General features: G+C 39.2%; 1 protein-coding gene across 3 annotated transcripts; it reads right to left on the reverse strand.

Moving 5' to 3' along the window:
- Positions 1–22,263: 22,263 nt before the first annotated feature.
- LOC139635958 (E3 ubiquitin-protein ligase DTX4-like) lies at positions 22,264–54,329 on the reverse strand. 3 transcript variants are annotated; one of them, XM_071503569.1, is made up of 12 exons: positions 53,963–54,329; positions 52,604–52,830; positions 39,947–40,161; positions 38,949–39,835; positions 28,338–28,399; positions 28,048–28,209; positions 27,772–27,833; positions 27,474–27,640; positions 27,232–27,385; positions 27,038–27,127; positions 26,813–26,911; positions 22,264–26,695 (listed from the first exon to the last, which is right to left on the reverse strand). In XM_071503569.1, exons 2-12 carry the CDS (start codon positions 52,812–52,814, stop codon positions 26,564–26,566), a joined length of 2,241 nt encoding a protein of 746 aa, XP_071359670.1. In that variant the 5' UTR covers positions 52,815–52,830; positions 53,963–54,329; the 3' UTR covers positions 22,264–26,563. The 3 variants fall into 3 exon arrangements, with proteins under 3 accessions (XP_071359670.1, XP_071359668.1, XP_071359671.1); XM_071503567.1 differs by lacking the exon at positions 53,963–54,329 and adding an exon at positions 53,117–53,592; XM_071503570.1 differs by lacking the exon at positions 53,963–54,329 and adding an exon at positions 53,401–53,574.
- Positions 54,330–72,089: the final 17,760 nt, after the last annotated feature.

Genomic DNA, 72,089 nt, shown 5'->3' on the forward strand with positions numbered 1-72,089 from the left:
TAAAATGATGATAAAAGTATGCCTAAAAAGTTAGCCTATACACATATAAAATACATTTATTGCAGTACACTGAAAAGTATACTTTTGAAAAATGAAATTAAGTACAACTTCAAGTAAGTGTGGAATAAATAGGTTTCAATAAATATGATGAAATGTAGCTGTAAGTATACTTACTTTTTAGCATATTTTTTAAAGGCATAATAAAATATATTTTAATTACATTCTACTTACGGTGTACTTTCTAATTCCATACTTAAGTGCAGTAAAGGTATGTACTAAAAAAATACAAATGTATTGCAAACATACTATTTGGATTTCTAACACCTTTTTAGTACATTTAAGAGCACTTCTTTTCGACCTGGGCACCCATACTATCCTGCTCATATTAAGTCTGCATGACAACCACAGAAAATACAAACTGCATATTATCTTGACTCTGTGAATGATATCTAATCTGAGTTCAATAAAGTAGTTATTAATTTGAACTAATACACAGTAGAAGAATTATGTAGTATTATGACATTATTAGATAATTAATACTAAAGCATCAGTGTGTCAGCATCATGTTGCTGCTTGAAGTACTTGAAGTTATATATACAGGATCACCAGATAAATCTCAGGGGGTTGTCAGATGATTAATCACAAGGAGGGAAGAAAAAACAGTTTTGATACACTAATATGTTTTCAGTTTTTTGACTATTTCCTCCAATCTTAGATTTTTGGTGAGATATTGAATAATTTCAACATTTATGAAATGAAACCATGTGAGCAGTTTAGAGTGAAAATCACTATTTGGAAGATCTGTTAACTCATAGATATCTGAAATGTAACCTTGTCTACACACTCCTTTTTGTAAGATGTCAGAAGCCAAAAAGGTTGGAAACCTCTTTAATGTTTTAACAAAGCTTATTATATTATCCTTGTATAAAATCTTCTAGTAATTAAAGCTGTCAGTTAAGTGTAGTGGAGTAAAAAGTACAACATTTCCCTCTGTAGTGGAGTGTAAGTATAAAATAGCAATAATACTGCAAATACGAAATAATATTATACTTCAAAATTATACTGGTGTACAGGACTTAGAGTAAATGTGTTGCTACTTTCCACGACTAATAATATCATATGTTATATTATAAAAGCTATTACCAATAGCAATAGCAAGAAGATGAACTAAACCACCACAACCACACATAATAATACCTGGCATTAACATGTATCATCAGTGATCCGATCACAAGTTGGCAACTCACACCTGGCATTAAAATGCATCTTGAGTGTGATACACTCACTTCTCATTGTTGATGTGTGTGTGTGTGAGAGAACGTGTGAGAGCACGAGAGAGAGACAGGCCTCCGCCTGTCTCTCTCTCGTGCTCTCACACGTTCTCTCACACACATGAGCGAATCATTGCACAGCTCTAATGAAATAAGCTTTTAAGGCATTTGAAATAAAACAATATTTTCAGTTCATCATGAAACTATGGCAGGACTAATTAGACGGTGGCAAGGAACTCTTTCAATGCGGCCCAGGTCGCATATGAATTCACACTGCTAAAAGAATGTGTCCACGTATGGTCTAGACCACCTTCGAGACCCGAGTAATCAGAATTCAGGTACGACCTCAATGCTCTAGGGTTTGGTCACACCTGTACTTCGAGTTGTCCACTTGTGATCAGAGTATTTGCTAATATTAGACAAAATATGCTGTTTTATTAGCAATGAAATGTAAAGCCAACATCGTAAATGAAAAGGGTAAATACTTGATATAATCTAATTCAAAAACTCTGATGTGGAATTTTTTTTATTGTCATTGCAGTACATAAAACAAAATGATGCGTAATAATAATAAATTATTATTCAATTATAATCAATCCATTTATTTGTCAGTAAGAACAGAATAACACCCTGTTTCTTTTTCTGCCTGTATCAACTGTACTGAAAAAACAAATATATCGATATACTTTATTCATCCCCTAGGGGAAATTCAATCACAATGTTTAAAATCTAGGTCCCTTCACCATCAAAATACCATCATTTTCTCTATTAAAACCAGTTCATGAAAGACTCACTGTTGGAAAGTAGGAGGTGTAACATTATTTCTATTAGTCTAACAAAACTATATTGACATGGAGGCTTGCTTGCTAAAGGCAATCACTTAACTGTGACATTTCTGGGTTATTTAATGAGAACTGGTAAAATAAAGTTACAGCAGACGACATATAGCCTTCACACGTGGCTTCTCATACCCGTTCTCTGGCAAAGAGAGGTGATGATGAGGTAAACGACAACTGACATGATTGAGTGCTAAGTCAGCAAAGTGTTGTCAGTTGTCACACCCCATATGGCAAACATTCAAACTAACATGCATTTAAATAGTCATTCTCATTCATGCAGCCTGATGAAGAAACAGAAAAGAAGAAACCAAATTATCCATATGGAAAACAAACAAACTACATTCATTTCATGTGGATATGAGTTATAAAATTTTCCCGCTACAACTGGTCATCTTCAGGTCAAAATAAAGAAGTGAACACATCTATTTAATAATGAAACGTCACAGCATCATTGTAAATAAGTCACATGATATGAGACTGATTTGGGAACTTGTCTAATCTTATAGGCCCTTTTCACAGCAGACATTTTGAAGGCTTGGTGAGTGTGAATTCAGTCTCAAACCAGCTGTCTGAAATTAATCATGACAGACTTAACACATTCAGGGTTTAGATGAACAGAGTGGCAGCTTATCCTTGTTAAACACTGGATTTGTACTTGCTTAGCCTATCTTAGAATAGACACCTGAAAAAGCTGGCTCTATCCAAAGTTCAAAAAGACACCTAAAAATATGACCTGGAACTGGAACCCCTGTAGAGAAGGGGCAGATGTATTATGAACTTAAAATAGTTTAAGTATCTGTTTCAAACATCTTAATATGTTCTGATTATATGTCATACAGGAAACTGCAGAGAACAGTGTGGATGAGGAATATAAAATGCATAGTATAAGGATCTATTTTTGACATGACCCAGCTGCAGTGGACATTATCATCAAGGGACTCCCAGTGCTGTGACTGATCTTGATAATCTGGCCAGAGCATAATATGTGTCTTCTGGGTGACATACACCTTGAACCTCAAGTATCCCTCCAAATTTTCTGAAACTTTTCAGGGCGTTCAAAAACTTTGCATGGGACTCAATACACTGCACCCAAAAACAACCTCCAGGTTTGTTCACCTCAAAAACAAGATAGTCAAACATGGATACTGGCATTGCACCCGTTCTTTTGTTGTGTGTATTCAAGAAAGTTTTAAATTTTTCTGAGCCTGATGACGGTAATTTTTTATAATGTACTTAATCAGAAGCAGAATCTGGTTTATTGCCAAGTGGGTTTTCCAACACATGAGGATCTTGCTTTTGTGTATTGGTGCAAAACAGCATAGAAAGAAGGAAAATAAAAGCTAAACCAAACAAGTATTGCAGAACAGATCACTAAAATATAAATAGAAAATTGCGTCAGGTTTTTAATGCTTGTGAACAGTACATTTGTTTGTGAAACCTCCTGCAGTGAAAGGACAGCTTTCCTCCAGTTACTTTTAGGATTTAGTGTTTTGAAAAAAAAAAAAAAAAACACAGAATAAGTACTTCTGAACTCAGTTTTGTCTCTTAACATTCAATTCAATTCAATTCAATTCAATTTGTATAGTGCCAAATCATAATATACATTATCTTACAGGGTAAGGTTGAGACCTTACTTTGTTATAGAGAAAAACCCAACAGTTCCCACAAAGAGCAAGGAAACGGTAAGGGTTTTATCAGTAATAATGACAGATAACAGTGGTAAATAGTAATGATGAGTAGTGGTATCAATGCATCATATGAATCCCCCAGCAGTCACCGGTAACCTCTATAGCAGCACAACTAAGGGATAGTTCAGGACATACCCCAGCCAGCCCTAACTATAAGCTTTATCAAAGTGGACAGTTTTAAGCCTGATCTTAAAGGTAGAGAGGGTGTCTACCACCCAAACCCACACTGGGGGGTGGTTCCACAGGAGAGGAGCCTGATAGCTGAAGGCTCTGCCCCCCCATTCGGCTATTAGAAACTCTAGGAACCCTAAGTAGACCTGTGTTTAGAGAGGGAACTATAAGCACTTTAAGGTACAATGGTGCCTTTGTAGACTTTGTAGGTGAGGAGGAGGATTTTAAATTCTATTCTGGATTTTACAAGGAGCCAATGCAGAGACGCTAATACAGGAGAGATGTGATTTTGTTTCCTAGTTCCTGTCAGTACTCCTGCTCAAGCATTTTGGATCAATTTGAGGCTTTTAACTGATTTTTTGGAATTATTTAATTATCACATATTGTATCTCTGAGGTGTGTCGGGCCAAGTACAATAACATAAGTTTTGAGTAAAGTAAGAGTAAGAGTAAAAAATTACTAGTCATCCAGGTTTTTATGTCCTAAAACACGCCTGAAGCTTGGCCACCTGGTTGGTCCCATCTGACTTCATGGCTAAGTACAGCTGGGTGTCATCTTCATAACAATGGAAATTTATCTGGTGCTTCCTAATATTTCCTAGAGGAAGCATATATAGAATGAAAAGTATTGGTCCTAGCACAGAACCTTGTGGAACTCCATGACTGACTTTGTTGTGCATAGAAGAGTCATTATTAACATGAACAAACTGGAATCTATCTGACAAATATGACTTAAACCATCTTAGTGCAGTTCCTTTAATGCAAATCACATGCTCTAGTCTCTGTAATAAAATCTTATGATCAATGGTGTCAAATGTAGCACTTAGATCTAGTAGGACAAGTATAGAGCCAAGTCCATTGTCTGAGGCTATGAGGAGATCATCGGTAACCTTAACCTGAGCTGTTTCTGTGCCATGATGGAGTCTAAAACCTGACTGAAAATCTTCAAACAAACCATTCCTGTGCAAATAATCAAACAACTGGTTTGCAATGACCATCTCAAGGATTTTGGAAATAAAGGGGAGGTTGGATATGGGTCTGTAATTGGCTAAAACATCTGGATCAAGAGTAGGCTTTTTAAGAAGAGGTTTAATTACTGCAACTTTAAAAGCCTGTGGTACATAACCTGTTGATGAAGATAAGTTAATCAGACTTAGTAATAGAGGTGTTGATTAAAGGAAAAACATCTTTGAACAGCCTTGTTGGAACAGGGTCTGGAAGACAAGTCGATAGTTTAGATGAAGAAACTGTTGAAGCGAGCTCAGAGAGATCTACAGGAGAGAAGCAGTCAAAATATAAACCAGTGGACTCTGAGGCCGCTGAACTGGGCAGTACATCTGAATCAGCTGTGGGGAGGAGGTGGTGAATTTTTTTCTTTAACAGAGACAATTTTATAGCTCATAAAATCATTACAATTGAGGGCTAAAGAAAGAGATGGTTCAACAAAGTCATAGCTGTCTGTCAGCGTGGCTACAGTACTGATGAATAATAGGAGGTTCTGGCTTACAGAGACTTTTTTTTAATATGCTGATAAGCTGTTTTTCTAAGCCTTTAGAAATTCTTCCAGGTCTTCCTTTCTAGCTTCCTTGAACTTTGCTTTAAAGCTTGTGTTTCTGAGTTGTACCATGGAGCTAGCCTCCTTTGACTCACTACCTTCTTTGTCAGAGGGACCACAGTATCCAGTGTTGCACACAGTGAGGCTACAGTACTATCAACAAGATCATCAACTTGTGCAGATGTGAAGTTAAGAGAGCTGTCCCCTACTGTATTGATACATGGCAGTGGGCTAAATATCAATGGGATTCTTTCTTTAAATTTGCTAACGGTATTTTCAGAGACACACCTGCTGTAATGGATTTTTTCCCCCAAATGCTGCGTAGTCCATGACTGAAAACTCAAATGTGAATAGAAAATGGTCAGATAAAAGAGGGTTTGGGGAAATACTGTCAGATATTCAATTTCAGTGCCATAAGTCTGAATCAGATCAAGGGTATGGTTAAAAGAGTGAGTGGGTTCATTAACATGCTGAGAAAAAACAACTGAGTCTAATAGTGAATTAAATGCATGACTCTGGCTATCACTTTTAACATCTACATGAATGTTAAAATCACCCAATATGATGACTTTATCTGTGCTGAGAACTATCTCAGACAAAAAGACCGAGAACTCAGATAAGAACTCAGAGCAAGGGGCAGGTGGAAAATTTTCTCTTTTCTCAAAAAACAGTCCTAATAAGTAGGACTGTTTTTTGTGTTTTCCTGTTTGGCTGTGACAGACTAAGAATAAGGCTTTCAAAAAAATTATGATTAACTTTAGGGTTAGGATTAATCAATAAATTGGAATGATAAATGGCTGTCCCACATTGTTTCTGTGTAATTACACACCGACTCAATCTTGGTGACCTCCGATTGGCGTAATCAGGTGTCATTACTGCTGATATGAATTACAATCGTATTGTATTTACTCTTATCCTTAGCCAGCAGTTTCAAATTTGACTTAATGCCACCCGTCCTGGCCCCAGGAATGCATTTGACTTTGGCCACTGGTTGTCACTAAGTTCACGTTTCTCAGAATAGAATCACCAATGACCAGAGTTTGTTTCTCAGTGGGTGTGTCGCTGAATGGGGAGAACCTGTTAGAAACCTGAATAGGTTGGTGGTAAGTCTTAGGCTTTTGCTTAGGAATATGCCTCTTCTTGTTACGAACAGTCACCCAGCCATCCTGGCCTCCTGGCTGCTCGGGAGCTGCTGGGGAGGAGCTACAGACACTGGGTTGGTCTGCACCAGCTACTGGGTGCTGGCTAATTGGAGAAGCTAACTGCTAAGGAAGTGAACAAACAGAAGTTTACATTTAAATGTACAACAGATAATTAGCAGTTGTCGTGAAAAAAAATACGACTAGAATAGCTGAATTCAGGGAGAGCAACAACACAACACCACCAGCAAATGGAAGTGACACAATACACTTACTGCAGCATGTAAGCATGTCAATGGATCACATTCACATAACATAACACTAGATTCAAATGGACTTATCATCAGTGAGACATACTCGAAAAGAACAAATACTGTTTCTTCTGCAAGTATTGATAGAATTTGAAATGACACCACCGTTCGTCTTCATATTCTTATTTGTATCAAGAGGATGAACCTACATAATGATAATCTTGCATTTATAAGTGGTTGTGTGTGCATGATAGTTTAACTTGATACAAAGGTTAAAAAGGAGTTTTATTTACCCAAAGCACCTCAAAAGAAACACTGCCAATGTTGTGAGATTGTATTTAGACAAACTCTTATGAAACCATCTTTTTCTTCATTTGCTTCAGGTTTTTAATGCTTGTGTACATTTGTTTGTGAATCCATCGGGAAAGAAAAGACAGTTTAAAATCATAGTGAACCGACAATCAAGAAGTCTCAATGATACTGGCTCAAAATGAACAGGAACTACTGACAGAATCTCAAATAAGACATACACCTGAAACCTGCAAAGAAGAGACAGCTTAATTTTAAATGTTTACAATAAACAAATGTATGCTTTGACTTAACACTGACATATATTCAAAAACATCTTTCCTCCACATTCTTTTGGATACAGTGTGTTTAAAGAAGAACAACAGTGAATAAGTACTTAGTGTTATCTTAGGGGATTCCAGTGGACATTCTCTGTAAGACTTACTCAAAATGAACAAATGCTATTTCTTGAGCAAATATTGATAGAATTTAAAATGACACCATGTTAGTCTTCCTATTCTTATATTTATCAGGAATATGAAGGCTACATATTCATAATCTTGCATTTATCAGTAATTATGTTTACATGACAGCTTAACTTGATACAGTGGTTAAAAAGGTGTTTTATTCAGCCAAAGTAAATCAAAAGAAACATTGCTGATGTTGTGAGATAGTATTTACACAAACTCAAATGAAACCATCTTTTTCTTCGTTCGCTTCAGTTTTGATTAATTGTGGATGAATAAAACTCATCTTAAACTAATTCTTAAGTTTATTTGTCATACCTTGCAAAAATGTTTTAGAAACAAGTTTCCTTTCCAGAAACACAGAAGAATCATGCAGCATGAAAGAATAAGTAGTTTTACCGAAGAGTGTATCAGTGTGTGCTTAAAATACACAACAGTGAGAGCTGCTCAGAATCAACAGTTGTTGAACTGAGCTAGGCTGGCACATAGCATGTCTCCAGTGAGGTGTTGAAGATGTTCGTGAACACTGGAGACAGATGATCAGCACAGTGCTTCAGGGTTGATGGAGAGACAGAGTCGGGTCCAGTTGCTTTGTGGGGGTTCTGTTTCTTAAAAAGCCTGCTGACATCTCTCTCCAGGAGGGGGATTCTGATATGGTGGCCTGGAGATGGTGGCTGGACTCACGGGGGTTGGGGGGGGGGGTTAGGTTTGTAGATAAAAAAAAAGATTAGTGATGGATGGAAAGCTGACAAAACCCCTCACCAGAGACTTGATCCATCATGTTATGCAGGGGTCTCCTTTTTAATCTGAGAGCTACTTTGATGAAATAAAAGGGGCTGAGAGTTCATCATGTCTTATATTACTTTCTAGATTTATTCACATATTGTATCAAAACACTCAAATTGATCTCCAAATCAAATCAGATGAATATGTAAACAAAGATGGGCAAAAAATGGGGCTCAAGTTGTTATCTCATAAGAGCTGCTATCTCTGCATCTAAAGGAGGTGTTGGTTTAATGAGTACCAACTCTATAACCTCAGTGATGATGAGCAAATAAACCCTTATGTGCTGATTCTATGAATGTGCACTCCCCACCTGTTAGTTCCGGTTAGAACAGGAATGATGGGTCTTGAATCCAGTTAAAACCACATGCATGCCATTCATTTAATGAAGATGTAATTGAATACTTCTAAGTCAAGGTGGTTACTATAATAAAGAGAAGAAATGGAAAATAGACATAGCCATTGAGTACATGCAATAATAATAAACATAAACACTATTGCATAAATATACAATAATGTAATTGTAGCAGGATGAGGAGCACTGCGACTCCGTATCACCCAATTTAAAAAAGATGGCCTCCAACTGCATGCCTCCCCCTGGACAATGGCAGTAGGGAGAGGGGAGTATAAAAGCTGGTAGGGGTCACTGAATTTCTCTCTCTCTTGCTTGAGGAGGCCGAGAGCATGTCACTTCCTGTTGCCTCATCCCTGTCCCTCTTCTGCTGGTGTTGCAGGTAGGCTGGCAGGGGCTGCGCTGTCAATTTGCACGTTTAGTTTAATGGTGTGGTGGCAAAAATGTTTTACCTTGTTCAATAATTGAAAAAGAAGATCTTCACGCGTCAGCTGTCTTTCTTGAGTTTAATAAACATTCATGAATGGAGTCACACAAACACAACCAAACAGTAGTACAGTCAGTGAGTGAGTGGCCTGAGGATGTTACCCAGGGCCACAGTATTATAGTTCCAAAAACACATTCCACAAAGACAAAATACGATACTCTCTCACGGGATTGTCTCTGTGCTGAGTCTTCACCTGCTTGCCTCTCCCCCAACGCAATGTATGAACAACACACTTATCACAACGAGAAGGGCAAAGACATCCACATATATTGTCTACATGTGTTCTTCATTAGTTCACACAGAGGTCTTTCACACAATCATAAAGGATGTACAAAGGTTAGGTTAAAAAACTTCATTAGAACTATCCACACTGTCATTGGTTACACAGTTTTGAATAGGCACACATGAGTTATACCAAAATTTTCCATTACAAAGACTATTTACCACACAGCATCAGCTACACCCAGCTGCCCACTAGACCACTGCTGCATAAGATTGGTGGTGTCCAACTGGCCGCCCCTCATTACTGTGTCGGAGTTGCGCTCCTTCCTCGGTTTTGCCAGCTACTACCACCGCTTTGTGGAGAGTTTTTCCAAGTTGACAACCCCCCTACATAAGTTAGTTGCAGAGCTGGCAGGCCCAAAATCTAAGCAGACCAAACAGTCTCGGCTCACTGGACAGAGGAATGCCATAGGAGCTTTGAGGCATTAAAAAACTCACCACTGTTGGCTTATGCTGACTTTTTCCTTCCATTTATTCTGGAAGTGGATGCAAGCCATGGTGGTCTTGGAGCTGCGTTGTCTCAGGAGCAGGATGGTCCGTGGCACACTGCTTCCCAAACTCTTGCAGCAAGCCCTGCAGGCAGGACACACTGAAGCAACACAAACTGTTGTTGCAGCCTTGCCTCACCACCCCCTGCCTAATCTTTGTGTGCTCCGGCAAGGTGACCCAATTATCAGGGAAGTCCTTGAGTTCTCAAGGCGTAAGTGGCGTCCCAACAAGGAGGAGCGGAAGCAGGTGTCTCAACCAGCATTGGCGTTGCTCCAGCAGTGGGACCGGCTGGTTGAGAGAAGCGGGGTTTTGTACTGCCAGGTCTTTCACCCTGATGGAGCTGAGCCAGTGTTTCACTGCCTTAAAGGCAGATGTGCTGACAGAGGTCCATCAGGGTCATGGTCATCAAGGGGTCGAGAGATCCCTGTGTCAGCAGTGTTATTGGCCAGGCATTTCTGCAGAGGTTGCACAGTGGTGCCAAACATGTGAAAGGTGCCAGGTCACCAAGGATAACTGCCTGACAGTTCATAGCTTGATGGGGCACTTGTTGGCCTCCCCATGAGATCCTTGCTATGGACTTCACAGTCCTGGAACCCAGCCGTAATGGACTGGAAAATGTCCTGGTGATGACTGATGTATTTAGTAAATATACACTGGCTGTTCCTACTCGTGAACAACAAGCCGCCATGGTGGCGCAAGTTTTGGTTGCAGAGAGGTTTTCTAAGTTTGGTGTCCCTGCCTGGATACATTCCGACCAGAGCCAGAGCTCTTTGACACAGAAAAGTCTTGCAAAACCCTGTATCATCAACAGGGGAATAGGTATTGTGAGCATTTTAATAGGACGCTTCACAACTTGCTGCAAACCTGCGTCTGGTTGCGAGACTGCAGTGTAAGGGGGCGCCATAACATCAAAGATCTGTGGGCCTCAATTGTGTATCAAGTAATTGAAAGCACCACAGGGAGGAGGATCAGTTTACACTATCGCCCCTAGGGATGACCACACCAGGGTCTTCCATGTCCATCGTACCCTGTTGAAGGCTGTGGTTGGAGCTGAACGGGGGGGGCCTGCGTCGGCTACACTCAGCTGCCTGCTAGACCACTGCTGCTTTGCCTGCGGGGAATTGATTTGCCTGTGTGGAATTGCTTTGCCTGTGGGGAACTGCTTTGCCTGTGGAGAATTGCTTTGCTTGTGGGGAACTACTCTGATTTTAGAGAATTGCCTTGTCTCGGGAATTCTGTACTTTTGGGGACCGTTCTGCTTTTGCTGCACGGCTTGGCCTTTTGGAGCACTGTCAGCCCTTTCAGAACTGCCTTGCCTCGTGGAAGGTTGTCGGCACCCGCAACACTGTTTCGCCCTGTCGGCCTTCTTAGCCGTGTTTTTTTTTTTTTTTTTTGTGTGTGTTTGCGGATGATAGATTATTTGGGTGGGGGGGGGGGGGGGGGGGTGGGGGGTATTTATATGTGTGTATAATTTGTTGTGTGCATCCATTTGTCTTATGTGAGTGTCCGCATGTAATTATTAAGTTTAGATGATGATGATGTTTATTTTATTTTGACACACTGAGCAGAGCAGTAGAGACGGAGGTAGAGAGATAAGTCATTGGTAATGAGGCTTTGTACTAATCGCTATGACCAATTCTACATATAAAACAGAGGGAGTTAGACATAAAGACCTGCCTCTAATAAAAATATGTTATGTTCTGGAGTTGAAAGTAAATAAAAGCTGAACTATTATGGATCCCAGATGGAGGCTGTGCTCTGTGTGAGAGACAAAATAATAAATTATAGTCTTTTTTTGGAGCAAGCATCCTGGTAGCTCACCTGTTACTGCATATGCAATTTCCACTTAGTCTTCGCCCCAGTGGCCTGGGTTCAAGTCTGGCCTGTGGCCCTTTGCTGCATGTCATTCTTTTTCTCTCTCTCTCTCTTCTAGTCTTTCCATCCCTCTTTCTCATCATAGCTCCTTTTCCACTGGTCAAAGAACCCACTAAGGCCCATTTTCCACTAGTCAAAAAACCTGGTAAGACAGAGCACAGACACTGTTAACACACATGTCACTTGCCCAGCACTGTGTTGTTAAACTAGAAACACCGAAGCTACACTGGGCTTGGGATAAAAGAGTGAGCTGTAGCTCCAAAAGTTTTAAAAGCACACATGGAGGCTCTGCCACTTTTTCCAGCTTTACCAGTCTGCACAGTGGCTAGCAGCTCACTCTTCCCCCACTGCCTCTGTGTGTGTGTGTGGTCTGTAAGTGCATGTGATGACATTGCTCCTTGCAGTTGTATGTGTCCTCAGTCCGAACAGAAAGGCAAACTCGCTATTAGCAGGTTTATCTGTGTTTAAAAAACCTGCTTATATCTGCTAATTTTGGTGGAAAAGGAGTATGTGACTGGCAAAAGCCTGAAAGAAATAATGAAAAAGAAGAAAGATACATGAACTTTCAGACAAAAGCTCAGACAAAGGCAAAGATGGAGCTGTAATTTCCAGATTTATTTACTTATAAAATACAGTTGAAATCACAGCCCTTTTTGTCTTTCATTTGTATTGGTGTTTGGTGAATTTGTCACAAGACATGACAGTTATTAAATTTGAATTTGACCATAGGTGGTCCTTCCACATACTAGGTTTTGACCTGCTCTTGTTTTATCAAATACTCCTCTCAGTTTGGATATTCATACCAAATCTCAATCTCCTTGAATTTCATCTCAAACATGCCTTTCTTGCAGTTGGGAAATCTGTACATAAATATAGATTTTCAAACACAGGCGTCCTTTTCATACTTTTATGAAAGCTGTTATTGTAGCTTTCAAAAAACTATTTCTGTAAGACATCTATGATCATGTATCTATGGATGTTTTTTTTTGTTTTTGTTTTTTTTGTCTAAACGGGACTACAGTTGAACATAATGTTGTCCTGTAGAAGACGTGAAACTAGCAATTGAGACCATAAACTCATTGGGAAAACTGCAACTTGAAAACTGCCAACACAAGTGTTGTTCCAAATTAATGACCCTTAAATGAGATTTAGCTGTAAAATGTGATCACACATTAAATCATATTAGACTCCACATAGTGGAATATTAACCAGGCATACAAATGGCATCTTATTTATTATTCAACATAAATATTTACTGGCATAGACATGATAGGCATGATGATCAGAGAATTTTCTCTCTATGATTTACAAATAGTATGAAATTACTATGTATTTATTTATTACATCTGATATAGTTTTACTGTAAATGCCAACACTGGTGTCAGTCTACACAAGCAGGAGCCTATACAACAATTCACGACCGATCCTCTGTTTATTTCACCTCTTACTGTTATGAATGTGTGTTTTAGACATTTGAGATAAACCTTAAACGCTGTCTGAACCCAGAGCATCAGTGTAACCATAGTAACTCAATTCACACATCTGTCTGAGTGCGCACATGAGAGGAGCATCATGGCAATAACACATTTTAGGACATTTCTCACTTTGCTCTGATGAGTTGAAGAATTTGCTGCTGCTCCATCTGCCTGTCTGTGCGCTTTCAGTGTCTTATCGCACAGTGACCTTAAACTTACCATGGAGTAAAATGATTTTACTGTGTCAAATGGCGCTGTTTGTGCCGTTAGAGACTGTATAAGCTGCTCATACACTATCTGATTTTCTGGGAGACTGAAAAAAAATACAAGTGTGATATGATAGTATGATATTCAAGGAGCTAGAGCTCAACTCGGGCTGGCTCCGGACCCATTTAAGTCCTGTGAGCCACTGATGGAGTGAGGCAGAGAGGAAAGACGTTAAACTCATGTCTTAACAAAGGTTAAGATATGGTACGGTCCACTTTAGGGTTATGCAGGGGTTCAGACAGTGTTAAAGGTTCACCTCAAATGTCTAAAACACACGTTCATGACAGTAAGAGGTGCAATAAACGGAGGATCGGTCGCTCAGCTGAGTAAGGTAGGTTTTTCAATTTCCCCTTAACTGCCAACTCAAAAGCTGCAAACCGGAAGCTACGTTCAGCGTTGTACATATCAAGAATTAGATCATATGTATGCATCACTCTGTGATCTGTGGTGGACTTAATTATTTGGATTCTGTTTGCTACAAACGCATGAAACTGTTTGGCATCATTGTTTATATATCCCAGAACGACCTTAGAGTCTGTCCAAAAATATTCTTGAAGACCGTCTATCTCAAGCTAATTTCTGAGCATGACACTCGTCCTTGCTGTTACCACTGCTGCAGACAACTCAAGGCGTGGTATTGTGGTTACCTTGGTGGGTGCAACACGTGCTTTTCCCATTACTAGCGAGCAATGGACCTCTCCATTAGCACTGACTGCTCTGGGATAACTACACTCACCATAACTAGTAACGCTAGCGTCTTACAAGTGATGTAGTTCATACTTCTTAACATCTGTGAACCTTTCTGGAATATAGCATCTCTTGATCTTTACATTTGATAAGTTCTGAAGATCTTGTAGCCATAACTCCCACTGTGTTCTGAGCTCTTCAGGGAGTGGCTCATCCCAGCCAACTTTGTCTTGACACATCTGTTGTAAAAGCAGTTTTCCCCTGAGGATGAATGGTGCAACAAAACCCAGCGGGTCATAGATGGAGGCTACAGTGGATAACACTCCTCTTCTGGTTAGTGGGTGTTCCTTAACAGTAACTCTGAACTGAAAGTCATCAGAGACCACACACCACTGCAATACTTTCAATACTTTGTTTCTGCTGGAGATGAACTTATGTAGCCTCAACTTGCCTACACTGCAGAGCTTTCTGGCTTCCTTGACAAGCTGGATTGCCTCAGTGTCAGACATTACTCTAACAAGACCATCATCCACATAAAAATTCTGCTGTACAAATTTTCGCAGTGTTTTGGCTAACCTGGTCTTCCACATCACACATAACAGCAACAGGGACCTTACGGAATCTGCAAAGAACACCCACCAGGCTGTTTGTGAGATCTGGTCCAGTAAGAAGGTGATCATTCAATGATGTATCTTGGAACCTCGCTGAGCAATCAAAGACTACACATATCATCCCAGGCTTTTGAGGGTGGTATACCCTATAGTGGGGAATATACCAAGCTGGATGATTGTTGAGTTCCTCTTCGGGGACCTTCTCTGCATCACCACCTGTGATGATGTCTTGCATGAAGTTGATATAATATGGGCAGTATTGCTTGTCTTTCGTTCCAGACACTTCAAACGCTGGACAGCACATGACATGTTATTGGGTAAGTCTGGCTTGTCTTGTTTAAAGGGTAAGGGCATTTCATAATGACCATCTTGTTTATGTTTGATTCCATCTTTCAGCTTGTTCAAGAACTGGAGATCTTGCTGAGAGATAACTGCTTCTTCTCCAACTCGTTCACTGAAGTCTCTAACCACTTCTTTGATGTGAGTGTTACAGACATAGTGAACTTCATTCTTAAGCTTGACTGTTGGTTTGTGTACTGGTGTTACCTGCCTTACAATGATGCGGTGACTTACACCAATTGCATCACCTTCATTCTCTCTTGGTTCACCATAACTCACTATGCTCCAACCTAGATCAGTTTTCTGAGCAAAGGGTTGGTTCTCCTCCCCAATTACAACTTCTCTGGGCATTAGAGCTTGTGGGGAGTTGTAACTGATTAGTAAACCAATCTCACATTCCATTTGTGGAGCAATGTGCTCTGCTAGATGCACCAGATGAGGCTATGCCTTAACAGTCTCTAGAGTTGGAATGAATTCACAATTGTAAGTTGTTGGCACTGTGATTTTCTTAGAGGAGAATAGCCCTCTTATTTGTAGGTCTTTCAGTCTTTTACAGGTTACTGTCTGTCTTCTTTGATGTCATAGTAGAGAGTCTCAGTTTCACTTGCTCTGTGTCCATATCTAAAACATCTGCTACATCCTCAAGAATGAATGAGGAGTCACTCTGTGAATCAAGCAGAGCATAGACGAGAACTTCCTTGCTTGAATCACTTCTTTCTTTAGTGTTACTTATGTCTTCAGAATGTTCTCTCTTTAATTCTTGTTTCAGGCGATCTTCATGAAAACAAACAACACACCATTCGCTTATTGCAACTTTTGGATTGATGGCCAGGGCTTAAGCAGCCAAAGCACAGTTTCTCAACTTGAATAAAATGTCACCAACTGGCTTTTCAACGAATCTTCTGCATTTGTATAAGCTGTGTCCTGTTTTCTGACAAAACACATGTGACTATGCTCTTCACACTAGTGTTAGTTGTGAGGATCTTAGCACCCACAGTTCTATTCTTGAAAACCCCTGTGGTTTGGTTCTTCACTTTTGGTCTATCGGATTCACTCTGCTGTAAAGCATGGTACACTAGCGATACTAGCTACTAGCTTGAGCATTATCTATGAATATTTCTCGGTTTTATTTTGAAATAGCTCTCTGGAATTTCAACTTACAAACACCATTCCACTTCTCATCACTTTGTAAGGTTGGCATTTATCTTTCACAACCATTTACTCTCAGAAAATCATGTAAAAAATATTCCAGAAAAAAATTAGTATCCATTGAGCACACTTTATGAATATTTCTCGGTTTTATTTTGAAATAGCTCTCTGGAATTTCAATTTACAAACACCATTCCACTTCTCATCTCTTTGTAAGGTTGGTATTTATCTTTCACAACCATTATTTCCAAGAAAAAAATGTAAAAATACCCGCAAGTACCTCCAATGATGGAGTTTTCCCCAGCCTGTTATAAAAGGTGTTACTTACACCAGCAGTTATTGCTTTTGCAATTTTCCCTCTTTTTTTGTTGCTGGCTGGCCTTGCCCTGGTCTCATCAGCTAAATGGGAAACTTTGCCACATGGAGACACATTAAATGTTAATTTTTTTGCATTATTTGATGGTTTATCTTGCATTGCAAAGAAATATTTGGCATTGCATGTAGAAAACATGCACACTGCTTTTATTGTGATGTGAGGTGATGATTTCTGGCTTTTAGGTGCTCTACAATGCTGGTATTTAAATGAAAGACAACAACAAGTGCTTTTGAAAGGTGCTTTTGAAAGGCACTGTGTAGGACATGTGTCCAGGATTTCCTGAGTTTTGCCAACCCGTGCTTTGGCTTGATCTTGTCCCATTTGTCCCTCTTAATGTGTATTTTGAATTTTTTTGGTCCAGGTTTTGTAGGTCTGTACTTTTATTTTTCTCTTGTTGTTTTTTTCTTTTTTTACAGGTGATGTTTTTCGCTTTTTGAAGTGCTTCTTCACTTTACGGAGCTGACCCTGGCAAGAATCAGTCTCAAGGGCGGCACTTTCTTCACTCTTCCCTTCATCTGAGTTTTCATCGACTGTATCTGTAAATGTATCAATTGCTGCATCTGTTGCAGTATCCAAAGTTGATTCCTCAACATTATCTTTTCCTCCACCGAGGTCAGTATCACGCATGGCACTCTCATTACTCCTCTCTTCATCCAAATTTTCAGTGCCTGTTTCTGTGGTGGATGTATGCACCGATTTACTGGAACAAACTTGTGACGTCAATTGTTTGGTTGCAGTCCTAACCCCTCGTCTGTCTTGCAGCCACACAACATATGGCCATTTCTCTAACCTCTCTTGGTTAACGGAAAACAAATGAATGCAAAGCTCTGGCCGTATTTCAGAGTTCCAAGATGTTTCCTTTTTTGTTATTTGCAGATCTAATAATTCCCTAACTATTTGATGTTCACCACCAGCCCTTATCCACAGATTCTCCTTGGATATTCTACCACCTTTTCTTGTATGCCCCATGATGACATTGCAGGCCCTTCAAATATAAACAGAAGTAAAACAATGTCATACTCGGACACTTGACATTGATCCAACATGAAATTAGACTTTAAAAGCACAATATTTAAAACTAACAGCATAATGCACTCTCAAACAGTATGAAACAGTAGTCCATAACTGTATGTAACCAGGACATGGAAACACCTAGCACATCAATCACCTGTAAAAGTTGATTTAAGTCACTATTGCTTACCGGTCAGGAGTAATCCAGTCGCAAACAGTCTGGAACGGTAGTCTGTTATGTTACGGAACCAAGACAGGTGAGCTTCTGGTAAATGAATCCTCTGTAGAAGTTGGTTTCAAATCACAATTGCTCCGGAGTTAACAGAACTAATGCTGTCTCAAACAGTCTGGAACAGTAGTCCGTAACTTTACGCAACCAAGACAGCTGAGCACCTGGGACATGAATCCTCTGTAAAGGTTGGTTTTCAAATAACCAATAATGACTTAAATAAACTTTTACAGGTGATTTATTTGCCAGGTGTTCGCATGTCCTGGTTACATACACTTATGGACTACTGTTCCATACTGTTTGAGAGTGCATTATTCTGTTAGTTTTAAATATTGTGCCTTTAAAGTCTAATTTCATGTTTGATCAATGTCAAGTGTCCGAGCATGACATTGTTTTACTCATGTTTATATTTGAAGGGCCTGCAATGTCATCATGGGGGGTATATAACGCCGCATTATGTAATAATGCTGCATTAGTAATAATGTAATAAATTTTCACGTCATTATCTAATAACGCTGCATTTTGTAATAATCTGCTGCATTTTGTAATAAAATCTTGAACACAATATGTAATAAACTTTAACGCATTTTGTAATAAGTAGTTACATTTTGCATCAGTTATTACATATTGCGAGTGTTGCACTTTTTTATGAAGAAAATGTAATAATTTGGTGCATTATGTAATAAAATGTAACAACTTATTACACAACGCGGCAAAGTTTATTACATATTGCGTTCAAGATTTTTATTACAAAATGTGGCATTATTACATAATGATATGAAAATTTTGTAAAATTTATGACATTATTACATAACGCGGCGTTACAGCGTACAAGAAAAGGTGGTAGAATATCCAAGGAGAATCTGTGGATAAGGGCTGGTGGTGAACATCGAATAGTTAGGGAATTATTAGATCTGCAAATAACAAAAAAGGAAACATCTTGGAACTCTGAAATATGGCCAGAGCTTTGCATTCGTTTGTTTTCCGTTAACCAAGAGAGGTTAGAGAAATGGCCATATGTTGTGTGGATGCAAGACAGATGAGGGGTTAGGACTGCAACCAAACAATTGACGTCACAAGTTATTGTACGAGTTGCACCAACCAAAGAACTGACGTCACAAGTTTGTTCCAGTAAATTGGTGCATACATCCACCACAGAAACAGGCACTGAAAATTTGGATGAAGAGAGGAGTGATGAGAGTGCCATGCGTGATACTGACCTCGGTGGAGGAAAAGATAATGTTGAGGAATCAACTTTGGATACTGCAACAGATGCAGCAATTGATACATTTACAGATACAGTCGATGAAAACTCAGATGAATGGAAGAGTGAAGAAGGAAAAGATAATGTTGAGGAATCAACTTTGGATACTGCAACAGATGCAGCAATTGATACATTTACAGATACAGTCGATGAAAACTCAGATGAAGGGAAGAGTGAAGAAAGTGCCGCCCTTGAGACTGATTCTTGCCAGGGTCAGCTCCGTAAAGTGAAGAAGCACTTCAAAAAGCGAAAAACATCACCTGTAAAAAAAGAAAAAAACAACAAGAGAAAAATAAAAGTACAGACCTACAAAACCTGGACCAAAAAAATTCAAAATACACATTAAGAGGGACAAATGGGACAAGATCAAGCCAAAGCACGGGTTGGCAAAACTCAGGAAATCCTGGACACATGTCCTACACAGTGCCTTTCAAAAGCACCTTTCAAAAGCACTTGTTGTTGTCTTTCATTTAAATACCAGCATTGTAGAGCACCTAAAAGCCAGAAATCATCACCTCACATCACAATAAAAGCAGTGTGCATGTTTTCTACATGCAATGCCAAATATTTCTTTGCAATGCAAGATAAACCATCAAATAATGCAAAAAAATTAACATTTAATGTGTCTCCATGTGGCAAAGTTTCCCATTTAGCTGATGAGACCAGGGCAAGGCCAGCCAGCAACAAAAAAAGAGGGAAAATTGCAAAAGCAATAACTGCTGGTGTAAGTAACACCTTTTATAACAGGCTGGGGAAAACTCCATCATTGGAGGTACTTGCGGGTATTTTTACATTTTTTTCTTGGAAATAATGGTTGTGAAAGATAAATACCAACCTTACAAAGAGATGAGAAGTGGAATGGTGTTTGTAAATTGAAATTCCAGAGAGCTATTTCAAAATAAAACCGAGAAATATTCATAAAGTGTGCTCAATGGATACTAATTTTTTTCTGGAATATTTTTTACATGATTTTCTGAGAGTAAATGGTTGTGAAAGATAAATGCCAACCTTACAAAGTGATGAGAAGTGGAATGGTGTTTGTAAGTTGAAATTCCAGAGAGCTATTTCAAAATAAAACCGAGAAATATTCATAGATAATGCTCATGAATAATAATTGTTTCTGGAATATTTCCACATGATTATCTGTGAGAAAGTGCTTGTGAAAGATCAATATTGACCTTGCAAACAGATGACAAGTAGATCTGTGTTTTGAATCAGCTTCATCCAAGGAACTTACTGTCCAAATACTGTTTTGGTACGCCTCACTGTGCATGAGATATTAGGGAAATGATAAAATGCTTAATTGACCAAATGGCGGCACTATTGAGTATATGAGTGAATAATAACATGCTATGAGACTCTTGACCCTGTGGTAATGACAGTATTTCTTTGTTGTTGTTGTTATTTTTTTATTTTTATTTTTGTCCAAACGGAAAAATCAGATATTGCAATTTGATGACGGTCCCTAAGCGCCCCGGCTGCCGCACGGTACTCGGAAGGACATTCAGCACTGTTCCTTCGAGTTTTCGCCGCAGCCACTGAGGTTGGTGAGTTGATGAGACCTGTGGAATGTCTGGCTCACTGATCTCTACACAATAATATCAACCTGGATGAAATTGGTGCAGTTTTCATGACGCTATTAAAGTTAGAAACAGAAAAAAACAAGCGTATATCGAATACAAAACCAAATTTACCGCGCCTTGTTGGGCACCAGCAGGTCCGTCGAAGCAGACTCGAATTCAACTATCACTCCCGTCAGGTAGGCACGCACCGCAGCTCTTGGTTACAGATGATTTTATTTCCACCACCGTCGAACTGTTAACATACAATGCACAACTAAAACATGTTTCACACATATAAAGACACATACACAACATAGCATATGAAAAATAAAGTACCTCGCTGGCTGCACCCCTAAGGGAATGAGTCCACCTTGCAACAAAAACACTCCTTCTTCAGCTTCTTTTTTCTTGGAGTGTTACACCAAAATAAATCCGTCATTCAACAAAGAATATAAATGTTTCCTCTTGGTCTGAGGTGTTGTGTAAAGAAATTAAATATGCATAAAAATAAACAGTGTTAAACAAAATATTATGCAACACATAAAATGACAACATAAATAATATTTATGGCAGTTAAAGTATGTCCTTTGTTAAAATATCCCCCTATAATTCCACTCTCCACCTCCATTCTTTCAAACTCAGTTTGAAATTCCTTAAGAAACACTCTTGAGGGTATGCAGAAGCAAAAGGAAATGACATGCATTTGTCAACAGGGACTCTGTCCAATCACAAACGGCCTTTTGTAATCTGAAATATCATTTTGTTCTGTGAATAGTTGTTTTCTGAAATGTTTTTTTTTCTGAATTATTTTTTGTGAAACGTTGTGTTTTGTGAAATCTTCTATTGTTTTCTGAATTGTTTCGTTTGGTGAATTGTTTCGTTTTGTGAGATGTGTTTTGTGAAATGTTATTTTGTTTTCTGAAATATTGTGTTTTGACCTTTAGGGCCACCATAGTCAGGAGGGGGCACTATACTACACATTCACACCATTTAACAGCTGCCAAACCCAAAGCTGTCAACTTTTTCCATAGTTTGATTTATTCTATCAAGAAACTGTTGGAAAATTATCATCCTCCATTTAATCCTTGCACAAAGCTGAGAAAGATGAAAATGACAAGACATTATTTGACATGACATAGTCTGCTGCACTTAAAATTTGGGGGACCATAGTGATGTGATTTGATGTCATTCTCTCAGTCACCGGCAAGCAGGGACATATAAATTGAGGCAGAGCAGATTATGTTTTAAATAAAATAGTACATGAGAAGTCCCTTTTAAACTTAAAAATATCTACCAGCAGTTTCACTTAATATAGCTATATCTCTGGGGATACTAAAAATTAGAACAATACAACAGGTAAGTTTAATTCATTCTTTATTTCTGTCTTGGATTAATCATTCATACTCCAGCACTTATTTTGCAGTATTTACACTTTGCTTTTCATATCACATGTTTTAATGCTCTCTTTCCCATGGGAACACCTATGATAATCTCTTGCCCATTTTCCCCCTTTATAGATAAGAGGACATTGGAAGGCCCTTAACCACAGACATCTGGGAGAGATATTGTCCTTGATGGGGATGGGAAATAGTGATGGGAGAGAAATCCACATTTTAAAAAAATCGGAAATGGTGAGTTTCTGGTCATTGCTCTTTGCCACACTGCTCATATGGCTTCGGACACGGCACACCATGGCCACCAAGATGAAGATCTGCTAAAGAGTCTACAACACGTTTTAACCCCACAATGTTGTTCATTGTTTAGAAATCAAACCCTTTCTTTTAATAACACAAAGACAAATTGAAATCAAAAATTGAAAATACTTTTTGTAACATTTTACAGCTTAAAATAGTCATTTTATCACATTCCCTGCACTGCTGATCAAAGAGGGGTGGACATGAGACCAGGGTCACAAATGCAGAAGGCTGCAGTTGACAGATAAAGTGCAGACCAGGATTACATTAGTAGCAGACCAGTAGTGGGGCAGATGATATGTGAAAAATGAAATTGTTCTTTACCTCACAGAAGAGCAAGTGTACAAAAGTTTGACTTGCTATTACAATTCATAATGTTTAACACTCAGATAAAAGTCTAACATCAAATCCATTTCCAAAGAAAATATGAATTTGTCTTAAAATCAGCCTCTGTACACAATTCAAATTAAAAAATATATTTTGTAAACCAATTGTACCAAATGAAATGGGTTTAATTACTAGAACAAAACTGTACAAAATTAAAAAAAAGGCTAATTATTCTATAATAGTGTTGAGAAAATGCTAAAAGTGTAATTATGTTTCATATTAAAAAGCAATGAAGTCTTTCGAATACAGGGAATTCCATCATCAATCATCACCAGAGTTAAAAGATGATGGCATTCCCAAGAAATACATAATAATATCCTAAATTTGGGAGCATGTTGGTAGTATACACAGTACACAGATTCTTTTTCCCACAAACATGCACAAGTCTGCACAGCTGTCCTTATTAGGACATTGCATTGACTTCCATTCATTGCAAACAGCCTACCCTAAACCTTAACCAGGACCTCAGAAATGAGGTTTACCTCATTAGGACTGGGCTTTGGTCCCCATTAGGGGAGTCAATGTTTGTACCAGAAAAGGTCCCAAAGAGGTAACAAAGACACAGAGACACACACCTTATACATTAGCGCCTTTTACAGATCCTGCTGTATTGCCCTGAGGGAGACCCTTCATTATTGTGCCTTTGCTTGTTTATGCTAAATCAAACAACAGCGGTATAATCCTGCCATATGAGAGTTTTGGATAGCATTCTGGTGTTACAGAGTCAGAGGAGTGACATTAAATAAAACAGTGTCAGCAACTGTCCCACCATACTGGGTCTCCTTTTGAAAAGATGTTGATTCAGCTCTGTGAGGCAGAATAAATGCGCGACATTCCTGCCTTGAACAGGCTGTGTAAAAGGGGCTATTGTGATATGGGACCATTCACAGACCCAACTTAGAATGGGCAGTGTGTTATCAGATGGTGAATGTGCAGCTTAGAAGAAGAGTTTTTTTTTTACCAATGTTGCTGAGATAAGAATGTTGGTCATCTTATTGAATAATCATAGATTAAAAGGCCCCATATTATTAAGCTTTATATTGTTTTTACATACACTCAATTTCTAATCTAAAAGAATTAAATGTCCTAACTGGACAAACGTACCCACAATACTAAAAACCCCAATTGGCTGACAACAGCAGCTCAGCTGAGTCAAAGTTGAGGCCTTCAAGTTCAGATGCTGCACACTGGCCTAATTGGACAGATTACACTTACGTTGTTAGTGATGGCAGCCAATCAGGAGCACATTCAGGTGTGATGTGTTTCCTTTAGTTAGTTTGAAACTGACAAAGAAAAAAATGTTAATGAGTTGCAAAATGGGAGGGGCTGCTCCATCTGGAGGTGTTTTCCCCCCCCATTCTGTTCTCCCCATATTTATACTACAATACCCCTGACCCTTGGCTACTCTTGCCATGGAGGACAGTCCAGTGAGAGGTACAAATCAGAGTGGTAACAAACTGAAATAGCTTTGCCATTACAGTTGGGAGCAAAAGTGTCATATTTGCAGAATCCACTCAAATTAAAGCAGACTTTAAAGGTGAACTGATTTAAGATCTATTTTCAGTTTTCTCATCATCACCATCTTTAGTTATCACCTGGCATTAGCAGCTAATGTGACAGAATTTGAAGCTCAGTGATTAGATGTTTCTTGCCAAAACCTACCTTTGGCTTTTTATCAAAGGATCAGATATTTTCTAACAGTTCTTAATCTTTAGTACCAATGAATCAAAGCTGTAGAAGTCAAGCAACACTGTCTATGGTTAAAATAACTGGGACACAGGGACAGCTGAAACAACTTCTCCCACTTTGCAACTCTATTAAATGTCTTTGCTTTACACATAAAGAGGAAATGCATATAAATGTGGGACATTTAAAATTGCCTGTTTGCTTTTGCCAGAATTTGATTAGTGCAAAAGACCTTGTCTACCAGAAAAGAAAATTTTTGTGGGTGACATATTGATGGTGAATGGTGCTACATTTCTCAATAGTCAGTGAAAACCACAGATTAAAGTGTTATGAATCCCAGTGTCTTATATCTTTTGTGAAAATCATTGTGATTTGTTGTTATCCACCATAAGGATTAGACTTCCCAGAACCAAGGTAAATTTGATTTGAAATTTGTTTTTTCTGCTCAATTGCTTTTGTGCAGATCACATCATGTCCTTTCTTGTCCTCTCCAACCTCAATCTCAGACCAGCCCCAGGCTCTTGCTTCATTTGTCTAGGGTCTTACCACACACAGTGAGGCTCAATCACTGAGGATCTATTTGAAGTAAATTCAACTAGTCAAGGCAAAATTGCCTTGAATCAAATTCTCAGTCCTTAATTCTAGGCAATATCCAAAATGCTCACCTCCATTAGATCTTTCATCACATCCTTACTTTTTCTCACTGGTGTCCCACTGTTGATAGGACACAACCGCGTCCACATCCAACAAAAACATGTGACCCCTCAAAAGGGACATAACTACAACACAGACAGATATTTAATACCAGTTCCTGTCTAAGGTAATCTAAGGTTAACTTGTACCACAGTGGCTCAATAGTAATAGGCCCTAATGACAAGGCCTTAGTTTGGTCTTTTGGCATTTCATAAACATAAACAGAACTTGTAACAGAAACCCATCAAGTCATAGGTAAGAGGTAACATATGGAATGTCATTAATTGAGGATTATAATAAATGATAAAAAGTAACACAGGTGGATAACTCAAAGTAACATGTTGATTTGTTCCTGTTGTTTACAGGCAGAGGTGTAGTTAATCAGAAAAACCAGAAGAGGGAGCAGCATCACTAAACTTCAACCACAAGCAGGCCAGTGGTTTGAATAGGCACGTTGTCATTCTTTAATCACTCTTGGTTTCCTTATTGTTAGCTAAAGTACCTTAACAGTACCATTCAAGTTAATTTTACTCTACTCCTATCCTATGCTACATTCATACATGTTTGCTCTTTCTCCTACATTATTCCTGTTCTGCTCCCTCCAATAAACCCCTTGCCCCAACTTCTTCCTCTTTGTCCTTTCATTCATAATTCTGACTCAACTGCTCTCACATTTTACCATGTTTTCATATTACTCTCACAGTAAAGTAAAATAGTTTTCTCCTAAATATTAGTACCGATTCATTCTCGCTTTTTGCGATTTAGTACCTTGCTGTCTAGTCGATGAAATCGTGAGTGCCCTCATTTCTTCTAATTTCTTATATTCCTCTTGTGCAATGCTTTTTTTTCTCGTTTCTTTTCTTTTCTTTCTGTGATGATGCTTCCTTAAACTCCCACTTATGTTAATGTGCTTGCTTGAAATCTGTGGAATTTGGACAGATCGGCATTGACAGGTGAATCCAGTAGTGACTCAATCAACATGTTCAAAAGTGGTTACTTTTGCAAAATCTAATCAATGACTATAACTGAAACATCCCCCCCTGCACCCATTTTAAGTGCTGGCTTAGAGAGTCTTTCTCAGCCCAGGACATCTTCTTTTCTTCTTCTCCCATTATTTTCCCACTTCTTTTCTTACCATTCCACCCTTAACTGCTCTCTCACTTATGTCTCCTCCTTCATTGCTGGTCGTTTGTCCTTTCATTTTACCATCAGTCCATCATCCTCTGTGATGCCCTGAGCTCGAAGTTCTTCCAGTACGTTGTCGAGGTGTCCCGGGTCGGGGAAGCCGTGGCCTGTCAGGTTGGAGCCAAACTCTGTCTTATGGTGGACCTTAAAGAGAAGGAAAAAGTTGTCTTTAGTTTCAGTGACAACACATCTAATGTGCATGTACCACACACTACAATCATATCATTCTTGAGTTAAAGTCTAATCTTATTTAGTATGTACCTCGTTCCAGATGACAGTGTCAGACTCTCCTGTAGTGCTCGATGTGCCAACTGAGAAGATCAATCTGCGATCCCATGCTACCAGGAGCAATCTCAGTACCTGACAACAAGTTAGGGTTAAGGATGAAAGGTTCTTTGTAAAAACACTCTTAATAATGTATCTGTATTAACAACGGATGTAGCCAGGTTAATGGGTGTCTTTAATAGCATGGTAGACTGTGTTAACCTTGCGTCCTTTGTCGCTGTCTGGGAGGTAGCAGTGTCGGGGAAAGCCTCTGGCCGTGAAGGGCTTCCCTGGGTTTGGATGCTCTGGTCCCTGAGAGGAGGACTAATATTGGTAAGCACTTGTGCTGATCAACCTAACACTACCACATATAGAATAAAGCAAACCCTACTGTCAGCCCAATTCTTTCCATGTACCTGAATGCCTGGTGGTATGTTGTAGATGATGCGTATAGTTTTGCAGTCAGGGTGCCCCGGTAGAGAATGAGGGATTATGTGGTACTCCATCTTCCCTGCTGGTTGGCTGCCTGTCTTTACGCCATAGATGGTTTTACACGTAGGACACTGAAGACTGAGAAGAGAGACTGTTTAGACTGATTATAGTTACTTTATTACAACTTGTGAGGGATTTAATAGGGGTATTATTGTCTCTAACCTACCTGCCATCCTTGTTGCCATTATTATACATGGCCACCAGACACTGGAAATGGTACTGGTGTCCACACTGTGCTAGTCGCCCAACTGAATCTGCCCTGGAAACAGGCCCGACCCCTGGACCTTTGTATCCAGATGGACCCCCCAGTGGCTCCATACAAATGGTACAGTCCTAGGGAAGACAAGGAACGAGAAACGAAAAGAAAACCCGTTGTGAAAAGCTTATCTCTCTATATCTTTACCATTATTATGTGCCATGTGAGTTAGTACTACAGAAGATACATACGCAAACAGATATCATACCTCCTCTGGTGGACTTTTTACTTTCTGCAGGTACTTCTTTACCACTTCCTCTGGAGTTTTACCTGCAGACAAAGAGGAGAGGGACCAAAGAGGAGTGATGAATGGATGACATTCAAGTCGAGGCTGTTAACCTGTGTAACACCGGTCGTCTCATACTAACAGAATAGTTACCTCGCTGAGCAGAAAGGCGAGTAAGAGAAAAACAGCTGAAGTCTCTCTTTTGTCAAGGCTGAGGGTGATGGCATTTCAAGGACAGAAACAATTTTCCATGCTCACCCTTACGAGCTTGTTTCTTGGTGGTCTTCCTGCAACAGTGTCCAAAGCCTGGCACTGGTTTTATGTCACTTTTGCTCACAGGCGGAGGATGCAGCACAAGTTTAGGAGGCCTAGTCAGGCACACAGGCAGAGCAGCAGCACTCATCAGAATTCCTGTGATTCCTGAAACACAAAAGAATGAAAAAAAAAACTAAAACCGTTTGTTAGAAGAGTGGAAGTCTATGATTTTTTAAGTTCAAATCAGAAATTCTCCCTTTCCATATCGGTAGCAGCCGTGAGTGCATGCTTACCGGCCAGTGCAGGGTGAACAGGACTGGATCCACTGAGGTTCTTCACTGGGACAGTGGGCACACTGCAGCAGAAGAGGTAAAATATTTAGTTAAGTGTATTTCCACACTTCCACCCAGGCCTATAAAGGCTGTGTGATCAGACAGTGGAGGTTGGGAAATAGTTTTGAGTCCTAATAGATACTCACTTTGAAAAACTGATGATTGGCATTCTTACAGTCAAAGGTCACAGTTGATAAAACCAAAAGACAAACCAATGACAAAAAAGATAAAAAGAATAAAAATAATATAGGTAAACAATATCAACTGGATAAATTAGTATCATGTATCATATCTGTGTATCTATCTGTTTTTATAGAGACACTGAAAAGGGACAAAAATGACAGAAAACTTGTCAAAAAAACACAAAAAGCAACTAAGCTATCCTTTTGTTTTCTCCTCCCTCTTTCTGTCATCTATCTTTTCTTCTACCTCTCTTTTCCTGTGTTGTATCTCCTTGTCTCACAGTGTACTACTTTGTTTGCTGGCTGGATAGCATATGAATGACTACACTGCACCGTCTGTGTGTCTTTATGAGAGCTAATCCATGGAGTTTCCATCTGCTCACTGAGCTCAAAGAGATGTACGTCATACATCATCATCATTATCATCAATAATTGACAAAAATACATGTCACACATTTACAGTGTCCAGTGTATTTGATGATAGTCATCTGCATATCTGTTTAGATATTTGAGCTTTATTAAGCTTTAATAAGCATGTTGTACAAAGTCTGAATCTTACAGTTATTAACCATATCTGTAAGATTCAAAGTATGACCCCACAAAGGTTTTCCCACTGAAACCAAGGGGTCAAGTGACAATAACTACTCCAGCTGATAGATGTATGCAACAACAACACAGCCGTTCAGCTATCGGTCAGTGGCAGGTTAATCCATTATAGACCTGGAGTCCATTATAGACCTGGAGGCAACTCAGGCTGTAGAACAAACTCACACGCATGCAAGCACATTGAGGGCTGACTGTGTGCATGGCATTACAGTCTATATCACATAGAAAATAACTGCTGAAGAGGAGGGAGCAAGCACACATGCTTAAGATGTGTGGAGGCTGTGTTCAAGCTCCAACTGTCTAATTACAGATATGATGCAATCACACCTACTAATAGCCTAGCATAGACAGTATTGCAGACTCTACAGAAGGGCAGAGAGTGGTGATGATCTATTGTTTTCCTGTTGTTGGTTTAGCTTTAACAGACTTTCTGTCACTGCACTAAGCTTGTTTCTGTCAGTGCTCTAAGGTCCTTTCACTTAACCTCACTCAGTGACACGTGACAAAACACTAGTGAATGACTCACAAGGTGTGTGTGCGTATAAGTCTGTGCTAATGTGGATGATAGATAGGGTATGAGGAAAGTGTGTGTGAAATGCGGTGTTAACCTTACAGAGAGGAGGAAAGAAAGGGAAGTGTGAATAATTAAACAGTGAACATACAGAATGAGGGGTAACAACAGAAATCCCTGATGATAAATGTCACCAGATAATACAGGTCCTCTGTAACCTTCCAAAACACATTTCAGCTTTATCACATCACAGCGTGAAGACAGATTAAGAGAACAAAGATGTACAAAAAGGTCAACAATGGAGTGGATTACCAAAAAAGGTCAGATGAGTAAAGCAGTAACTGGCACTTGTCACAACACATAAAAACCACAGTTGTCTGTACACAGAACCTGTGCAGGCCTCCACTTAAAAAAACTGAGCTACAGAGCCACACTCAAACAACATTTATTGACTAGCATATAATTTAATACAAAAAGTTGTGTTTGGCATGTCAATGTGTTACACTTGTCCTACATTGCGTGCCTGCACAGCTGGACAGGTTCATACATATGTCATCTGCAAGAACAGTTTGCAGTTATAAATTTGGACTGAACACACAAAAAACTGCTATACAACAACCACACAGTGAGAATACATGGCTAAATGTGCCTCCTATCACATCTTAATCACATCCAATTTTCATCCACCTTGATCAGATTAGTCTGAACCTCGCTCTGCTGTTGTATGCAGTCATAGTAGTTTAAGTTCTTAAACTTGTCATACAGATTTATTTATGACAACATATGACAGACAGACACTGCCCTCTGTTATAAATAGGCTGCCTGTAATGATGGATGAGAAACACCTATATTAGAACTGTGCTGGAACAAGTCAATGGGTGACAAAGATTGTGATCTCAGACACACACACACAGACTAATCACTTGTTTTAAATTACTGGATGTATTAATAATTAACAGGCTGCTGCATTAGCAAGTAAGGCTTTATGGTATGGGCAAAGATCATGTATAAGCTTGATGTAGCTTACTTTCCAGCAGCCCCACTGATGGGCTGATAACACAAACATATACAGACAGATTGCTGTCATCTCACGCTGCTTGGTTAATACAGTTGACCTACTAAGTAATGTCACAGTGATGTTTGATTTCTGAAGGGAACAATTATCTCAATCTCTATACCCACTGTCCCATACACACACATATACATATTACACAATATATGGTATTAGTGTTAGTATGCATACGATGTAGTGCCTGCAAAGTGGGAGGAGTTATTTTAGGTGCACGATTTTTGTTCATGGATAGTGTTGAGTCCTGAAAACACTCAAGGTTCATAATCTCTTTTCATCAGGTTGTTCCTAATTTAATTCATGATTATTTTAATAATCACTTTGTGCTACTTCTAGAGTGTATTTAATTAGGTTTTTGAGTCACTGCATGTGTTTTGACAATATTTACCATTTTAGAGATTTTTGGCTTGTTAGGTAAAAAAAGGTTTTATATTGAAAGGTTGTATCATGGATTGTTTATTTCTTGAAGTAAGGTACTGAAAAAGTATTGTTTTGGTATCAGTGTCAAAGGTCAAGTATTGCTTTGGCGCTGGTACCTAAAAGTGTGGAGACTATATAAAGTAAAAATAGTTTGTTTAACTAATCATTTAACTAATTACATGGCCACGTATCTATATATTTATTTCTATATGTCACTTTGGTCCTCCATAAAACATGCAACAAAAAAGGAGGAAGTATTAGTGGAGAAACAAGACAACAGGGAGCTCTGATAGAAAATGAGTCAAATTAAGAAGAAGCAAAAGCCTGAGACCTTTTAAAGAGGAAGATCCCATCCCTGCCTGGGGGGGATGGCCTGAATAGGACTCCAGTCTTTTGACCCCCAGTGACCTTACACCCCCCCCCCTCCCCACACACACACACACACACACACACACACACACTCCCTCAGCTTTGTCTCACATACTCCCTCCACCCCTCTTCCCTCTGCTCCTCCTATTCGCCTGGGACATCAGCTGGACTTTCTCACACACATATTGTCACAAACGCTCAAAGCCTCTCTCTCTCTCTCACACACACACACACACACACACACACACACACACACACACACACACACACACACACACACACACACACACACACAGTTTTTCCACAGACAGCTTCATGATGTTTCAAACAGATATTTGTAGATAGATATAGATCAGATCCATGCTTTCATGTTGTTGATACCAAATTCTGTCCCTATCATCCGAATGTTGCAGGAGAAATTGATACCCATCAGACCAGGCAATGTTCCAATTTTCTATTGTCCAATTTTGGTGAGCCAGTGCAAATTGTAGCCTCTGTTTCCTGTTCTTAGCTGACAGGAGTGGCACCCAGTGTGGTCTTCGACTGCTGTAACCCATCTGCTTCAATGTTTGATGTGTTGGGCATCCAGAGATGCTCTTCTGCATACCTTGGTTGTAATGAGTGGTTATTTGAGTTAGTGTTGCCTTCCCATCAGCTCAAAGCAGTCTGGCCATTCTCCTCTGACCTCTGGCATCAACAAGGCATTTTCGCCCAGAGAACTGCTGCTCACTAGATACGTTCTCTTTTTCGAACCATTCTCTGTAAACCCTAGAGATGGTTGTGTGGGAAAAATCACAGTAAATCAGCAGTTTCTGAAATACTCAGACCAGCCCATCTGGCACCAACCACCATACCATGTTCAAAGTCACTTAAATCACCTTTCTTCCCCATTCTGATACTTGGTTTGAACTTCAACAGGTCGTCTTGACCATGTCTACATGCCTAAATGCATTGAGTTGCTGCCATGTGATTGGCTGATTAGATATTTGCCTCAAGGAGCAGTTTAACAGGTGTACCTAATAAAGTGGCCAGAGAGTGTATATATGTGTGCACGTGTGTGTGTGTGAGAGAGAGAGAGAGAGAGAGAGAGAGAGAGAGAGAGAGAGAGAGAGAGAGAGAGAGAGAGAGAGAGAGAGAGAGAGAGAGAGAGAGAGAGAGAGAGAGAGAGAGAGAGAGAGAGACCACTGTGTGATCTATCAGCTTTATTGGGAATTCAGCTGAATATGTGAGCACATAAATGTGAAAGAAGACAAGCAAACACATAAAGGCCTTAAAATGAAACACTTTAGTTTACAACAGTTTTCAACTTATCCTCAATTGTGCACATTGTCTGTACATGGTCCAGCCATTTACTATTTTGACCTGGTCTTGTCTTGACTTCTTTCTGCTCTCTTCTCCTGCCCCTCTCTCTGCTTTCCATACTTTTTTCATGCTATTCCTTTCCTCCTTCATATTTCAACATCTTTCTTGATTTTGAAGTTCTTGCTGTTTTCATCTCTCTTTCTTTGATTCCTTTTAGGCTATTTTAAACACAACTATCCCAGTTAGTAAAGATGCCTTACTTTAATAGCATTTATTCCAGTAGTTTGATTACTTGTGTGGGTGCCATGTGGTGGAAAACCCCTTCATATAGATGGCTCTGCTGATCTAACAGCATATTAAAGATGTGAATATTTTTTGGGTGGGGGAGAGTAGACAATGGCACTGGTCTAGTCAGTATTGTTGCCACCCTCAGACAAAAACAATCCTGAGAAGGGGGGTGGGGTGTGTGTGTCTGTGTGTGCGTGTGGACAGTCTCAGACTTAGACAGTGCCCGAGACAAGGGCTGATGGGAATGGGGCGGGGGATACAAGACAAAGAAACAAGTCAGCAAACTGTTGAAGACAGATCACACAGTGGTGCAAGAAATTAGGATAACAAATGCGCGCACACACACGCACACACACGTTGTCCTCTCACTCTCACTCTCACTCTCACTCACTCACTCACTCACTCACTCACTCGGTCAATACGACCTTCTGAATTTCAAACCAAGCATCTGAATGGGCAAGAAAGGTGATTTAAGTGACTTTGAACGTGGCATGGTGGTTGGTGTCAGATGGGCTGGTCTGAGTATTTCAGAAACTGCTGATTTACTGTGATTTTCCCGCACAACCACCTCTTGGGTTTACAGAGAATGGTCTGAAAAAAAAAAAAAATATGGCCTTGTTGATGCCAGAGGTCAGAGGAGAATGGCCAGACTACTTCGAGCTGATAGGAGGCAACACTAACTCAAATAACCACTTGTTACAACCAAGGTATGCAGAAGAGCATCTCTGGATGCACAACACATCAAACCTTGAGGCTGATGGATTACAGCAGTAGAAGACCACACCGGGTGCCACTCTTGTAAGCTAAGAAAAGGGAGGCTACAATTTGCAATTTTCACCAAAATTAGACAATAGAAGATTGGAAAAACATTGCCTGGTCTGATGGGTATCAATTTCTCCTGCAACATTCGGATGATAGGGTCAGAATTTGGCATCAACACCATGAAAGATCCATCTGCCTTGTATCAACGGTTCAGGCTGGTGGTGGTGGTGTAATGGTGTGGGGGGTATTTTCTTGGCACACTTTGGCCCCTTGGTACCAACTGCGCATTGTTTAAATGCCACAGCCTACTTGAGTATTGTTGCTGACCATGTCCATCCCTTTATGACCACAGTGTACCCTATCTTCTGATGGCTGCTTCCAGCAGGATACTGCGCCATGTCACAAGGCTCAAATCATCTCAAACTGGTTTCTTGAACATGACAATGAGTTCACTGTACTCAAATGGCCTCCACAGTCACCAGATCTCAATCCAAGAGGGCACTGTTGGGATGTGATGGAACGGGAGATTCACATAATGGATGTGCCGCAGATGTCTCTGCAGCAACTGCGTGATGCTATCATGTCAATATGGACCAAAATCTGTGAGGAATATTTCCAGCACCTTGTTAAATTTATGCCATGAAGAATTAACATTTGACATTTTGGTCAAAGGTGCGCTGACCGTTGCTCTCGCAGTGAAACGCCGGAGGAGAGGAAAACGTGCCGGTGCGCTTGCGCGTCTCCGCCGGCGCGGACTCCGCACACACCGCTCCCAGGTATCTTTCTCTCCAAGGTGCGTTCACTGCCCAACAAGCTGGCTGAACTTCAGCTACTGGTGCAGAAGAAAAGAGACTTTTCTTCATCTTCCGTTCTGTGGTTCACGGAGACGTGGCTGTGTGGATCGGTTCCGGACTCTGCGCTGGAGCTGGCCGGCTTCCAACTCTTCAGAGCGGATCGCGACACAGAGCTGTCCGGCAAAACGAAAGGTGGAGGAATCTGCTTTTATGCTAACAGTGGCTGGTGCAGAGACGTGACAGTGATCCTGCAGCACTGTTCTCCTGACCTGGAAACTTTCATCATAAACTGCAGGCCCTTCTACTCCCCCCGTGAGTTCACCTCATTCATCCTGGTCGGTGTTTACATCCCACCACAGGCCACAGCAGATACTGTGTGTGGAGCGGACCAACCCGGACTCCGTAGTTATTGTCCTTGGTGACTTTAACAAAGGTAACCTCAGCCACGAACTGCCCAAATACAGACAGTTTGTTAATTGCCCGACCAGAGAGGGGAACACTCTGGACCACTGTTACACCACAATCAGTGGTGCTTATCACGCCGTCCCCCGGGCTGCACTGGGCCACTCTGACCATGTCATGGTCCACCTGATTCCCACATACAGGCAGAAACTAAAACTGTGTAAACCTGTTGTTTACAAGAACCTCCAATTGCACCAATCACCAGAACAAATTCCTTGTATGTGGAAACATACTTGGCAATAAAACTGATTCTGATTCTGATTCTGATTAAGGCAGTTCTGAAGGCAAAAGTGGGTCCGGTACTAGCAAGGTGTAACTAATAAAGTGGCCAGTGAGTGTATTCTATATAATATAGTTTTACTATCTGTCAACAGTATTATGCTAGCTTACATTCGACTCGAGCACTACAATTACTGTTGGTTGGCAACACTGTCAGCTGCTCCAGCAATACCATAATCGTAATCATCCCGATTTAACTCCTAAATTATTCAGGGTTGTTCCGATGACTCTGCAAGCAGTCAGGACGTTTAAGACTGGATCTGTGAACCTCTCACCAGATAATCTGGGCCAAACATCTGTACTGAACAAGGTCCAGGACCAGATTGCTCCTCCGGTTGTAAGGACAGGGGTGAATTGGGGTTGAATCCTCCAGAAAAACTCTGGTTGTCTGAGCCTGTCTTAATGCAACCCAAACTTTGGTTATTCAACAAAGTTACTATGGAGACCAACAATGAGGCTCTGAGGGGCCTGGACTGCTAAGCCATGGTGGTAGAGAAGAAAGGAGAGGAGCCAGGGAAGGAGAGGAGGGGGCAGGGTACAAGCGACAGAGGTGGGGGGTGGGTGGTGGGCTGCAAGTGGTGGGGAGTGAGGGAGAGAGGTATGATGGGTGGGGGTGGGTTGGACTACCAAGAAATCTACACCATTTCATCTGACCTTGTTTTCAGTTTGAAAGTGATTCTCTGAAACAATCCCATTATTGGCCTCTGGTGGTAAACTACAACTGAAAATACATCACATCCTGTGCAATGGGAGGCTTTTTCACAAGAGAATTGAAACAAACACTTGCTGTTTAAACCACCAAACGGGAAAGCTTTCATGAAATGTATTTATTCACTGTTGTATGTCATCATGGAAAGTTGGAAAATGTCACTACCGAATCTATTTTTCTTTCCTGTTGCAGTACTGAGGAATCTGATTAAAGACAATGACTTGTGACTAGATGCTGATTAAAATAAGCCTCTATGGGTAAATGAGCAACACTTTCCTCTCAACGGTATGACTGTGACGGCCTGGGGCCATATGTGTTCTCCTGGCTGGCTTGATGTCTTCTGTTTCAGGTGTTTGGCCTGCCCCTGTGCTTTCTTGCTTGGTCTAGTATGCCTTGGGCCACAGCCAAAAAGTCTACTTTCCTAATAATTTTCCTTGACCTTATGATGTTTTTAGGAAAAGACAACTGCAATGCCGAGATAAAAACAAACAGGACTGAAATGTTGAAATAATGGAAATAAAGATAACATGAAAGGACTACACAAGTAAAGAAAGTTGATCCATTAAAATAATAATTAAATAAAATAAGGAACTGAGTGGGGTCAGAATAAATTATATTCATACATAAGTATATAGTTTGATATGGGTGCTTTTGACATTTTCATACATTTGTTAAGTGGAAAAAATGTATGTTTAGTGCTTTGCACAATGGGAGGAGATTTAGTGAAATGACATTTAGTGTTTTGTTATGATGATATTGTTAACTAGAAATCTGGACAGATTTGAAAGAGAATTAATCTATATTTATGGATGAAGCTCAGACAAGAATTTCCATATGTTTTGGATCGCGTCACAAACACAACACAGATGCTCTGTTGTTTCTATATTTATGTGGGTTGGCCAAAGTTATGGTGTATCCAATACATCCACAGGTGTGTCGCTTTAAATGTTGCTGCTGCAAGGAATTGTGGGACAGCATTTTCTCTTTTCCTTTTGTCAAGGAAGGGCCAGTATTTTCTATGCTAAAGGAGATAAGATAGAAAGCACTGAAGCTCCTTTCTTTGTAATTTTGAAAATTCAAGCAAATTTTATCATGGCTGTTGCTCAGATACTTCCAGGTCATTTCATCCAGTTAGGAACCTTCCTAAGCAAAAAAGACTTTTCGACTCCAGCCTGGCTTCCTGGTTCCTGGGAGACTCAACCTACTTTAGATGGCTTAGTGGCCACACCTGTGAGGGAAAGCATAAAAGCCAGGCTTTCTTGGCCCTGTGGAGCCCCTGACATTTTTTCTCTTTGTGGTTTTTGTTTATCATTAACACTAATTTCGCACACACAGCTTTTCCTGCATCCAACACCCCCACCACACACTGACAACTGACCTCACATCCCATAAACTTTATTTGTTATTATTTTGAATTAAAAGAATTTGCTTTAACTAAAGCCTACCTTGTGGACCACCCTTAATTGTTATGGCTTAAATGATCTGGTCATAGCAATGACTGTGAAGCTGGAAGCAGCAAATGCAACAAGTCAGCACTTCCTGGGTTAAACTGAAGAGTTAACAAGAGTCTGAAGCCATAGCAGTTAGCAGTTCTAAAGCTGTGCTTTATGCTAAAATACAGTACGTTCAGGATGTTCATCATCTTAGTTTAATACAATATTTCCTGAGAAACTGATGAAAAGTGTCGAAATACCTCCCAATGTTAAGGACATTGGCTTAAACAGTTGTGTGAAATTAGGAGTGGACCCCTCACAAACCTGCTCTCTTCTCCGAGCACTGAGCATTGAATATGCATAAAATAGCTTCAGCAACAATGGCATACACACACGCGCTGACAAAGACACATAGTTCCCAGGAATCTATGTCTATAGTTACAAGGTCAATTTACCATTTTTTTTTAAATCAAACTTTATTTGGCCTTACTTCAATTTTATGAAGATTCTTTTTATTTTCATTAATCTACATTTACTATTACTTAAATTTTAAGGTAACTAGAATTTCGTGCCTGCTAGTACTGGTGACACAAGACATATGAATAGAGGGTAGGTGCTACGGAATCTCAATTGTCTCAGTATTTAAATTATTTTTCACCTTCTGTCTGTTAATCTGTCACCTTCACAAGGAACTACATAAGGAGCTAATTAACAACATCACTTTCACCTCTTAAGAGTATTTTGCTCAACATACCCACTATTTACTTAGCATTTTGACATAAAACAAATTAAAAAAAAAAAAAAAAATGAATGTGAATTTGAAGAATCACATCTTTGAAATCATGTCACTTACAGGCAATGCAGAGTAACAAACATGACTCATTACAACACTATCGAGCATCTATCAAAGGAATTTATGAGGATTTTATGTATGCGTGTTGGTATGTGTGTAGATATTTAGTGCTGAATGGCCAGGTGTGCGTACTTGTAACAGTTATTTTGGCGTGTTTGAACATGTACATGGGCATTTGCAAATGTCAGTGAGCAAGGACACCACAAAATATTGCTCAGCATTTATATTTAACATGTTGAATAACTGTTGAAATCTTACTTTAGAAACGGCCAAACGGAGCAGGAATATTATGAATCTTAGCTCTTATGACATTACAGTTATTTGTGATGTTTATTGTGAAAATTCATATTACAATACAAAAAATAATAAAACAAAAATATGGTAACTTTTGCAGCCCTACAGTGCATTATCATCACCTTCATTTTCCTCAGATCATATGCATACATATAAAAGGCTTTTAATGAAGCTACTGGTACTGTGTGTGTTTTTTTCACAGTCAGAATATGTGGTTTGTGTATGTGTCATTCACTTACCCTGATGCTATGAGTGCTCTGGACTGGGCCATGGCAATCCTCTGTAATGCTGGTCTGCTCAGCCCGGCTAAGCTGGATCTCTGTGGCAATGGGGCATGGCACATTGTCGCTGTAGATGACAGCATGTGCTGCGGCTTCATCACCACTGGCGATGGAGATGGCACTGGAGAAGGGGGTGTGGTCACACTGCTGGCGGGGGTAATTAATGTGCCAGTTGGCACCAACTCATTGGCTGAAGATGAGGAGTGCTTAACTGGAATGGATGGAGGGTTCAGATTTGGGTTGGATGATGGCGGCTGAGGAGGTGGTAGGGATGGGGGGGGTGGCCTTATGGAAGATGAGGAGATACCCAGAGAGGATGTGCAAGTAGTGAGGGCAGCCAGTGACTGAGCAAAGAGCTGGGCGTTCCTTCTCGGAGAGGCAGTGTTTTTGGAGATAGCAAGGCCATGTGGCAGTGTCTGACAGTAGTTGGAGTTGGAATTCTGAGGCTGTCCCCGTCCCAGGGTGGCTGATTTAGATGGACTTAGAGGTTTTGAGGCTGAGTTCTTAGGCCGTTGCATGGTTAACGAACGTCTACCTAGAGTCTGTATCCCTGCTGACCCCCCCCCTGCTCTTCCTGTATTAGTCTTCACAGTAAGGACCAGCATACACTGCTGGCAGGAACAAGGCTGGCCCAGTCCAGTAGCCAGTAAGCCTCCATTAGGATAGACAGAGCTTCCAATCCCCATACTGGCCCCTGACACTCCAACACCCAGCAAAGCCCCTGTTAACCCTCCACTTGCTCCTACACCACCTCCTTTGGGTACAGGGAGAGGACCAGACACTAATGGGTAGGCAATGTCAGCACGCCTCTGGATCCTCCGACACCTCTGGCTTTGCCTGTTCACCTGCAGGAGCAAAGAGAAAAAGATGTTTAAGATGTTCTGGTGTTCCAGCCTGTTATTTGGTGTTTGGTATTTGGTTCTGTCACTGATCTCCATGTGAAGCATTAAACAAACCTGTGTCATGTTCTGAAAATCAATGAAGTAGCAGAAGCCGAGTGGTGTCAGGTCAAGGCAGGGCTGCTGGCGGTTGTGGCCACTCTCGATGGCAATGGCCACCTCCATGTCGTAAGGCGTCCATGTACCTGCATCATTTTCCCACTCCCACTGCCAGCCCTGACCTGGGGCTGAAGCTGGATCATAAAAACTCCTCCGCACCGGACGGATGGTTCCTGAAAAAGATGTAAGAGGAAAAAGTTCTACTGCTTGACCAGTACAATAGTAAATAAAAATAAATTAATTAAAGAACATAACCAGTCATTAAAGATAGTAATGCCCAAAGAACAAGTACAGAACCAACAAAAAAGGATAAAAAAAAAAAAAACGAGAGGAATGGTGTGGTCTTTCCAATTCAAAACAATGTTCATTTGAATGATCCGTTATCAGCTCAAGCCATGCACAAGATGAGCAAGAAGAAGCTGATCGAAGAAGAAAACCTGTGTACTTGTTGGTCCGTTCTTAATGTAAACATTAATATTTTTAATACTGCACCAGGTTAGAGGTACAATTTACAGCATTAGTTCTGAGAATCTCATTTATATCCAATATCTCTAACTGAATATATTGATAAACTGACTCTAATCTGAAATTGCATTGAATCGGGAACATGTGACAGTGTTGTAGTGCTTGAGTCCAGGACTAGATTTGGGAAATCAGTGGAAATAATCAGCCCTAGTGTACATTACTGAATGATGAGGAGGATCATAAGCTCATGGATCATAAGGGGTTAAGCCAAGCCAAAGACTCTGGACAAACTTAATCACATGCAGTAATAGCCTGCAGCTCACAGAAGCTACATAGACAACGGCTGAAATCACCCGACTGTCACACAGAATCTAAGCAAGAAAGTAAAACAATAACGCACCTCATCTTCAACAATTACCATTTCCTCCCTTGAGTGAGACACTTCATTGTCAACTGTTACATATACAGATCACTATTCTGCAAAATGCTTTATTGCAATTAAATAAGTATCTGTTTTACATGTTTCTATGCATTCTCTGCTTGTAATGACTTATGCTATATCTAACATTCTAAAAGATATAGCTCCTTGCTAAAATGGCTATGGGTGCATCTGCAAATAGAGCTTGCCAAGACTGCCATAGCTGCAACATATACTGTATGTATCCACTGACTGAATAAATCATTCCTAAGAACAATTCTGAAATTTAAGTAGATTTTGCAGTGTTGATGGGAAAGTTTGTTGTTTTCTTAAACTACAAATTATTACATTGCGTTACATTACTCCCAGAATTACATATAAAACGTCTAAAGTTCTTTAACTTACAATGCCAACTCTACCTTGAAATCCCTTTATCATGCATTTCAGTGTGATGAAAATTAAATCAAATCAAATCAAATCAAATCAAAGTACTTTAATGATCCCAAACTGGGAAATTGTTGCGTTGCAGCAGCAGCATAACTTACAATATGTACAATACGATACAGAAAGTAACAAAAAAGAATGTACAATATTTCAATAAGGGCACAATAAGGGCTGTTAGGGCTGAGAGTGTACACGCTGAGAGTGTAAAATTAAGTAAACAACTAATTTAAGTAAGTAATTTAAGTAATTTAAAATGCTGCAAAAAATATGAGTTAGTTGAGTTTCTATTACCTATCAATAAACAGCCTCCCTGCAGGAAGAACAGAGATGGGGAAGGGGTATGAAAAGGCACTTGAAAATATGCTTATGTAACAACTAATGATGACAGAGCCATGCTGTGGCCTTTCTAATTGGATGGATTATTTTCATCAAAATACTTTGGTGAGTGGGTAAACATATCCATTAACATAGAGTCATGGATGGAAGGAGGGATACCAGTCTCGTTATTCTAAGCCCTGCAGAGTGGTGAGTTTAATAGTTTGAAGAGAACTTCATCCATTTTGCTCTTTATTTCAAATTCATATAGTATCATATCATATACTTTTATTTTGACAGTCCAATATGTCACTGAAAAAGGCACCACTAAAAAAAAAAAAAAAAAATCTGAGCACAACTGAATAAATAATCAAAAATACAAATAAATAACCAGAACACAACAATGCCTCTCTGTCTCTTAGTGGGACAGACGGGTGGGGGGAGGGTATCTAAACCAACCAGCCAGAAACTACCTCTGTCTCCCGGGGTAACGACCTATTCAGTCAATGCCAGGACAAGGAGAGGAAGGCATATGTGTGTGTGTTTGTGTGTGTTTGCGTGTGTTTAGGGGTGAGAGAGAGACGAATACAAAGAGGTGATATTGGTAGAGGAGCGTGGGCACATCAAAAGGACGGGGTTCAATGAATGGGGAGATAGACAGGGAATAGGTGAATAATCAAACTGGAGTAGGAGTAGTAAGTAGGAGGACAGAGTATACATTACGGCAAAAGACAGACAGATATGCAGAAATGATATACAGTAAGACAAAGATTTTAAAAAGTGCAAGTAAAAGTATATGACCCTATCCTACTTTCCAACTCTCAGCAGGGAGCACTCAACCTCCTGATTACTATATATGTAATTTCTCTCTCAAGCTGCAGAGTGAGTGAGTCCATTCTGTGATAGCGGACTGAAGCAGTTCCACACACAGTTCCCACCATGACCAAACTATGAAATCAAATAAAGTTTCCATTAGACATTTTCTAAATTCAAAGTAAGAGAATTTGCATTATGGAATAATGTAATTTACTCAAGGTTTATTTATTCCACAATGGACACAGCATGTCAAATAAGTCATATCTTTTTACACTGACATATAAACTTTGAATCCTTCAAAATTATAAGATTGTCAGGACACAACCCAGGTGTGTGGAAAGGATGCACACACACTCACACACATATATACATAAAAAAAATTGTGATAAAGGATTTTTATGATATGACAAGGACAGGGAATGATTGTTCAAAGATTCTTCATGGAATTATTAATTAGAATTTTTATGCAGGCCTCTGTGTATTCAAAGACTTGATTTTGAAAATGAAATATATGCATTTACCGAAAGTGAAAGAAAATAGACTTCGGCACCAGAGAAAATTAAAATAGAATGTTGCTAAAACTAGAATTACCGCCTCAAGATTATATGCCTCTGCAACTAGTTTCATATTATATATCCCTGTTTATCAAGAATAATAAACCATTTGTTTGAAATGTCGTCACAATTGCTATGTGAATTCTTGATTAATGGCTAAAAACATGTTTTCTGCCGGCACAGTGACCTTGACCTTTGGAACCCGGAACCCTGACCACCAAATTCTAATCAGTTGATTCTTGAGTACAGGTGAATATTCACAAGAACGTGAGGTCACAGTGACCTTGACCTTTGACCACCAAATTCCAATTTCTACATCACTGAGTATAATTGGACCAAACATTAAGAAGATTCCCAATGCGTTCACAAGGATGAGATGGACGGATGGACAACCCAGAAACATAATGGTTCCGGCATAAAAACATTTTGCATTTTAACAGAACAACATGTCACCTAAAGAAATTTAAAAAACAGATTTCAAATGGAGTTTTAACAGTGCAAAAACATAACACTTCAGGGATGGGTTCTTAAACTTCTCATTATTGATGCTGATAGAATAGGCTTATACAAAAAAATACTTTTTTTGAGGCCTTTAGTTTTAGTTGTTATAGTTTTCTACAAAACCCTGTTATTTATTTAACAAAAATACAGCATTGACGCTTTGCTTCCCATATATTGATTCATTTGTGGCAGCCAGTCACTATTTGCCGCAATTCATTTTTGATTTATCATTTATCCTCTGCTCTCGGGGTGAGGTGAGGCTGCATATTCAGTGTACGCACGCACACACACACACACACAGAGCAAACAGCAGAGCAGAAAGGCTGTGCTGGATACAGAACCAGGTGAAGTAAAGATAACAAGAACATTACTTGAGTTGACGACAACGTTTACTGTACCTTATTGTAAGTTAGAGTTTCTAATAGCTGAATGGGGGGCAGAGCCTTCAGCTATCAGGCTCCTCTCCTGTGGAACCAGCTCCCAGTGTGGGTTCAGGAGGCAGACACCCTCTCTGCCTATAAGATCAGACTTAGAACTGTCCCCTTTGATAAAGCTCATAGTTAGGACTTGCTGGGGTATGTCATGAACCATCCCTTAGTTGTGCTGCTATAGAGCTAGATTTGATTTGGCGCCACACAAATAAAATCGAATTAAATTGAATACCAGGTCTGAACAGGGCCTAAGAGCAGGGTCTCTGTGTTTGTGTTCTTCATGGTTCTCAAACCACATTTGGACATGGCCACATTCTTTTAGCAGTGTGAATGCAAATGCATCCTGGGCTACACTGAAGAACTGCCTACTCAACTGATGTACTCTGCCACAGTCTAATTAGCTCCAACAAAGTTTCATAATGAACAGAAAATATTTCACTATTTCAAATGGTTATAACCTTATTTGCGTGTAGAGCTGTGAGCATCACAACAATTTGCTCAACCCCTTCGCTCCCCTCTCTCACTTACAGACACACACAGGCTTAACACAGAGCATCAAAGACTGCTGAGAGATTTAAAGAGAGCTGTCATTAAAGATTCTGTAAAGCAGAAAAACATACGAGTTCTGAGTTTGCCACACCACAGAAAAATGGCATATCAAACTCCCTGCCTGTGAAAGTGTCCGCTGGAGGCACTGAAACCACGCCCACCGTCGGGAGAGCTTCCGCATCGCTTAACGGTCTAACAAATTTATGCTGAAAGGAAACATGACCGTGTCCAACAGCTATATTGATTGTACACACACACACACACACACACACACACACACACACACACACACACACACATGTTGTACATATTTTCACATTACAAATTGCTCTAAATTGTCTGATGCCTTGGACCTTATCTATTTCGATTTCAGCATAGGTAAGAGAAATAGCTTATAAGCTACACACGGAGCTAACTTAGCCCATTCTCCACTGGTCAAAAAACCTGCTAAGACCCACTAACATTGGGCTTTCGTCGGCAGTGATGAAGGGTTTAATCGGCATTCACAGCCAGGTTAAATGAATTGCAGTAGACACGGGTATTTATTGGCTCCTGCACTGATCGACTCTGATCGGTATTGATGTAAACACAAAACCCTGGTGAACCTGCTAATTTTCGCCTCTTTTCCTGCTGTAAAGTCTCTCAGAGGACAAAGACACAGGCCTGTCACCTGTCCAACATGGCGCCGTTACACCAGAAACTCCGCGGCTACACTGATCGTGGGGATGAAGAAGAGTGAGCTGCAGTTCTGAAAGTTTTAAAAACACACAATCACAGACCGAAACATCTCATACAGAGGCTCTGACACTTTGACAGACTTTCACCAGTTTGCGGCTGGCAGCTCACTCTTCCTCCACTGCTTCTGTGTGTGTGCTCAAAGTGCAGAGATGACATTGCTCCCTGCAGTTGTGTGTCCTGAGTCTGAACAGATAGAAAAACTCGACTGGCGGTGAAAAAGGAATGTATCGGCTTTTAATAGCGGGTTTACCTGCATTTATAAAACCCCACTTATACCCACTAATTTTAGTGGAAGAGGGTATTTGATGAGAGGATGAAGCGGAACTATCCTTCTGGTCATGAAAAGAAGGGAAACTTCATGAGTGAATAACTGATTATCTATTCATACATTATTCTCTAATTACTAATAACAACACACCGTTGGTATTGCAGCCTCTAGGAAAGACACATTTTGGGAGGCAAGGCTTAACTAACCAGCAATAACTCGACACTGAGCGGGAGAACCACTGATGCTGGTACACGCCATACTTTTATATCGTTACAGCTTTAGGGGCGAGATATAATAAGTGGGGGTCCAAGTGTGTCACCAGTACCCCCTTTAGGCCCTGCCCAAAAAAATGCTCAACACAAAAATGATGAAACAGTTTAACGTATAACTGCACAATTCAGTACCACACAAGTTTCACATGATTCACATGTTTTCAGGAATAGTTCTCCAACATATATATTGATTTTATAAACAAATCTGTGATTTTGCTTTACAGGATCTTTAAAAGTTTGATCAGACTGAATTAAACAGTCTGAATTAAACAATAAAGTTGCAGGCTTTACTTCATAAGCAAACAAACAGATATGTGGTGTCATTTTAGGCCACTGTTTGGAAAACCTGTGAGCTCTTTTACTAGAGCCTGCCTTAGTAAAAGTATCTGTCCAAAAACCTTAAGGAACTGTAAGCCTTAACCTGAAGCAAGCATCTTAAACACTATCATGTAAGTGCAGATTTTACAGTAACCAAGTCAGTGCATAACCTGGTTTGTCCAAATAAACTGGATTGTTGTGCATGGTAACATAGTCAGGGTTAATGCTTGGTTCTCCTTTCTCGTCTTAACATTCCACCCCCTCCTCTTCATCTCTAGGGAGTCCCCCGAAACCCTACCCCCTTCTACCATGACCCTAACACCCCAGGGTATTGTGGGGTTCTAGAAATGTGTCTCCTTTAGCAGGACCAGCTGAAATGAGAAGAAAAACATGCTGCAGGAGAACAAAATAAGATGCCTGCTAATGCCCCTCAAAAACACTGATGGCTCATTGATCATGAAGGGAAAAGCTAAATTTATTTCTCCCATTTTACCAGCATGTCAACAAATGGATTTACCTAAGCCCGTTTTTGTTTAAAAAGTCACACCCTTGTCTAGGAAAAGTAAGAGGGTTTAAATTTGATTAGTTCAAATACGGTTAGACATTTGCTGACAGTGAGGGATTATTTTTTGAGCCAAGTCCAACCTCAAAGCTAATTGATGTAATTTTTCAATCTTTCATATATATATATATATATATATATATATATATATATATATATATATACTCCGGTTTAGGTTTAATTATCATCCCTGCTATTGTGTTATGAGAATAGACAATAGTATTTAGTTGGTTAAACATTCATAAGAAAAAAAAAAAAAAAAAAAAATTTATACATATATACATACATATATATATATATATATATATATATATATATATATATATATATATATATATAAATAAATCACAGATTTGTTTATACACACACACACACACACACACACACACATCATACCGCTCAGGAAGGAGACAGGTTCTGTGTCCCAGAGATGAACGTGCTTTGGTCCGAAATGTGCATATCAACCCAAGAACAAAAGCAAAAGACCTTGTGAAGATGCTGGCTGAAGCTGGTAAGAGTGTGTCATTATCAACAGTGAAACGAGTCCTGTACCAACATGGGCTGAAAGGCCACTTTCCCAGGAAGAAGCCATTACTCCAAAAGAAACATAAAAAAGCCAGATTACAGTTTGCAAATGCACACAGGGACAAAGACCTTAATTTTTGGAGAGATATCCTGTGGTCTGACGAAACTAAAATTGAACTTTTTGGCCATAATGACCATTGTTACATTTGGAGGAAAAAGGGGGAAGCTTGCAAGACTGAGAACACCATCCCAACTGTGAAATAGGGGGTGGCAGCATCATGTTGTGGGGTTGTTTTGCTGCAGGAGGGACTGGTGCACTTCACAAAATAGATGGCATCATGAGGAAAGAACATTATGTGGAAATACTGAAGCAACATCTCAAGACATCAGCCAGGAAGTTAAAGCTTGGGCACAAATGGGTTTTCCAAATGGACCATGACCCTAAGCATACTGCCAAACTGGTTACAAAGGGGCTTAAGGATAACAAAGTCAATGTTTTGGAGTGGCCATCACAAAGCCCTGATCTCAATCCTATTGAAAATTTATGGGCAGAGCTGAAAAGGCATGTGCGAGCAAGGCGGCCTACAAACTTGGCTCAGTTACACCAGTTCTGTCAAGAGGAATGGGCCAAAATTCCTGCAAACTTTTGTGAGAAGCTTGTGGAAGCATATCCAAAATGTTTGACCCAAGTCATACAGTTTAAAGGCAATGCTACCAAATACTAATGAAATGTATGTCAATGTATGCAAAAAAATTGTCTAAAAAATTATCTCTCTCATTATTCTGGCATTTAGCAAATAGAAATAATTTTGGTAATCCTAATTGACCAAAAACAGGAAAAGTTTAATCTGATTTAATGGTAGACGGTGAGAAAAAAAGGTTATGTGCCTTTTTATATAGCATATGTAAACTTCTGGTTTCAACCGTATATTATATATATATATATATATATATATACAGTTGCAATCAGAAATATTTAAAGGATTTATCAATTATCAGTTTTTTCAAAGAGCAAGATTCTGCTTTGGATGACTCCTTTATGAGCTGAGCGATAAATAACAGTATGTTTTGTTAAGATGGCCATGTCACAATTATTTAACTCCTATATAATATTGTTGTTTTTAAAGCTTTCTGACAGTTTTTATGGCCTAAAGTGGAGTTGAAACATAATTAAGCCTTTAAGAACTCTATAATGATCCTTCATTTGCTTCAGCTGTGATGCATATATAAACCCCACCCATGAAGGTATTCAAGGTGAGTTGCAATCATGGAAAAGACAAAGGAGCTTCCATAAAAGCTGAGAGAGGAGATTATTTCATCACACCTGAAGGGCCTTGGGTGTAAGAAGATTTCCATAACATTTAACATTCCAAGAGACACCACTGGGAGTATTATAAGGAAGTTTAAAACTTACGGAACAGCTGCAAACCTGCCTGGCCATGGAAGAAAGCCCAAAATTTCATCAAGGGCCTTAGCAACTTAGTCAGGACAATTAAGAGAAACCCCCACAGGATGACCTGATGAAGGATGGTACAAGTGCTTCAGTGACAACCATAAGACATGCACTGAATAAACAAGAACTTCATGGCTGGACTCAAAGACGCAATCCGCTCTTCTTCTCTTCTGTTGACAAATTAAACCTTGGTGATCATTGGACTTTCCAGCAAGACAATGATCCCAAGCACACCTCCAAGTCAACCAAAGCTTGGTTGAGAAAAAGATCCTGGAACGTCTTGGAGCGGCCTTCTCAGTCACCAGATTTAAATACAATTGAAAATCTTTGGTGGGATTTAAAGAAGGCAGCTGCAGCACAGAAGCCATCAAACATCACTGAACTTGAGGCTTTTGCACGTGAAGAATGGGCAAAGATTCCGATCGACAGGTGTAAGAAGCTTGTCAGCACTTACTGAAAACGTTTGTTAGAAGTTATAAAAGCTAAAGGATGCTCCACAAAGTACTGAAGCTGGGGGTTGAATAATACTGCACATGCACACATGTTAATTAACATTAGAGTTACATTTTTCATTTGAACTTCAAAGTTAAGTCAACTTCTGTTGTCAAAATCACTCAAATATGTTTCAATAAATATTTTTTGTTGTTTAATGAGGTTTTTTTGTCATTTATTGTCGTTATCTTTCATCCACATCACTATAATGTCTTTCGAGGTGAGGGGGTTGAATATTTCTGATTGTGTGTGTACATGTACAGAAATTTGATTGTTTTATGAAAAATATCAATTTGAATTTGATGCCAGCACACATTTCAGTTGGGATAGGGTCATGTTTACCACTGTGTTACATCACCTCTACTTTTGAGAACACTCTGCAAATGTTTTGGAATTAAGGAGATCAGTTGCTGGACTTTTGAAAGTACAATGTTGTCCCATTCTTACCGGATATATAGGATTTCAACTGCTCAAGTTCGGGGTCTCCTTTGTCGTATTTTTCGTTTCATGATGCGCCACATGTTTTCAATGGGTGACAGGTCTGGACTGCAGACCGGCCAGTTTAACGCTTGGACTCTTATACTACGGAGCCATGCTGTTGTGATCAGGTAGAATGTGGTTTGGCATGTCGTCTTGCTGAAATAGGCAAGGCCTTCTCTGAAAAAGACATTGTCTAGATGGCAGCATGACCCAAGACCTGTTCCGCGTTAATGGTGCCTTCCCAGATGTGCAAGCTACCCCAGCCATGGGCACTAATGCACCCCCATTCCATCATGGATGCTGGCTTTTGAACTGTGAGCTAATAACAAGCTGGATGGTCCCTCTCCTCTGTAGCCCGGAGGATGCAGCATCCATGATTTCCAAAAAGAATTTGAAATTTTGATTTGTCAGACCACAGGCACAGTTTTTTTTTCCAGTATTGGTTTGGGGAATTTCTTGGAATTTCTAGTCTTGTCACTCTTTTTATACCCAATCATCTACTAACCTGTTGCTAATTAACCTAAATAGTTGTGAGATATTCAACCTGTTTTTTGTTTTGTTTTTTTTTTATTTAACATTACATAACTTTTCTGGTCTTTTGTTGCTCCTGTCCCAACTTTTTGAAACCTGTTGCTGGCATCAAATTAAAATTGAGCATATATTTTTCATGAAACAATAAAGTTTAAGCATTTCAACATTTGATATGTTGTCTTTGATCCATTTTCAATTAAATATAGGTTTACATGATTTGCAAATCGTCACATTGCATTTTTATTTACATTTTACACAGAGTCCCAACTTTTTTGGAAATGGGGTTGTATTGTCCTTGAAGCTGCTATATGATCTGATAAAGCCATGACGTTGACTGCCTGCTCCTTAGAATTTACACTGAATAAGTGCTTAAACAAATGTTTAGCCCTGAATCTGGGCTTATTCTCCATTGACTGATGGTGCCAGTGTGTCATCTAGATTTTCTGGCGGAAAATTAATCGTTTAGATTAATTGAATAATCGATAAAAAAAGTCAGCAGATTAATCGATAAAAAAGTGGCAGTCATAATATCCAGCTCTATCTCTTCCCATGTCTGCCACATCACAGATACATTAAAGACAAAACTGACACAAAAAAAGTTAATTCACTCACAACAGTGAGTGTCAACTGTCTTAACAACAGTCAGTACTGGCTAAAAAATGTAAAAAAGGTTTTCATATGAGATGCATGAGCATCAGAGATGAGTAAATCCTGGTATTTTTCTAACTCAGGACTGGACTGTTCCCTTTTTTGTCTTTCTTCCCTTCATCTTCCATTTAGGAGAATTTGTACCAACTGTGGCCCCCTACCCTAACAATACCTCCCCTCTGCCTCTGAGGTCTGTTCTGCTCCTCAGAAAGCCTCAAAACTTTGACTGTGTGTGTGTGTGTGTGTATGTGTGTGTCATGGCTACAAGCGAGTAACTCACATCTGTTCATCAAAATCCAACAAAGGTGGAGAAGTGAAAGACAGAGAGCTTCTACAAGGGACAAGGGAGAGGGAGAAGAACACTGAAAGGGTGAGAGACCCCAGGCAGAGAGGGGGATAGAGATTGAGGGCAGAGACAGAGGACAACCAATGTGAATTCTCTGCTCATTAGGCCTTGAATATTCTACCCATAGAATCAAGAGCTCTCCGTTTCTTTCCTCATGTGAGAAGTGTGCACTTGCTATGCGCCTGTGTGAGTGTGTGTAGTGCTTGTGAATAAGTGCTAAAGAATGCTTCTAACTCAGAGGTGCCATGGTCATTTATAACTGCCCTACATCATCATACTGTTGGATCTGAAACCAACACCTAGCCACCACACACACTCATACACTCGCTCTCTGTCTGAGTGACAGAATTCCCACAAAAGTCTTCACCACCGCACCAATAGAAGATTTATATCAAGTAAATCAACAGATCAACACACAGAGATATTAGAACATTCGGTGCATGAGGGAATAATTTTTAGAGTCAATAGATATTGAACTGAAGTCAAATAGCACCTGATACTGCCTTCTCTTTTCCACATCGGGCCCCATATGCACCTAGGTTGGTAATCATAGATGCCATTTACAGTCAGAGGTCTTTGGCCTATTTTACACAACTCATGGGGTACTTTTAATAATAAATATTAGGTTAGTGAATTGTATCAAAAAGGCAATAATTTCTTGCCTGTTGAAAACTATCCAACCACTATATTGTGTGGCTAATGTGTATCGTGAATTCTCATTCAAATGTTACTTAAAAGCTCTGACTGTTGTGGCCAATATGTGCAATTATGACATTTTTTTTTACCTAGAACTTAAACTTTTCAGTTATGCACGTCAATGTAGCTCAATTTTAGTTGGTGAATACAATTATAGATTGGGTCATTAAGAAGTTAGGCTACACTAGTCACTCTTTGCAGACTTTGTTGACAAAAGTACTGTTGCAGTTTCTTTTTATAATCCCTGCCACTACTTTAAACTATACCTAAAGGGGTCGTTGGATCAACATAGAAAACTCACTCACTTACTGTTTCACTCTTCCATCCACATTTTAGTCAAAACTCAACACAGTTTTCCCCTGATATAGCTAGTATTGGCCATACTGAATATTGGTTGATGAGACTAATCAAACAAATCTGGCTACATTGACCCAGACATGGTGTATTGCAATCTACATTTGTCCTATTAGGTTAGACCTAGACCTAGAAATGCATAGTGATTTGCTATGCAAATGGTCAGATCATTTGAATCTCAAATAATGTTCAATTTTTCTTCTATATGAGAGGCACAAAGGTCATGGCCACTAGAAACACACAAATAGTAAAAGAAAACTGTACAGTAATGCACAATACCTTAAGATGCAGTAGTACAATTTTACTATCCTATACTATAGGGGAAGTTTGAACGTCACCGTTACTGAATAAAAAGTCCAACCATGACATCTTTACACAGTACATCTACTTCTCCCTCCACCCTTACCTCTTCCAGCACCTTCCCCTCTCCCTGTCTTACCTGTGTCCTGTCTGAACTGGTGCATGGACTGGAGATCTATGATATACGGAGAGAGTCGGCTGTCCACCTGGCCAAGGACCACGCTCCCTCCGCGGGGGTCGCTGCTCCGGATGGCCGCCTCTATCTGGTGTGAGACAGTGGGGCTGTAAGGCCGCCACCGGCCGTGTTCGTTCAGCCATTCCCACACCACCACGGCAGAGGCCAGGAGCATGTTGTTACTGCTGGCCCTATAGAGGAAATGGATGATGAAATACCAGGAAAACACTTGGTTGTTTGCTAGAAGTACCGCTAAACCCTTCGGAGATGAGGGATTTCTTCGTTAAACTCAAGCCTGCCTGCTGGAAGCAGAGGCCGACCACACAATAAACAAGGTGGCATCTGCACACAAGAGTCCTTTATTTCGATATCCATTTAATATGACTCTCCCTGACTGTGTGTTTTCACATTCGTGATAAATTAATTAAAAGGCGACTGTACCACATAGCTAAAACAAATACAGATTTAGTATCTTACATGGAGCAGCGGCTGAGCTAACGACGGGAGAAAGCGACACATTCTTCAAAGGTCCGAACTCCTCGCATGGCCAAGGGAGGAAGGAAATCACGGTATTTGCTCGATTGTCTTTGTTACAACATTAATAAGATGTCAAAATAATCGCTTACTAAATAGACAATAAAGCTCAAAATCGACACAGGAATAGCCTCTCTAGCGAGACGTATTGTTTCCAGCCGACGGTCTTTTCGTTTTATGCGATTCCTGCCACGGTGGAAGAAATTTCTTCGTTGTGGGGAAAATACCTTTAAACACTAACTCGTCGGTAGTTACTTCTTGTGGAGCAGGAGCTATATCTATCAGCATGGAAATCAAAACAGAACCAGGCTCGGTAGGGTGTAGATAAAAGCTAGTGTGTGGTTCTATCCCGTAGTCTGGGGCCTAGTGTACCGAAATGTTGAGAAAGTAGTAGCTTCCAACAGCGCAACCTCGGTAGTAACGACTTTCCAAACCGGGAAAGAACAGAACAGGTTGAACTGGTCTGGATTCCGGGAAGATAACACCGGTGAATGATAGGAGACAAATGTAACTAACGAGCTGTCCAATGCATACTGGGGCCCAAAGCTATGGTTTTACGTGTTATTATTAAGATTTTGTTACGATTTCACTGATTTCTCGTATGCATTATATTTCCAGTTTGTACTACAGCATTAGTAGTAGTGGTGTTGTTATTCTGGTACCTACTGCAGCAGCCTCCTGCTGACACTATTGAATATCTGGCTAGTCCATTTGCATCTTTATCTATCTAATCAATTATTTATAACCGTTTTCACCACGACACAAAAGGGACATTATCTGAACACGCACCTGTTAATACGTACTTCTGGTCTACTCTCCTAGTCCAAGACTCTTGGTACAAAACCCCGTACCGCCACAGTCCTCTTAATAGATTAAGTCTACTCCTTCGGCTCAACCATGGCTCTTCTTTCTTTCTCTTTGCCCTCGGTGGTCGCACATGGCGAAATATCTTCTTTCTCTTTATAATAAAAGGCAAAGTCCAAGCAGAGAGGAACTCGGTTTTCTTTAAGAGTTTTAAGGCTAAGAAAATGTTATGTCCATGATGAGTTGAGTAAACGCCACGTTTATCATAAGGCTAAGGTTTCGCGTCTATGTTTATCATACACTGGGAAAACTTGGTAGTCTAAATGGCTGCAAGGGACTGGGAGGACAGCAGTACCCTCGACTCATTCCCCTCACCACGCCCAGAAAACCCCCACAGTAATCGTTGGCCGGCGACCAAAACAAAGAGGTTCTCCCAAAATATTTTATGCCATGGTCCCCCATGTTGATAAAGCACTTAACACTTGGTTTGACTTACTTTTAATAGATTTTGTGTGTTTTTTTCTCTGAATTGTAATAGAATTGCCATCATTTCATATATAAGTGAAGTGCGATTAATATCAGGCTCTAGTTATGGTACTTTTGACGCAGTAAAATCAAACTTAATTTTACCCTAAGCTACTTTGAAATTCACTAGTAGGCATCCTCTTAACTGAGAGGCTGTTAGACTGAAGAGTTTGCCGCAGGCACTGTTTTGAAGGTGGTCACATCCTCCCACCTGGTGGATAACTGGGGAATCACATCGATTTATTGGGACATGCCTCATTAGTAGAGATGAGGCATCCCCACTGATGCAATGCCGAGCAAGTATTTTTCTTTATAGGCTGTCATGTCATCAGTTAATGTTACCAGGTGTATCTATAACTTAAATACCATATTTGTTATCATTTCAATAAAGGCCCCAATTCTTACTCTCTTTACCTGCATATGTTCCTATGTATGGCAGTGGTGGCTGGGTGCCTATATTTCAGTGCCTATTCCATGCAACAGAGCTTGACTTTTACTACATTTTTTAAAAAGTTATGCAACGTATTGGTGATGTAACATCAATGAAAACATGTATTTAGCTGAATGAGTTATGACTGAATGCATATCATAACTCTTATCCAGTTGTCTCATTATTTCCATTTTTTTGCTGACAGTTAATCACTGTCTCCAAAAATTGGCACAGCAAACCAATCACCTCTCACCCTTTCCATCTTTTTCCCATCTTGGCTGACAGCCAATCACAATGGCCCTGCTCCGAAGTTATCCTGCAGACTCAGTTCAGTATGCTTCAATTATACGATGGCAGCAGTTAAACTTTGCCTTTAATCTGAGGGTAAACGTGGGCAAAGTGACATGTGTATAATCATAAAACTCTTTCCAGGCCACTGCTGGTCCTCCTGGGCCTGCATCCAATATCACTCCAGCAGCATCTTAGAAACAACTGGTAATAATTCTTGTAACATGTTTTTAGTCTACTATGTCAGTGTACTTACAATAGCTCATGATAATTTTAATTTTGATTTTTATCGTATTATTATAATAATGACAATAATAAAATAATAAAAAGATAAAGTCCAATTAAATGCAGTTTTATACAAATTTGTTTTTAAGAGTATTACATTTTCCGTATTGTTCACAAATGTACCATCATAGCCCTGTGGCAGAACCTTCATCCAAATGACCAGCAGTGAGTTGCATAGATAGATAGATATTTCATTGATCCCTTGGGGAAATTCAAAACTACGAGGATTTGCTGCCTCTATGCTGCCTGGCACCAGGTGCCCCTGACAACACGGCGCTTCAGGTATTCTAAAAAGAAACACTAATCCATACCAACCCTAAAAAAACAGGGCAATTATGCATTGACAAGATGGACTCTGATATTCAGTAACTACAGTAAGATCAGGCAGCCAGCTCTGGGTAACAATACAGCAGACTAGGCCACACAAGCCAGCTGCTTACTCTTGTGAGCCTCCTCACACCACCCAACAATTGTAAACGCTGCATCATCTACTGATGAGGCATTGCTAGTTATATCATTAATAGGTCTGCTATGGCAGTGACTGAAGCTATCTGCCCATCTACATCTACAATAATGTTTGCAGAGATGAGATGTTCTGTCACCATCTCAACCACACCCCGCACTCATGATTGGGATCCACAGATACGTCAAGTTTGAATGTGGTTATTGAAATGGCAAAAGCTATAGTGATTTGCCAGTAAATTAATTGCTTTGATATTGAAATATATGTACTACTGGGGTTTAACAACAATAATAAATACAAAAATATAACTGCCTTTGACAATGAAACTGTGCATTTGTTGTCTCAACGTATTATCTGTTCAGCTATTATCTGTCTGTCAGCCTCACAATAACATTTGTATTCCTATTTACCACCACATCTAGCTGTTTAGAGAAAAATCAAAATAACAAAATTCACATCTCCAAAAACTTTTTTCAAATATAGACTGTCATTTTAAGGACTCTCTTATATATATATATATATATATATATATATATATATATATATATATATATATATATATAAATTAATAAAAATAACAACTTATAACCACTTTAAGAAATAAACAAATAATTTAAATAGATAAATAATATTATGGATGGATGAATATGTCTGACCTTAAAGTGGAGTATAATAAAGGGAGGGAAGCGGTTTAACTTTGTAATGGACCTGCTGATAACGAATTGCGAAAATGTAATAAAGGGGTTTCAACAGTGGTTTGTTTTTAGCAAGTATAGATGAGTGATCAGATAAATTACCTAGCTCACAGTCAGAGACGGATTTTATCAAAGTTGTAAAATATCCTATATAACTGCTCTATATGATATGGAGTGTCTGAACTAAATACTATTTACTCAGGGAATTACACTGGAAAGCCACATGGAGGTGCTGCAGGACAGCATTTTAATTAATCTCTGTGCCAAAGTATGATGACGTGACTAAAAATGATACTTCTGATTTGAGCGCTAACAGACTTAATTGCCAAATGACTATGTTCCAGCAGCTCAAGATAGATATCTTCGAGTGAGAAGATAAGGGTGCTGGAGGACTCCTGTACTTAAATTCTTGTATGTGTCTTTTTATTCATTTCTCACCTTTATTACCAAGACTTTATTATCAAGACTGATTTGATTATCAGAATACCTATAGAAAAACATAATAAATATTCCCTACATGAGCCATAATTTTCAATTTTAATTTTAACAAACATCCCACACACTCAACAGTATTAGCTCTTAATTAACTCCAAACTGATCTGATCGGTTAATGTAGATGCCTGACCCAACTGGTAGACTACCTCTTAAGAAAAAGTGTGACCTATGCATTCAGTGGATAACATTAATTTGCATTCTGGCCAGCTAAAACAAATCAACAGTGGGAGTGCACAGTTAAACTTAAGCTGGCATAGTGTATGGGTAGTACCTTCTTGAATTATTTAAACTTTCAGACACATAGAAACTGGTTTCACTGCATTCAGGGAGCTGTTCCAAAACATGCGGCTGACCCTTTCTCTATTTCCAGAATTGTAGTTGTTGTTTTCTGCCTGTAATTAGGGAAGAGCATGAGCAGAAAAAAAAAGAAGAAAAATAACAAACATTGTTGAAATTTCTCGGGCCTAACGTATCAGCATTTTAAATGTTATGTTTAATTTCTTTCATTTAATAATTATTTCTTTTATTTGTAATTTTATAATTCTTCTCCTCTAAATGTAATTTTAGCTTCCTTATCTATCAGGTTTGCCTTAGAATTGAAAGTGTTATTGTCCTAAAACTATGAAAATAGAGTTATCAAGTCAGAGTTTTTATTTTTTTTGTGTAGCCTGACAAAAGGTTAGCTGGCTCACTCATTGGTTAGGACTTGATAACTGGATAGAAGGCCCAACCCCACTAGCCATGTGTGTTTAGAAAATGGCAGGTGAATCATATTTTCAATCACATTTTGATTTATAGCCTTAGGCCTTCCTAAAGACTCATGGCTATCTCACAGGGTTTACCTTTTCTGTCCAGGGGTTAAATCTAGCAGATCAGTGACTTCAGTTAGTCAGTCAAACAGCTGTCATTGCACAGATGGATAGTCTGCAATGGACTTCACATGACAATATTGTAATACCCAGTCTGGGGAAAACCTGAGTATAGCATAAAAAAACAGACTTCCCCTTTCCCCACTCCCAAGGAAGTTCAGTACCACAACCAAGTGCAAGCTGACAGAATTAATTTATTTACAGTTGAGGTAGGAATAGGCGTTGGATGACAACATCCAAAACAACAAACAAAACAATCTGTAGTATTGTCCACTAACCCACCTAAAAGGAAAACAAAAATAAGATATAGCCGCAGGTGGCAATTATCAGGGTCTGAGCGAGCATTTCAATACCATATGCATCAATTATTATTTTAATTTTGACTGGCCAAACCCAGGCCTGAAGCAGGGTTTGGGCTGTTTGGGGTTTCGAATCCCCTGACGTTGGTATCCCCAGAGAAGGTGACTTACTGGTTGCAGCACTGGGTAACCATGTGCTGCACACACTTTCGAAGTAATGACAACACATGTGCAAAACTGGGGTACTTTTGACTGTTTCACCTGTAACATTTAAAATGGTCAAAATGTTAGTGTGAAAGTCCTGAAAAACATCACACATCATTCTACTGGTTTTGGGAATATCATCAAATATTTTGGTGACTTTGAATCTAACACTTAGCAAAAAAGGAAATGCCATGGAAACAGTACAAATCATATCAATATCACTGTGGACTCACCTTTAGTCCAATCCAAACACTGTTAGAAACACTTAATTCATTATCATTCTATTATCTGTTATCATTATTCTTCATTATCATGGCGCCACCTATTGGACAATTAGTGTCATTTTTTGTGACTGAAAAAATATGAATGAACAATGATTATAATAATTATTATTTTATGTATTATTAAAATTATTTAAATCATATAATAATAATAATAATAATAATTATTATTATTATTATTATTATTATAGAGCAGCTAAATGCCATTGTCAGAGTCTAAACAGGTTGTGAGGATTAAATTACCACATGTGAGGAGTGCTATTGAAGTTTCGCTGAAGCAGGACTGAGGCCATCTGGGGATTCAAACCCCTGACCTTGGTATCCCCAGAGAAGGTGACTTACTGTATGGGTTTCACTACAGATGCATTCACACAAGTTGAGACTATGACATCACATGTGCAAAACCAGGGCACTTTTGCCTGTTTCACTTGCAAACACTTAAAATGGTCAAAATGCTAGTGTGACAGTCCTGGAAAAAAAATTACACTTCATTCTGGGAGTTTGGGGAGTGTCATCAAATATTTTGGTGATTTTTAATCCAGCGCTGAGCAAATAAAAAAATTGTTGTATACAGTATGAATTACAGCAAGATATTCAATATGACTGCAGACTTACCGTTTGTCAGCTCCAAATGCTGTTCTACCATCTATAGAGTGTCTGTCGAATTTCCATTTGCTAAATGCCAGAATAATGAGAGAGATAATTTTTTAGACAATTTTTTATTACTTTCTTGAGAGTCAGAAGTTTACATACATTTCATTAGTATTTGGTAGCATTGCCTTTAAACTGTATGACTTGGGTCAAACGTTTTGGATATGCTTCCACAAGCTTCTCACAATAGTTTGCAGGAATTTTGGCCCATTCCTCTTGACAGAACTGGTGTAACTGAGCCAAGTTTGTAGGCCGCCTTGTTCGCACATGCCTTTTCAGCTCTGCCCATAAATTTTCAATAGGATTGAGATTAGGACTTTGTGATGGCCACTCCAAAACATTGACTTTGTTATCCTTAAGCCGCTTTGTAACCAGTTTGGCAGTATGCTTAGGGTCATGGTCCATTTGGAAAACCCATTTGCGCCCAAGCTTTAACTTCCTGGCTGATGTCTTGAGATGTTGCTTCAGTATTCCCACATAATGTTCTTTCCTCATGATGCCATCTATTTTGTGAAGTGCACCAGTCCCTCCTGCAGCAAAACAACCCCACAACATGATGCTGCCACCCCCATATTTCACAGTTGGGATGGTGTTCTCAGGCTTGCAAGCTTCCCCCTTTTTCCTCCAAATGTAACGATGGTCATTATGGCCAAAAAGTTCAATTTTAGTTTCGTCAGACCACAGGGCATGTCTCCAAAAACAAGTCTTTGTCCCTGTGTGCATTTGCAAACTGTAATCTGGCTTTTTTATGTTTATTTTGGAGTAATGGCTTCTTCCTGGGAGAGTGGCCTTTCAGCCCATGTTGGTACAGGACTCGTTTCACTGTTGATAATGACACACTCTTACCAGCTTCAGCCAGCATCTTCACAAGGTCTTTTGCTTTTGTTCTTGGGTTGATATGCACATTTCGGACCAAAGCACGTTCATCTCTGGGACACAGAACCCATCTCCTTCCTGAGCGGTATGATGGCTGGACATTCCCATGGTGTTTATACTTGAGTATAATTGTTTGAACAGATGAACGTGGCACCTTCAGGCATCTGGAAATTGCACCCAAGGATGAACCAGACTTGTGCAAGTCCACAATTCTCTTCCTGATATCTTGGCTGATTTCTTTTGCTTTTCCCATGATGTTACACAAAGAAGCAGTGTGTTTCAGGTGTGCCTTAAAATACATCCACAGGTGTGCCTCTAATTAACTCAAATGTTGTCAATAAACCTATCAGAGGCTTCCAAAGACATGACATCATCATCTGGGCTTTCCCAAATTGTTTAAAGGCATAGTGATCTTAGTGTATGTAAACTTCTGACTCTCAAGAAAGTAATAAAACTAAAAAAATCCTTTTCTCATTATTCTGGCATTTAGCAAATAGAAATAATTTTGGTAATCCTAATTGACCAAAAACAGGAAAAGTTTAATCTTATTTAATGTTAGATGGTGAGAAAAAAAAAAAGGTTATGTGCCTTTTTATATAGTGTATGTAAACTTCTGGTTTCAACTGTAGATATTAATTGATTTTGCATATTTTGAAAAATATAGAGTGGGGGACCTCTGAAATGACCATAGGTTACAGTGAAGCAAATTTTTATCATCATTCAGTGGATGTGCTGTAAAATTCTCAGCTCTGGAGGTTGAATTATTGTGATGTTTTGAAGTTTGGAAGGTGGAATGATTAGAAATTTATATTTTTCATAATAAGTCACACCCATTTCAATCAATCATTACCAAAGGTAATGCAGAGACTGAGCAATTACCTTAGATCAAATGAGCCGAATCTTGTATGATTTCGTTCAGCCGATTCCGAGATACAAACTTTTTGAATTTGTAGCGCCCACTAGGTGCAAAATATCCCAAGACTCTATTACAATGCTAGGAGCAGAGGTCCAGAATCGCCCACCAAATTTCGTTACAATAGCCTCAGCCAATTTCTATTTATGAGCATTTATGTAAAATTGAAATTAACAACACAGGTTTAAAAATTAATAATTTCAAAACAGATTGATAAAATTGAATTATATCGATAACTTCTTGTCAGAATTGCCTGTAGATGACATCGATCAAATTTTGTGAGAATCAGATGAATGGCCTTAGACTAGTTCATTCGTTTACATTCAATTTTTTTTTTAAATGACTGTAAAACTAAGTATTTTTTGAACAGACGACTATTTGAACAAAGAAACAGATTATTTCAGAGATCAAATTGAGGAAAGCCTAGTTCTAATGCTCACAATTTGCCATTGGGCTGGTGTTTCTATTACAATTAGCAATGCTGGAGTCCAGTTTACCTTAGTTTTCGGACAACTCATCTAATGTCTTTTATTGCCACAGCTGAAATAACCTCACAAGTGAAATCAAGTGGAAATTTCCACTTGATTTGGCTTCTCTCCACATGTAAATGAACCCACTCACTTTTTCAACCACACCCTTGATCTTGTTCTAAAATATGGCAGAGGATTTTAACTTTGAACAACATTTTCCCATAACCCTCTTTTATCTTATCTGCAGCCTCACTGCATATAACACAAGACAATATGGTCCCTCTGAGAAAGAAGGTAATAAGTCAGAGGAGGCTACCTCTGTGGCACAACATGTGCTCTAGAGCAGATTTCAAGAAAGCTAGAAAGGAATTGGCATTCCACCAATCTGGAAGAATTTCAAAAGGCTTGGAAAGACAGTGTATTAACAAACAAAAAGGCCTCCATAAAGCCAGCACCTTCTATTATTCATGGTTGATAGAAGAAAACGAGAACAACCCCAGGTTTCTGTTCATCACTGTAGCCAGGCTGACAGTCATAGCTCTATTGAGCCACCTATTCCTTTTACCCTTAGAAGGAATTAATTTATGAACTTCTTTACAAATAAAATTGTAACTATTAAAGAAAAAAATCACCATCTCTTCCCCACAACTGACTCAAAGGTATTGTCCAATACAACAGCCTCAGAGTCAACTGTACCACCTGATTTAGACTGCTTCTCTCCTCTAGATCTCTCTGAGCTAACTTCAACAGTTTCTTCATCTAAACCATCAACTTGTCTTCTAGACCCTATTCCAATAAGGCTGTTCAATGATGTTGTGTAATTAGCACCTCTTTATTGGGTCTGATCAATTTATTTCTAATAACAGTTTATGTACCACCAGCCTTTAGGTTGCAGTAATTAAACCTCTACTTAAAAAATACTCTTGATCCAGATGTTTTAGCCAATTACCCATATCCAGCCTCCCCTCTAAAATACTTGAAAAAGTAGTTGCAAACCAGTTATATGATTAATTGCATAAGAATTGTTTTTAACCAGCATTAAGAGTCCATAATAGCGCAGAAACAGCACTGGTTAAGGTTACTAATGATCTCATGGCCTCAGACAATGGAATCATTTCTATACTTGTTCTATAAGATCTTAGTGCTGCATTTGACAACATCAATCACAAGATTCTATTACAGAGACTAAAGCTCGTTTAAGTCCTATTTCACACATAGATTTTAGTTTGTCGTGTCAATAATGGCTCTTCTGTGCACATAAAAGTTAGTCATGGAGTTCTACAAGGTTCTGTGCTAGGGCTGTGACTTTTCACCCAAATATGCTTCCTTTAGGCAATATTATCAGGAAGCATATTTCCACTGTCCCATCTGCATTTATCTATGAAGCCAGATGAGACTGGCTTAAAGTCTTGAAGACATATTTTTTTACTTCTTAATTCACACAAAAATGAAGGTATTGTACTTGGCTTTAAACACCTTAGAAATTCATTATCTGATAATATAGTTACTCTGGATGGCACTACCTTGGCCCCCAGTAAGAAACAGGGCATGTCCTTTACTTCACACATAAAACAAGTCTCTAGGACAGCCTTCTTCTATCTGCACAACATGGGGAACTTAGAAACATTCTGTCTCAAAAGGATGCTGAAAAACTAGTCCATGCAATTGTTACCTCCAGACTGGACTACTGTAATTCTTTATTATCAGGATGTCCCAATGGCTCAGTGAAAAGCCTCCAGCTGATCCAAAATGTTGCTCGCTATAAAACGTGAGTATTAATCGAAAAAAAACCAAAAAACGTTTTAAGTGTTCCACTTCTTCAACATTTATATTCTATATGTGTGTTTGTGCATGCAGGTGCAACCCAACAGGTGCAAAATGAACTTGGCAGCAACTAAAGATGAAATATAAAAATATAGTCAAAGAATAATTTGTAATTTCATTACAAGCAGTTGTGATGTTGTTTAGCCTGCCCTACCTAATTAAACAGCATTCAGTGGCTACATTCAACATGTGATACATTTAAGTAGTTAGTTAAATCTTCTAAGCAAAAGATTTAAGTCAATTTTTCAGCTGTCCCAACACTGCCAGTATTTAACATTGTCTATTTAAAAGCAACACCTAAATGCCTGTATACATACAGGTCTCCAAAGTTGTGCTTACTGGATATGTTCAAATTTGACTTCAGTTATAGTAAAAAGAAAAAAGGCTGAGGCCCACAAAACAGGTGGTGGTCCACCAGGTCCACCCAGGACACAAGTGCCTACATAAGAGGTAGGTTATTCAAATTGATGGCATATGTACATTCATCCTTTTGCTAGTGTTAGCTCAATAATGGCCACATATCCATCTTAGACACAACTTCTTTTTCTCTGAGCAATGCTGGAAATTACAATGAGGGAGAGGGTCCATTCACCTCCACAGCACAGCTCACCTCAGTAAGATGTTCACTAACACTAAATAGTCATGGCACTGTGAAATTCAATATCATTTTCTGTGTTCCTATAGCTCCCTGTCTTAAGAAACAAATTGACAAATCAAATTTAGAAATGGAGCACATGAGGCTGCAAATAAAAAAGGCAAAAATGGAAATACAACTGCTGGAGCATCAGTTAAAGGTGGGTGAGGTACCCACAGGTTGATGATTTTACTTGTTTGAACAACATAAAAAATATTAACAACTGTACTACTTTCGCACTTGCAGGAAATAAAGAAAACTTCATAAAAATAGAGGCATATTGTCTTTATTTGTTGGGGGAGGTGGGGAGTGAGTCAAAAGTGATTGTAGCAGATCTCTAACTTGGCTACCATCTTGTCCGTGGGGGGGTCAGGATTGTCAGCATCAATCAGTTGAAGAGTTGGACACTGCTCATTTCTAATTGTGGCTATGTTGTGGAGAACCACACATGCCACAATTATATCGCATGCTCTTTCTGGGGTGACCCTGAGCCTGTGATGTCACTTAAATCGGGCCTTGAGCATCCCAATGGTCATTGACCCTGGCCCGTGTCCTGCTCTGAGCCAGGTTGTACCGTTGCTGTGGCCCGGGCTGAGGGTCAGGGTAAGGGGTCATCAAAGAGGGCTGGCATGGGTACCCTTGGTCACCAACCATGTAACCTTCGCACTCTCCTATGATAATACAAGGATACAGTTTAAATTTTCAGTTGCAAAAGGAGGAAACAAAATATTGATCATAAAAGGATAGAGCTATCCACAGTATATAAACTCACCACAGGCAAATTTAGCACTGAGTGTAGACTCACAAAAAATTGACGAGTCATGCACAGACCCAGGCCACTTCGCCTCCACATTAGTGATGAGGCGGGCCGCATCACAAATGATCTTCACAGTGGAAACAGTAATTAGCTGCAGTAGCTGTATTGTGAAGTATCTTTCGCTAAAGGCTGTATTTAGACATACCTGCACATTAATGCTGTGAAAAGATCTTCTATTCACATAATCTCCTTCATTCACTGAAGGAGCTGTGATGGGGACTCTGTGCATCCAATCACACCTGGAAACCCTAAAATATATCAAATTGATTGATTAGCGCTTCAAGTTTTAAAGCTTCATACTGCATTATTTTATTGCTAGACTGATACCTGCTATTCTGTGAAATTCCTCTTTGCGGAGTCTGGTGGGTCTGTGTCCTGGAAACACTACAAACGTGTGTATTAAAGGTTTCAGTGCCAGAGTGACGTTCCTCACAGCCTGACAGACAGTTGCCTTCAACACATGCTCCACATCACCAATGTTATTTAAAAAACTGCCACTGGCAAAAAAAGGAAGTGCAATACAAACAATTTGCTCTGAACTGAGCACATGTCCACGATGTGTCATGTGAGCAATGTGAGGGCTGAGAATATTGTTCAGATAAATTATTTATCCTCAAGCAAATACTCATCAGGGAATGATAAAACATCCAATCTGGGTCTAATAATCCTCTCCCGACAGAGATTTCTGCGGAGTATTTGTGCTTCGATATTACTTGGCTCTTCCACAAAAGGACAGGCCATGTCGGCCACTGCTTTCAGTCCGCAGGCTTCAGATAAAGAGGAGGATCAGGGTTAGTCGAAGAAAACTTGCCAGCGAACAGGTTAGGTTCATGGAGTGTGTTGCCATGGTAACTGACTCAGAGTCAAGCTGATCTGGTTTCCTTCAACTCTGAGTCAACTAACTCTGAGTTTTCACTAAACCTGCTTTCTGAAATGGGACCCTGAACCTATCGATTTTTTGAAGTGTATGTTTGGGCAAATGCTAGGTTTTTGACAAGATGGCATTTGGTCTGGGGCAGGAGGGGCATAACAGTTAAGAAACTCATTCAAAACTGGGCCACGTTCCTGCTCATCACCCTGGAGGAGGCTGACCAGAGCTGTATTGTCAGCAAACTTTACTAAGTGCCTACCAGGGTGAGAGCTGGTGCAGTTGTTGGTGTATAGAATAAATAGCAAGGGAGATAAAACACAACCTTGGGGAGAGCCAATGTTGGTAATAATTTTATCAGAAAGAGAAGTGCCCACCTTCACCCATTGGGCTCTCTGACTTAGGAAATCAAGCAGCCAGAGGATCAGGCCTCCATCCAATGCAAAGTCCACATGCAACCTCTGAGCCAGGGTGTTAGGATGAATCGTGTCAAATGTGGACAAGAAGTCAAAAAATAAGATTTTGACATGTGCTTTTGAGGCCTCAAGATGTGTGTAAACAAGGTTTAACAGGGTTACAATAGCATCATCAACCCCCCTGCTGGGCTGATAAGCAAATTGCAGGGGGTCAAGTAACTGATGGGTGACAATGTGATTTTTAACTATCCTTTCAAAGCATTTCATCACCAAAGAGGTTAATACTATAGGGCGGTAGTGGCTATGCTCAGTCAGTGAAGGAATCTTGGGAATAGGGATAATGGTTGATACTTTCCATAATAGTGGAACAATGCACTGATCCAGAGAGGACTGAAAAACGTGAGGCAAAAACAGGGGACAGTTGTTCAGCACAACATTTTAACACATTTCCGCAGATGTTATCTGGTCCAGGGCACTTGCGTGTATTTACATTCTTAAATAGTGAGAGAACTTCTGTCTGCTTAATAGTAATATACATCCTACTTTCTTTATTTTTTCTTTTCCTACTTCTTAGCTACCATCTTTATTTATATACTTTTTTGTTTCATTGGTTTCTTTCATGTTGTCCTTTTTTTCCTTCCACCTGTCCTATTTCCTGCTGAACTGAATTCCTTAATTTCCTTTCTTTTCTTCTTTCCTACTTACTGCCCTTAGTATTTTTCTTTTACATTTCTTTCCTGTTCTTTTTTCTTCCCCATTCTATATGACTCTATTTCTTTCCTTACATGTCTAAATACACAGTTCTTTTCTCAAATGTAAAGGACTGAAGGTGCTAGTCTAGTTAGCTGTTGTATCATATTAATGGCATTTTCAGTAGCAGCTTTAATACAAAAATATCAACACTGGCTTGCACCCTGTACCAAGTGAATTGTAATTAGTCCTGGATGTGTTTCAGGAGTCCCTCATTTGATCCCCATCCACACACTCACTCTCCCAGAGTCAGTCAGCCCATTAGTTCTCATCATGTCACACACAGCCCTAATGATGTTGGGCATACACATACACTCACACACACATACAAATGCACTCACAACCGGACATAACTAAAAACATAAAACCCCAGGCTCCATTATTGTCCATGTGTGTGCCTGTGTGTAGCTGTGTGTGGCAGTGTTATTGCCATGCATATGTGTGTGTATTCACCTTTTACCAGGTTTTATGCATGTTCCCAGACCTGGTGATCAAAACCATGCAGCAGTAGACTCGTTGGCCTGGTGGTCTGCTCAGACCCGGGTGGTCTCAGGATTTACAGCAAGCTGGGAGTGTGTGTGTGTGTTCTGGAGGATGTTAATTACTGATGTTGCTGGATAATTTGTATCTCCTTACAACATTCTCATTTTCAGGTCAAGTGTGCAAGATGTGTGTCACAGACTCAAGGGTGTTGTAGAATGATCATATTTCCTTTCAGGTTAAAGCATTACAATGAGTAAATCAATGGGATGGGTGTTATTTCCATGCAGTGACCTAAGAATCTGCATTGTTTGCCTCTACCAGGTCAGAGAGTCATCGCTGTGCATGGCTATATTTATTTCACTTTATTTATTTCACTTTATTTCATCTATCCTCCTGATTCATAAACAATAACCAAACAGAAACCCTCTGTTGTTCTCAAATCATGGATTAATTCTTTCTTATGTTTTTATTCTTACAAATTGTGTATTATAATTAGTCATAGAACACTACTATTTAAAAAGTAAGTGTTTCAGTTAGCCTGAAACCCATGAGTCTGATGTGGTTTTGTGCAGGCAGGTGATTTTATATAATGTGATTAACATGAGTAAAACTTTCCATGGGTGAAACTTAATATCTTAAACATTTCCATTTTTTCCATCACTGTCTGTAATATCCATGTTAAATTTATATTTTGTTTTGTTTGACTTTTATATTATCAAGATAGCCTCATGAGATTAAAAATAAAATTAAGAAAAGAGGAAAACACATCAAAACAAAAATAAATTGAGTAAAAAAGTAGATCAAAAACAATTGCACTTAGTTCCACATTTTAGTCCTTAAATTATCTAACAGTGAAATCATTAAAAGTGGCTAATATCCATGAATATAATGAAGGCTCTGCAGCAGGGAGTTCTGGGAGGACGCATTGTAATTTCATATAAAGAAAGCAATTATGGGAGCTGCTGAGCATTCTGTGAATATATAAAGGGTTACAATTATTTATATTTATTTGGAAATATTCATCATTAATATTGTGATTAAAATGTGCTCAATGATAAATTTGGTTCACAGGATTATTTTTGTCAGCCTTTACTAAGGTTTCTACTCTCTGAATCTATTGGAGGCCTATTTTTTTAGTGCTGTGGTTTACAAGAAGTTACTCTATTGTGCTTTTTGTTTGGTGAAAGTAGCAAAAATGAACACAACACAAAAAAGTGCTATCTTTCTCTGAAAAACCAGCATTTCTACCACAGTTTACGTCACAGAGATTGAGACCTTTTTCCTTATTTGATTATGAAAAAAGTTTGAAATTATTGAAAGTTTGAAAGTTTTTCTTATTTTAACTACATAGTGTAAAACCTAACCTATTCAGATAAGATGGATTCTCCCCGTGGGTAAAGTCCTGGGTTTCATTTTGATGGAGGCAAAGGTAGGGAGAGGGCCACCCAGGATTAAGAGGTGTGAGACCTACCAATATTGCAACTAATGACCAATAAACTGCCAGCATGACTGACCTGCTCACAGTGCAGTAAATCAAAGGACAATAAAAGAGAGACAGAGGAGGAGAAGAGAGATTAAGCTAGTAATGAATTAATGTCAATACTTTTTTTCAAAAATAGACAAAACCAATTTGATGTTTCTTAGCTTCCTTATTTTAAAATTAAGGTTACACACAGGTGAATATTTCTGTTGCATTGATATTTTTTAATTTTACATATTTTATTTGGATTTTTATTTTGTCATTTTTTTTATGTTAACGAAAGGTGTTTGTGTGTGTGTGTGTGTGTGTGTGTGTGTGTGTGTGTATGTGGTCCAAGTATAACCTATGCTGTGGGGACCTAAATCTGTTTACACAGTGACATTATGGGGACTTGTCTTCCTTATGGAGACAAAAAGTCCCCTTAACATAAACCACTGATTTTAAGGTTAGGTTAAGGTTAGGTTTAGGTTAAGATTAGGGTTACGGTTAGGCAAGTTTAAGATATGGTTAAAGTTAGAGTAAGTCTCCAGGAAATCAGTATAAGTCAATATATTTATACACAGTCTTTGAGTCTAACCCAAGCAGCTACCACCAGTGTTCAAGATGCTGACTTTGAAAAAACCTAGGGAAAAAAGGACAACATAATTTTAGAAAAATGTCAATATAATGCACATGAGTACGACACCACCCATGTTTGCTTACAAACTAAATAAATACAACCAGAATAACAAAAAATATATTAAAACATGCAGAACAAGGATAAATAAAATATAATTACCAGAACCCTTTCCACAGAACACATCATTCCCATCCTCCAGCAGCTGCACTGGCTCCCTGTTTAACGTCGCATTGACTTCAACATTCTGCTTCTCACTTTCAAGTTGTACAGTACCTCTCTGACCTACTCCATATCTGCACACCTGCCTGCACTCTAAGATCGTCCTATTCCATTAATCTCACTGTCCATCCTTCCTGTCTGACCACCAGTCCTCAGCCATGTTGCACCTAGAATCTGGAACTCACTCCCACAAGACACCTGTAGCATTGATTCTCTTCCTATTTTCAAATCCTACCTCAAAACACACCTCTTTAAGCTCGATTATTCTTTTTAGCTCAGTAGTGTTTACTCATATTTATTATAAGCAATTCTAGTTATTTTAATTTATTTTGTACTTTTTGTATTTTATGACTTGTACTTGCATTTTATCTTTTACTGTATGTTGTAAGGTGTCCTTGAGTGCCTTGAAAGGCATCTATAAATAAAATGTATTCTTCTTCTTATTATTATTATTATTATTAATATTATCAATTAAAATGCATATAGATATCAAAACAGAAATGAATAATTAAATACGAGAATACATAGAGCTATCTAGCAGCTAGCAACTGAGATAAAAGGCACATACAACAACAACAACAACAACAACAACATTCAATTGTTAAATATTTTAATATTAAAGTTAAGTTATTAGTATTTTAATGTAAACCTCCAGCACACATTAGTCTGTGAAGCACTTTTCCATAGTACAGATGCATCCCCTGTTATCAATACTGCTTATGCATACAGGTTGCAGGGGGACTGGAGCCAGTCCCAGATGACACTGGACAAGGGCGGGGTACAATGTGGACAGGGCGCCAGTCTGACACTGACATATAAGACAAACAACCATTCATGCTCACATTCACATCTACGGGTAAATTTAGAGTCTCTAATTAACTTAATGTAAAATGTAATGTCTTGGGAGAAAACAGAGAGTTCCCAGACCCAGTACAGAAAGGCCCCAGTTCGAACCCAGAACTTTTTTACTGTGAGGCCAGAGTGCTAACCACTGCACCACTGTGCCACCCTGTAGTATAGATGTGATATAAAACTTGTATGAAATATCATATACAGTATGGTCAGGTGGTGACGCCTTATCATTGTTTAGGATGTTAATTTGGATTGTACACTACCACCACTACTACTATTAGTAATAATATTAATAATAAGAATAAAATTACCTGATATTTGAGGTGTTATTTTGAGTTACTGAGGCATGTACACACACTACATTCTATATTATAAATAACTGATACCATTTATTTTTCATTCATGACTCGAATATAACAGACTCCTTCGTGAACTGACATCAGGGACCTGGTTTAGGCCAAAAACACATCTGAAGTCATTTTCAATTTCATGTCAGTCAAAAGAAAGTGTCATTTTTTAAAAGCTCTTGTCACAAATTTCAGTATATATAGTAGTTAATATATTTAATATATTAGTGGTTTAATTTGAGAAGAATATTCAGAAACAAAACTGAAATTTACATTTTCTGAGAAATGAGGCCTGTACAAAAGTTACACAGGCCAGGGTGCAGAAGATGCATTTCATCCTTGCTGATTATTTGAAACAAAATTATGATTTGAAACTAATAATGGTGCAATTATGTAATCATTGATTATATTTTTACAACAGTCAGCATTAAGCTGAAGCATTATGTGTGAATTAAAAACTGTAGGTTTTTTGCTTTACACTAATGCTGGGTTCATTTGGATAACCTACAACACTGAAAAACACATACAATATAGCTAGCTGACCTGAAATGTCAGATATTCATATTCATAATAGCAAGTCAGCACATAAATACATAATCACTCAGTCAACACATCCAAACTGGACCTAGTTTAATTGTCTGTCTATAGGCTTAATAACAATAACTTCATTTATTTCACACTTTATCAAAAAAAGTTAAAAATTAGCTTTACAACCAAAGCTCAACAAATTAAAATTTGAATTAAACCAAAATAAAATAGTAAACAATAATATTGTGAAAATGAAAAATGAAAAAGGAAAATGAAAGCAAAGGAAAAACATACAGTAGTAAGTAAATAAGTAGCCTAAATAAAACCTTTTTAGACAGCACTTAGCAAGTTGGGACAACTTTGAAAAGTTGCTTCACAAATATTTACAATAAAAAAATTGAAATAGAATAATATGAATTTTCAATAAATAAATTAGGATGAGCACAAGAATCAGTAAATTGCTGAAGGTCTTTAGATGAGATTTAAAACATTCAGTTTACTGATCTGACCTGAATTGAGTCGAGCCTTAGA

The sequence above is a fragment of the Trachinotus anak genome, unplaced genomic scaffold (genome assembly GCF_046630095.1).
Source record: "Trachinotus anak isolate AG129_WGS33_773 ecotype Australia unplaced genomic scaffold, CSIRO_AGI_Tana_v1 ptg000019l, whole genome shotgun sequence".
Lineage (NCBI taxonomy): Eukaryota > Metazoa > Chordata > Actinopteri > Carangiformes > Carangidae > Trachinotus > Trachinotus anak.

Coding starts and splice junctions, on each gene's coding strand:
- LOC139635958 (XM_071503567.1), bottom strand. Junction 39,836..39,946: donor ATTTTCAGAACATGACACAG/GTTTGTTTAATG, acceptor TTGCTCCTGCAG/GTGAACAGGCAAAGCCAGAG. Junction 28,400..38,948: donor AGAGCACTCATAGCATCAGG/GTAAGTGAATGA, acceptor CTTCTGCTGCAG/TGTGCCCACTGTCCCAGTGA.